At 30.3% G+C, this 66,894-nt stretch overlaps 1 protein-coding gene across 2 annotated transcripts; it reads right to left on the bottom strand.

Moving 5' to 3' along the window:
* Positions 1–19,122: 19,122 nt before the first annotated feature.
* On the bottom strand, positions 19,123–61,050 carry LOC143195821 (serine proteinase stubble). 2 transcript variants are annotated; one of them, XM_076403288.1, is made up of 8 exons: positions 60,813–61,050; positions 56,213–56,284; positions 41,456–41,653; positions 31,705–31,882; positions 29,574–29,658; positions 24,405–24,533; positions 19,500–19,691; positions 19,123–19,439 (listed from the first exon to the last, which is right to left on the bottom strand). In XM_076403288.1, the coding sequence occupies exons 1-8, from the start codon at positions 60,898–60,900 to the stop codon at positions 19,260–19,262; spliced, it is 1,122 nt and encodes a 373-aa protein (XP_076259403.1). In that variant the 5' UTR covers positions 60,901–61,050; the 3' UTR covers positions 19,123–19,259. The 2 variants fall into 2 exon arrangements, with proteins under 2 accessions (XP_076259403.1, XP_076259401.1); XM_076403286.1 differs by lacking the exons at positions 56,213–56,284; positions 60,813–61,050 and adding an exon at positions 48,478–48,752.
* Between the last annotated feature and the right edge of the window lie 5,844 nt (positions 61,051–66,894).

Here is a 66,894-nt window from a genome sequence, read left to right as displayed (position 1 = left end):
CTTTAAAAAACTTGAAAAAAAGTCGAAATGACTCTCTCCCCAGCCTTTTAAAACATTCGACTTATTAACAATTTTCTGTGGCTACAGTTGTTTCAAGTAGCATATTCAATTTTCATTTCGGATTTCAGATTTTGTATTAACTACGATTAAATTATCTGAATATATATTTCCTCTTGGTTGTATTCCTAGTACTCTATAATACGTTTATAATTCTAGTGAACTAGATAGCATATTGTATTTATGCTACTAGGAAATTATATCCTTCATTGAAATTTGATCCAAATTATAACTAACAATTAATTGCCTTATATGTAACACCACTATTGTTGCAGGGATACAAAAGTGAATATCGAACAAAGAACCACCATTAATATTTATCCAAACTTGGTGAGATGAGGTGGTGTTTTATAAATTTCTATTATGAGCTTCATGATGACCAATATGTTGAAAACTATTGGTAAATTCATTTTAGATTATGGACAATATTTGAGTCCACGCAAATTTTGTTCATCTATATTTGACAAAAATTAATTAATGACCAAAAGTGCATCGAATTTAAGAGTTACAAGGGCATACTTAAAAAATTAATAAGCTAGTGTAGCTCCTAATTTATTTACTGAGAGTCTAGCACACCATATAAAATTTGATGAATAACAATTTTTTTTTTAATGTCTATGTTCTTGTTTACTTTGCAACTTATTTTGTGTATTATCTAAAAAAACCTATTTAAGCTTTATATGGTAAAATAATTTATTTTAGCTTAGATAGCCACAGCCACAGAACATAAAGACATAGATAGAGAAATGAAACAGGCCCAATTTATCCATGTTCACATATTGATCACGAGAACGCAGGAAGTATAAAAGCAAGAACTGTTAATTTGGGTTTGTTTGGGTCCTATATTTTTTCTGAAATTTTGCAGGAAACCTTATGGTAAGCAGTGCGTGTAGAGTAAGCAATTTTCGCGACTCTGCGGAACTAACAAGCATCCAATCCGCTGAAGTCTCTGGAGACTCTGAGTGAGAGGCCATATGGGGCCCAAATTTGGTACGTCTCCCGTAGAATAGTTTGTCCAATTTTAGATGTTTTAATCTAAAACATTTCGTGCGTTCAAAAATATAGTTCGTTTGTGAAAAACTTTACAAACATACTCAATGTGATGTTCTGCCTTGAATCCTTATAACACTCGAACCCCTTGATCACATCCTGGCCACATATAAAGCGATATAAGTAATTCCAACTATGACAGTGGTAGTCGTAATGCTGTGTCGCCCGTAAATCACTCTCACTAGTTGACCAATCTGGACCATAAATATTGCTTCAGTTTTTTTTCTATTTCTGTGTATAATTTTAGGAAAGTGTGTTGTTATGACATCATTTTTATAGCATTTGGAGCAAAATTGAAATGTTGGATTCCAGATTTTGCAGTTCCTAATAGAGTACATTTTGTACTCCAGCCTATAGATGGTTTTTAAGAGCAAACAATGTAAACTTCCTGCAGTGATCCTACATAAGCACAGGAATATTTATTCTTTGCATTTCAGATCGGGTGGTTATAAATCCAAATAGAGAAGAGTATGAATTGCGCAACCAAGATGCTATTGCTATTAATAATTTAAACAGTAAAATTCTCAAAGTGCTCAATGTACATCATTGAATTGAAATACAAAACATGCATAACATTTTCTCCACAAATTCTTTTGGAACAGTGCGCTTTCAAATTCCGGTATACGAAAATATGAAAAGCTTTAAATGTGTTATTAATTTCAAGAAATCATTGTGGTATAACATGAAGCAAGAGTCCCGCTACCATTTTGATTGCCTGCAACTTTGCTCAAAGAAAAGATAAGTAAGTTTGCTTTTCACAAACAGTATATAGGGTCTTTATATTTCCTTCCATTATGATTGAAAAATTATTTCGGTCAAATGGCGATCGCGATTCGATATGCAACTTATAATATTATATTTAAAATGTTGAATCGTTTGGCGCTAATTCTTGTAAATTTTTGATTTAAAAAAACCGATAAGAAAAAGTATGGTCCTGTTAAATTCGGAGACCTGGATAACCATGCCAAATTGCTCTTTGCTAAATTATTCTTCGTGGAAAACATCATTCAATAATAGAATTGTTGAACGAGCTGTGTATGCTGTGGCCCCATCTTGCAGAAATCACATGTCCTCTAGTCTTTACTCTTCTATTTCAGGCACAAGAAAATTTCAAATCATTTCTTGGTAGCCTTCAGCAGTAACAGTACTATTACAGTTACCAAGGTGTTGCTATCAACACCTTGGTCATTTTCAAAAAAATTGGGACCAATGATGTTTCCAGCATAAATAGCACACCATAGAGTGGTTTTTAGTAGATGCAATGATGTTTCATGAATTAATTGAGGATTATGTGTTCCTCAAATCCTACTGCTCAGTTTATTGACATGATCACTGAGAACATTTTCAAATCAGTTTTCAAAATTCGCCCTAAACTGCGTGCAGAAATTTGTAACAGGGAACCACGTCTCCGAATTGATGCTTCTTTACACTCTGTAACACTATCGCGCACCAGAGCCACATTTGCAGATCTACAAGACGTCCGTTGTCTTCCAGAACGAGGCCTGTCTGCTGTCGTACCGTATTGTCGAAAATTCGCATGTAAACGATAAATTGTGGTTTTATGAGGCACTGGACGATTATATATTAGGACTCAACTTCCGCTGAATGGCAATAATGGAACGATTATTTTCAATAAATATTGTCACTATTTCTGCTCGTTTTTGTGGCTTTTATTTATTCATAATAAAATTTGGACGTCTACACAATACAATGGTTAAAGCAAAACCGAGCTAGACGTTACATAACCAAGATAGCGAGCAATCAAAATGGTAGCGGGACTTTTACCCCACCTGTTATATCTTTTTAATATTCTGCTAACACCCAGTGTAACTACAATTTTCAATTATATTGTATGTAAGCAAATACTAGTATTTCTAAATATAAATTATTTTCTCCATCATCAGCATCCCCAACACGATATTGCATTAAAAAATAATAATTAAGTTTTGTTTGGGTTGGTGTCGGTGTCATATTAAATATTGTAGTAGAAAAAATATTTCTTTAATATTGAGTGAAGAGGATATGATTTACACATGATATGATATTTTATTATATATATTCAATGACTGAAAAAATAAAAAATTTCGTATAAATTCTCACTATATAATAATATACGCTCAAATAACTATAATTCAATTAATTAAAAATTTTATTGGATTTTATTTCTTATTTTTATTATTTGTCAGATTAAGTAATATTTTTTATATTTTAAAAATGCATTTTTATTATTAATACCTTTTTTTATATCTCGCTTTTTAATTCACGCTTCGTGAGCCCTCTGGTGATTAAGACGCGCGAACTTGGTTACAACTTTATATGGGATATATGGGCTTCTATTTTTTGGTAAGACCTCTCTTGAAACCTGTATTCTTGGGATAATTTGTTGTTGACTTTAATTACCTTTTCTCCTCAAATAAAGTTATAAACTTCAGAACATTTAAATATGTGGATATATCATAGTTATACAGAACTATATTCCGTTACGAATTACCCTCTCAGTATTATCGTTTTTTGTCTTTCAAAGTTAATATCAGTTTATATTTAATTTAAGTTCCGAGTAAGGTGTGGCTAATGTTGTTTGTGTTTGCTATTAATTTGGACTTAATTTAAATACGAAAATGCGTAACACGAAAGGTGAAAATTTTTACCATTAGGCGTTAAAATGAATTCCATGTATTTATTAAAAATATTGCGCATTGACAGCTATTTACTTTAATGTGCAAGTGATGAATCCTGATGATGAACATCAAGAGAATACGGAGAGGGATTAAAACAATTTGTATTTTTCTAAATATTTTCTAACCGGTTCGAGACGTGTGCACAAACATTGTGTTATATGGTAAATTTAATAAATTTGTTATGTTTTCCGCCGTTCTTTCTTCTATACAAGACCCCAGGACACCAAATATAGTTAATACAGATCTCCACTTATGGTTTAGATCAGTTTTATCAATTGCCGGTTTGATAACCATCAGGCAAAAACAGGCGACAGGACGATCCTTCTGCTGTATGACAGCCGTAGGTTCGAATCTTGAAGGACTCTTCAACTGTAACTGTAAATTTATGTTTGTGATTATTTTGGGTTCTGCTTACCCATAAACAATAATAAGAAACCCGGTAAGGAAAATTATCCCAGGCATACTAGATTTTTTCAACTCTATGGGGATAGTTTTACTAATATACTATAAAATACGACAGTTCTTTTTATTCATATTGGTATAATGAAGTTAGGCTTTCCACAACTCGCACTAATATTCACAAAAACGGTTTAATAACGTAATAAACATAAAATGTACTGAAATGTATAATGAATGTGTGATTATGTTACATTGATGCTTATTTTAAAGATTACACCTATTGGCGATTCCATGTACTTTAATCAGAAATATATATAAAATGTGAATGTAAGTAACTGTTAAGCAGCCTAACCTAACCATTATCCGGTATTACTGACTTATTCAGTGTATACAGACGGCAGAACAATCAAAATTGCCTTCTCGACATTTAATACCTTTGTACTTTAAAGATATTGGATATCGATGCCCATCAATCCCTTTTAGAAAATTATCATGCTGTTGGTCCATCATATATTAATTGCCAGTTTAGGTTTAAACGATTTAAAAGTGATTATTTTGATCTGGAAAACAAAAAATAATAAAATAAGAAAATTAAGTGAAAAGTAATTTAATGAATGAAATGAATGAGTCAACAACTCTTAATGTATATATGGTGGGATCAGCTAGGTGTAGTGTATTACGTGTTGCTAAATGTAATTTAAACTATTAGGACAGCTGTCTACCAATGCCAATTGAAAAAATTGAACGGTGTATTCTTAGAAGAAGACGATCAAAAGCGAGCTTTAGATTATAATTTGTATAGCAGATCACTTACTGAAGTGATCTTCTACATGTTAGGATGGTTATATTATATAACGGAAATCATACACTAATACTTATTGCCCACGGGCAGATTGTTGACGTTCTAAGAGATTAATAAAAAAACAGTGAGCAATGAACGCAAAGCAACCTCTTGAATGACACGTTACAAAAGTTGTGAGGGTTAAACTTTTACCGTTCTAACGGGAGGTACCCCAAGCATATTCACCAGATATAGTACTTTCCGGTTAACACTTGCTCAGATCGATGCAGTATGGCTTGATTGGACCACGGATTCGATATGCAGAAGAAGTTCTATATAATATATTTTCCATAATTTTCTACGATTTTTTCCATCTTTATTGCAACTTGGCAATACTGTGTCGAAATAATGATGCTGCCTTCCCTTCGAATCGTATTTTTGTCCCTTCAAAAAGCAATATTTTATCAACAAGTAACACGTTATTTTTATCCATTTTTTTACAAAAACAAAAGTTGCTGTCAAAAGTCAAAATGTTATAATTCACAAAGTAAAGATTCGACAGCTCTCAAATTTATACGTGCATCTTCTGATGGTTCGGGCTAACTAAAAAACATATGGATTTAATTCTAGTAGCGCTATCTATGTGTCAGACCGGGAGCTCTTTCAACTGACCTGTTAATCTGTGAAGCACCTAATAATAACAGTAACTGTACGGGGTATTAATCATAGGTGGGAGGAATAACAAAATGACACGTTATATAAGTTATATTTTGTAAAGCAATACGAACTCCTTCCATCATCCAGAATTTTGTGATTCTTGTTTCCATAATTGTTGATGTTTACAATGTATACTTTGAACTAATGTGATTATCTATATATATCGAGTATTATTATCGAGTATCGAGATTATCTATATATACAAGTATCGAGATAAAAACCTCTTTGTCTCGTACTATATTTTCTTATTTGATGATACGTTGTTTTTTATTCAACACTTGATTTGAACTCATTAACACTAATGTTTCATAAAAATGTTATTCGGTATTAGCATACCTTTAAATCTCTAATGTCTTAGTGAAATCGTTCACCTCGCATTTCACTAACATATCTCATATTTTCTGGAAAGCAGTTAAGGTAGGCATGAAGAGAATATACTCATTCATAATATATCAAGGTTCATTAGCAACCTAAAGCTTGAAATACTTCTAGCTCTCCTTTCACGATTTCTTTATAGTTAGAATCTTTATGATAGCCTATTCTCTATGGTCTCCTTAGTAACAATCCATTCTTCATGACCGTAATGAATTGTGGGCCAGTCACAAATCATTTAATTTTTAGTCCGAAGAACATTATCTTTTTTTTTCTATATTATTACTGTTAACGTACACAGGTAACACCTGTGTCGAATTATGTTTTCTGTATTTAAAAACAAAGAACGATTCAGTTTATATCAGCACTAACTTCACACATTTTAGATTGATTGAATATTTCTTACTTTGTCAATTTAAGGCCAAAAGTCTAATAAGGCCAAACAGTTGATATTGTATAGTGCTATGACTTCTGTCCTATACCTTCAGACGTAATCTTTTGAGAATGCAAAACTTCGCTTTTTATAACAATATGACCAAAATAATTGTCTTGATTTAAATACATAACAATTTGGAATTTAGTTAAATATATACGTAGTTGCATTTTAGCCTCATTTGCATGATTTTCATGAGACAATTCATAGGAAAAGCCTCAACATACAAACACATTGATCTATGATATCATTGAAGGGTATTTTGGATAATTATTCAGTCAATGACCATCATTCACTTCAACCCATCAACTCCCTTCAGCTCTTTGTATTTTCTTTGTTCCTTATAAAGTCAATAAATAACAGCCGCTTCATGCAATTAGCGCTGTTTTATATTATTCAACCTCCATTCATTAAGCCACAACTCTTACGTTACATTTCTGTCGTCATTTGGCCGACTTACTTATATTGTTCACTCATTATCAAGAAATCGGATACCCACGGTTGCTTCTTACACCGAGCTGCTGAACACACTTTAGTGACACACTCGAGAATTGTTTTAGATATTTGCTTTTCTAGTTTATCAATATCTATGTCGTTTAAGTGTTGTAGTGCCTGGAATGTACTGGAATACTTGCTCGAAACGACAAATAGATTCTTTATATTCATGTTATTCCGGTTTTCTTTTTTAAAATGTCATTTATTATTTATTATATCCATTTATTATTTTCTACTTATTTATTTATTTATCTGAATCATCGTATGTTCTCCATAATTCCTAAATTGTGGCAAATCAAAGATAATAGTTTTATGTTTGCAACCTTAAATATAAATTATAACTATTTTATAACCTAGAAAATAACGTCAAAGTGACTAAAGTTACTGATGCATAGTAATGATCTATGGATAACTTGAAGCATATATAAACGCCACCGAAATTGGTTTCTTGGTGGCAGCATATCTGGCGTAAGGCTTTTAGCTTTCTCCCTTGTAAGTATTGGACATCCATCATAGCTGCAGCTGGAGAAGTGACTGCACTAGTAACAGTAGTGTTCTTATTTATTTATTTTTAAAATTTAGCTTAATCCTAGCGAGGTCTACTAACTTTAGTGACAGCAGATATCGCACGTTACTTCCCTTGACTTCTTGCACGTCTTTATCGTTCGTGTTAGGGCACAAGCTGGTACGTCATGCGTTACTTTCCCTTCGTACCGTGTGCACATGTCATATTTCATCTAAGAATACTTTATTATTGCTAAGAGTTATAATAATTGTCTGTTTTATTTATTTGAATGAATATTGAATCATTATTCTCCGTCAATTATTGACTACTATGGACTAAGATAATTACTAATTATAATGGCTACTCTATCATTTTATTACCAACTCTATAAATATCATCCATTTCCAATATTTGTCGATATATTCGTTTATCTATACTATTATAGCTACCAGTATTTTGAGTGCCAGTACCATCAATTTTAATTATCTGACAATAGAAGTATGTATCTACCTGATATATCAATCATATTTTGATTTTACCCTTGTAATTGAAAATTGGTTGCTCAGGTACGATTTTATTATTTTTGTAGAATTATCACCCGATCACCTCGACATTAAAATCATTTTTGAGATTTATTTTGATCTTTGTTTTTATTTATTTCAGATATTAAATTGTTTATTCCTTTTTTATTAAACATAATCATTATTTTACCCTGGTTTTGATAATAATCCTACAATAATTATTTCTAAATATACACTGCTGATTAGTAAACGGTTATATAACTAACAAGTGCAGTAAATATCGTAAAATATAAGATACCAAACAAGTTAACAGAGAAACATACATCCAAGAAAACTTAATCAAAAGCACATTGCAACTTTACGGTTTACGACCAGTCAATAATATATCTTTTCATCAAAGTATAATATCATTCAATTAAATAATTGTATTATTTTAGGTTCTACTTCTACTTAGATAACTTGGATATAAGGATTCTTCCCGAAATAACTATTGCGCTTATAGTCAACGAAGGAACAATTCTGTAACTCGCTTCAACAAGTGCGATGATTCATGTTGATGTTCGTTTCTATTCCAGTTATGTAAAATCAACGCGGTGAGTCACCTAAGCATTCTGTTAAATAGAGAAAATAAAAAGAGAAAGCTAGTCATAACATTATTCATCAGTTACTTTGAACGAGAGACAACTAATATTACACGGCATTATTTAATCCATTGAGTGTTGAGATTAGGAAATAAGGCTGTGTGCTATTACTATCCTATCGCCATATTTAGGTTTAATATGGCGTAAATTAGATGTTTAATAGAGATAAAAAAAACGTATTTTCAATAAGAGAAATATTACTGAAACAAAGAACAATATAAAGTAGATTAAATATTGAAATAATAACATAGTTATATTTGAAACACTGTGCTTATTTTATATCAAATAAATATTAGGATTTATATCTTTCTTGAATCTTATTACACACTCAGTCGCATAAAATTGAATCAAGAATATAAAATTGTATAAACCTGTATGGCAAACTAAATTTACTTAATTGCATAAAAATATTTTTAAAGTCCCTCATATATATTTCTCTTCTGAAAGTAATTTTTTGGTTTATTTAATAATACCATAGATGGGGATTCATGTTAACGGATGTATTACCAGATCATTTAGCTTTCCAATCAAATATATAATACCGGAACATCCCGTTTGTTTACGTGAAACTTGTTTGCAAGTTTTTAGACAGTTCTACCCAGATTTCAGTATTTACCTAATCTTTTTGCAAATTTGTCTTTGAAAATTGACATTCAAAATTCTCTTTATTTTCGACGCTTTAGCCGCACCTTCAAAATTTCTAGAACAATAAAAAATCGCTTACATTAAGATAAAGATTAATTAAAAAAAATATTTACAGCAATTCTGATATTGTAGTAACTTATTAATATAGATCAGAGTGTAAGGATTTAATCATTTTAGGCTTTATGATAAATATTAATAATATCCTGAGAGATAGATATTAACCAATCCTGCAAATTCTTTATTATCGTTATTCTTTTCAAACAAGCAGCTGTTGAATACTTAAGAAAAATAATTTTAGGTAATTATTAGAGTAGCTACTGCAGTTTGATACAAGCCAGTATATAACATAAAACTTTGACCTAAATGCACCATATTTGGCTCAAAACAGCCAAGAGCATTTCTTTGAAATGTATATGGAAATTATTTTATATACTGTGTATATTAACTAATAAAATATTTTAACGTTCTTCATTGTGTTTTTTTTTCCTTTAGCCACAGTATTCAGCTATTTCCTACCGATTTTATGACTAATGTGACTTCATGAATTCGTCTCTTGGAGATGCTTTCATGAACCCCTAGAAATTTAGTAATTAGGAGATGTTTTTCTATATTTTTAACAGATTCTGAAATTTTCGATGCCTGCGCTTATCATGCAAACTAATGTGGCGTTGCAGTTAGCTACAGGAAGAGTCGTATGTCTGCTAATTCTAGTACTAGATTATTTTGAAATTTCATGTCGAAGCCTGTATTTTACTTTCTGGAGGAGCATTGATTTGTAAAATGCGTTATTCTGCTTTTGCGACTACTATTTAGACCCGGGGTATAATTTTTCCTGCTTTATGTCTTCGTCACTCGATGTGAATGCTGTAAATCTATTGAAAAGGTGGTCGAAATTCTGCTGTTGCCATTGGTTGGAGGATCTCTCTAATAACTGTGCAGTGGTATTTTTTTCTCTGTGGTGTTAATTAATAATGACGGTAGACGTATTTACACTCGTTGAATGTGCATAAAACGTAATTAGTATCTTTGCCTGAAGGGTAAGCTATTACTTCAGATCTTTATGTTGTTGAATCGAAGTTAAGATTTTTTACATTCAGGACTCTTATGATTTATAAACACTTGAATTTCTATTTTGTTAGATCAGGTGCTTGGATGTTAATTTGGGAACCAGGATGTCGACTGACGCTGAATTTAGTCCAGTTAGAACATGCTCTACCCGAATGATGTCTGTGTGTCATTGTTTAATAGGTTTTTCTTGACCATACGTTTTCCATTTTCTGTTAATTTACAAGTCTGCTATATTGTTGGTTTAATTTTTTAATTTTTTTCATCAATGCTTTTGCGAGCAAATTTTTTTCGGCCCACCGAACACCATTTAAAATAAACTTCCTTATCCTTCGCTGAGATTAATATGACGTGATAGTAATCTTCCATTTCTAAACTCTAACTCATTACATGTATATGTTATGTTAGCACTTATAGCCTTTATTTTTTAAATACGTTTTAAAGTCTGTGGTGTTCTAGATCATAAGCAAAAGTAATACTCGACTTCATATCGGCAACTCCCATAAGTCATTGTACATAACTACAGTAGGTATTTCGTAATATGGTGAATAGGTTTAAGACGAGATCATTGTTAATCAAGTTATTGTCTTACAAATATTTGATTTAACTATGAAGCTCAGTTTTTGTTGAACAGCTATATCGTAATGTATTCAAATATTCCACTTTTGTAATAAACGTAATTCGCACGATTTAAATCCATATATTTGATTACAACCTTAAACATGGCCTGTTTGGTGCGTTTTACAGACTAATTGAGTCATCATTACGCACTTTTCGGAAGTGATGCCAGACAGTATGTTACAGTGAATGGCAACCAATAGAGCCATAATTACAAACTTTATAATTTCATTGCAGCATAATATTAAAGTATCTGACGGGAACTATCATCTTATTGGACGTTGGTGGCCAACCATGATTGGCCATAGTGTATCAGAAATAGGAGACGTGTTCAAACTCCTTCGACAGTGTGTTATTTAGTTCCCGTTCTGTAGTTATGGAGTAGGATGTCCTGGCACGCAATGCGGTGCTGGGCTGCGGTTTGATTAGGTTTGAAGTTTATGTTTACACCCATTGTGTGGTGTGATAGTTAGGAGAAGAGTTGAGAACGTATGTTTTCGAATTTGGATTTTTATTTAAATACATCACGATATATCATAATTGAAAATAAAAAGTACTAAAAAACTAGGTGAAAAAAGAATAAATCAAATATACATATATAGATAACGACTCCCTCGATATTGAACTATACGGTTTTTAACAAGTTTTGCTTTAAATATCATTTTCATTAGTATTTTTACTACTTTCATCAACAATTGTAATTCAAATGTCTCAAAAATATTAAAGAAAAATATAATAGCAATATTGAACAGTCAGCTATTATAAAAAATCGTTTACAATGGCTATATTAGAGACAAAAGGTAGCAAATGTGAAACCAAATATGTAATCATAGAGATTTATTTATGGCGCTTTACAATTATTCCAACAAGTTCATTTGCTGATGATGAAATAAAAAACGAACGAATTGCGAATGGTATTAAAATCCTTGAGGTTTTTTAAGAGTTTTGGGCTTGACCAAGTGGTGGCATAAATGATAAAAGCCAGTAAGGAAACACAGTTGTAACGACTTCACGTTTTACTAAAGCAAATTTGGTTATCAGAACGAGTACCGTCAGCGTGAAGGAAAGTAATAATTGTTTCTATACTGAAGCAAAGCATATAGTAAACATTTTAACTATCAAGTTATAAGTATCCTATCAATTGTCGCGAAAACAATTATGAAACTTATCCAAATGAGACTTGACTGAAAAGAGTTTCAACTTATGAAGTCTCATAAAGCGACATGTAAAACATACTAAGGTTGCTCAAAGCAAGAACAGTTGCGAAGTTTAGATGTACCAATAGTAATATATTGAATGGAGAAAATATGCCACGAGATGTAAAAGCTAATATTTTAGACGCTTAATATTATTGCGCAATATTTGGGTTTGTGCAATGTAACCGTGTGTAGTCTATAGAGATATTAAGAAGTTGCAATATATATTGACTATTGACTATGAAGTTCTGGCAGAGATTGTTTGGACAATGTGGTTGTAGGTCTGTGCTCATAATTGAGCAATATATTGTACAACCTTCAATATCGCCTCCATACAGTACTATTCTTTGCACAACCCAAAATATTGTACAATAATATTGACCGGCTGGCAGCCGCCGTTAAAAATATTGTGCAACCCACATTGCACAATAATATTGAGCGTCTATGCTCCATGGTAAAACCTCTAGTTACGTCATGTTGTGAAATTGAAATTTTATATATGGTGTCTTGTATCTATTTTCCCAAGTAAACATGCAGATTCTACGTGTCTAGATTATGTCACATTTGTACACATTATTAAATTTCCAGTTATCTTCAAAAAACCCTGTATATTAATTCTATATTCGGTAGTATTGACCACATTGAAATAACACGCATTTCAACAATAAACCAAGAGATGGCTGTTTACTGTAATTACCACCAGCTTAAATTAATGGTTTAATAAATGGGTCTTCACATAAATTGTATAAATATTTGCATTAAAACGGCGAAAATGAATATTAAAATTGCTGATTCATTATTTGCTTTGTGAAAGTTGAAACCAAATTTTAGGACAGATACATTAAAAAATACATATATTGTGAGTGCCACCTTAAAAAAATAATTTATTACTAATCATTTAATAAATATCTGGTAAAATCAGGAACAAACCCAATATTAGTAAAATAGGACATAATCATAACAACTCGTGCTGGTTTCATTTAATTATATTTTGATGTTCGTGCTTAAAAATTGTGATTATGAACTAGATAGATGTTAAAAATAAAGTGAATCATCTTTTTTATCGTGAAAGTTGGGGAGTGATTTTCTCCAATGGAAATACCGAAAGATTAACACGCTGTAGTTATTTGAATAAAACTATTTATATAACAGTTATGTGTCACTTATTTTGAATACTCGCTACAAAATTTCTCTTTATATAGATTCTTGAAAACAATGATGAAAGTAATACAGGATTTTTTATATCCTAGTGCAAGTTTATATTTGAATATAATGAAAGTAAATTCGGGTGCTTAACATTGGAAAACAAAACAAATTTAATAAATGTTTTATTCCGAATTTATAAAATGTCTAGTCTTTGAATTGAATTTAGGTCACGTTATAGAAAAATGAGGAAGGAAAATGAAGACGGAATGCAACTGCTGATCCTTTAAATATATATTAGGCAATACACTTGCAACGTATCTCACGTATCTGCAATAACTTCAGCAAAACTACGAAGACCTGGAATGTTCTTACGCGCTCAACATTTCGTATATCACTGTGAAAAATTAAATATCTTTATTTACTTAGATTGAACGCTATCTTATTACTTTGAGACACATTTTTTTTAAATGAGTTAATATTACTAAACACATATATTTGTAATATATACATTAGATCATTTTTATTAATGTATCTGTAAATCTGTTTAAATTATTTTTTTTTTACTTGAGGGAGTACAATTTTAAAGTATTCTTTTAACCAATTAGAGTTTCACTTAGACCACGGTCTTCGGTATTAAGCTTACCGACTGAAGAGGAACCAACTTAGAAATTATTCCAGAAGACATCCGGTCATACTCAGCCCGGCTATTGGTGTGAGTGGGATCATTTAGAGATTGATTATAGCGACCCTCCAAGTTCTCGATACCATTTTTGTAGCACGATTGGTCCTTTGCTTCAAAATAGGCCTCAGTTTCGGCAATCACCTCTTCATTCGACGAAAATTCCTTCCCAGCGAACATTCTTTTGAGATCTGAGAACAGAATACAATCGCTGGGGGGTAAATCTGGAGAATTCGGTGGGTGAGGAAAAACTTCCAAGCCCAATTCATAAATTTTTCCCATCGTTTTCACTGACTTGTGACACGGTGCATTGTCTTGGTGAATCAGCATTTCCTTTTCTACAAATGCGGCTATTTTTCGGCGATTTCGTCCTTCAAACAGTCCAAGAACGCTATGTTATAGCCTCTATTGGTGGTCCTTCCTTTTTCAAGGTAGTCAATGAAAATTATTCCATGCGCATCCCAAGATACACACGCCATAACCTTGTCAGCCGACTGGCCGGATGGCTGTTGATTGGACTTCGGAGTGAAATGATGGATCCATGCTTCATCCATTCGACACATATCGACGCAAAAACGGACGTCGGGTTTGTTACGCTTGATTTGGTCAAAAGTGAGCTCGTGCGGCACCCACCTTGCACAAAGCTTTCTCATACCCAAATATTCGTGAATTATATGATGTACACGTTCAGTTGATTTATTTAGATTGTCTGATATTTCATTCAATTTCAATTTACGGTTATTCAAAATCATTTTGTGGATTTTTAAAATGTTTTCGTCGGTAACAACCTCTTTTGGGCGACCACTACGTTCACCGTCTTCGCTGCTCATTTCACCACGTCTAAACTTAGCATACCAATCCTTGATGGTTGATTTTCCTGGGGCAGTGTCCGGAAACTCTGCTTCAACTGTATTTTTTCACTTCAAAAAGCAATATTTTATCAACACGCGAGATTCCTTTTTATCCATATTTTTCTCACAATAACAAAAGTTGTTTCGCTCAAAATGCTATAATTCACAAAATAATGATCCGACAGCTGTTAAATTTATACACGCATCTTTTGAGCATTGGTGCTAGCTAAAAAACATATGGATTTAATACTAGTAGCGCCATCTATGTGTCAGGCCGGGGACTTTTCAATTGATCTGTTACACATTTTATTATACGCACAGTCTATTAAGATCAACAGGAAATAAACGACTGTACCGGTTCTATAAACAATGTAAAAATGTTTGATTAGAATGTCATAACATTGGATATATGTCAACAATAAACCAAACTGTTATAGGAAATATGCCAGGGTTTAAATCAAGCACTGAATACAAAATTTCATTATAGAAGTAGAAATGTAACAAAGATTTTACAACGAGAGCATTCAAGAATTATAGAAATTCTTAAATAAAATATTTACCCCATATGCCTTTAAATAAAAGAAATAAAAAATAAGATTGATTCTTGCCAAACTGCCAAACAATTAAGCTCATTTCTTCAGAACTTTTCTTATAAACTTTTGGCCATATTTGTAGTCAGCAAATATTTAACTGAATACTGAAGAGCTGCAGCACACAACTGATAAAATACGGGGGATGGACAAAATAATAAGAGCACTTAATACATACACAATACTTATTTATTTATAAGGTGTTGAGCCACTATTTGCTTTTAATATAGCTGCAGTTGTTTGTGCAATAGTGCTTGAATAGGTTCAAATAGAATGTTGTCCCATTATTTACCAAAACATGCGCCAATACTTCAATGATGTTGAACGATATATTCCCCAGTGTCTGCTCTAAAACTCACCAGAACGATTCAATTATGATGAAGTTTGGCGATTGTGGCAGCCACAAGACTAAATTTTTTGGCGGTATAATTGACCGGATAATCATAGTGCAATTCATATTAAGAACTCCATCACTGAGGATATACATTTGCAGTAATGTTATCATGGAAAAAGATGTATCTCTGCGTTAGATAGTAAAAAAAGTACAAGTAGCGATTAACAAGATCTAAAAATGGACTAGAGACTGAAAAATACATCTTAATTGCTCCAAATCTGCTCATGTTAATTTTTCGTTGTGGCGAAATAAAAAACCTAATTATACCACTTGAGGGATGCAGGCTTTCTCAAGCATAATCAGCTTAATGCCTCGGAATATATCTCGATGGTAGATTAAATTGGAAACATGATGTTAGATAAAATGCAGAGCAGATTAGACTGAAAGCCAAGCAACTTGGTGGACCAGACTCAATCGTAAAGCCAATTTGGACCTTTGGAGTGCAAATATGTGGTTACACTAGAACATCAAGCCAAGTAAGGAGGAAGATGGAAGATCCAAGATTCTGCCTCAAAACATGATATAAAGTTGCTAAATCACAGCAATGTGGAAGGAAAACAGCTACTGGACCTCAAGCAGGAAACCGGAAGATTGAAGCGCACCAAACTAGATGCACCTGTTTTGTGTATAAGTGTATCTTAACTTTAGCTTAAGTAGTTTAGTTTTATTTTAGTTTGAGCAATGCATACTGATGTATTACTCCCCTTGCTTGTGTATTAACAGGACAAACAACAGTAGCAATACATCAATTTGTAAATTAAAATTGTACTAAGGCAGTCCAGATCATAGGCTTCTTTTGTGATTCTCCATATATAAACCCGACTGTTTGCAGGTAATAATGTAAACGATGATTCATCGCACCATATCACGTTATTACAACCTTCAAGCGTGCAGATTTTATGATCGTGTACCCCTTCTTTCACAGCTTAACGTTGAATTTTGTTATAAAATATTTCACAATCACATCCCTTCCATGAATGAAAGGACGCTAGGTTTGTGGAGCTCCTGCCGTACTGCTCTTGGCGAAATATTATTACTCAGGTGAGTGTTCTCCTGATACTTTTGCCGCGGTAGTTTCATGTTGTTTAGTGCTTTTTAATTTTCATCGGTCTTTGAACTATTTTTGGGTTTCACTCATTATTTACCGTGTCGCATTATTTACCCAGAAGCACTGTTACTAATATGCCACAAGATGTACTATATTACAGGTTGTTCATAGTATTTGGTCTATCTCTAGTATGAACTAGTCCCTCCCTGTTAACCCACACTAACTAATCCAGAATTGCTATATGAATTTTCCTATTACATACCTTGCTCTGCCTACTAATTTTCTTCTGGGCAATATTATTTTAGCTCAGCTTTAGTGTCTACTGCTTTGTCTGCTGGCTGTCTGCAGTTATACTATGCAATTCTGATAGTTCTTTCATCATTTTAAACTTACATTCGCTTAATCTTTAATAATTTTGAATAACATAACTATAAAAAACATATCTACATCAATAAATGCCAAGATGCTCCAAACTTTGTTCTTTTGGAAATACACTTTGGTGTTTATATGAAATCCTAAATGCCTACTAATACATTCTATTGTATATAATAAAAATCTAAGGAAACTAATAGAAAAACATTGCAAAACAAAATAAACTAGCTCTACACTATTAGGAACTAATAGAATCTCCACTATCATCATAATCAATGCAAAGCCAGGGCTCGAATCGTATATTTCTCAATCAATCAAAGAGACCTTCGATTATCTTTCGCCAAATTTCGCCATTGTTGACGATCTCTTCTTGAACAATCTTTCTCCAATTTTACGTATTATTCCCTATGATCTTAAACCATGTCCTTTATGGAGTAGCTTGTTTCACTGAATTCGTTCATCTTTCATTCGACAGACATGTTCAAATTACTTTAATCTGTGTCTCTCAATTTTTCTTCTCAACTGTACAAGGATTGTCGCCGAAGTTAATCATTAGTTTTACCTTTATTGTGGCAATATCATATAAAAAGAGATATGTCCAGTATGAAACTACCAACCTCTTGGACGATTTTTTACTCACTGATGTATATTCGCTGTTCCAGATGTTAAGGCTTCAAATATTCTCTTTGGTATAGTCCGCACTGCTGAACCATATGGCTTGAGAATTAATGAAAAATAACCGGAGTATTGGATAGCGACGGGTTACGTGCTATTATAAAATTCAACGACAAAAATTGTACGTACAGAAAGGAGGAAATTATATAAGTCTGAAATCGGACACTTATACGGATTTTTTTTAACGCTATTTGTTTGAATTATCGCAAAACATTCTTATACCATATCAATGCCAAATGTTTCTCTTTATCAAAAAATAATTGCATAGGCAGTTTTCTAAAAATAAGTTTGTTATTATTTATTAACTAACAATAATGTATCAAATAATTAAATGAATGTTAGTCAAATAACAAATGAAATAAGCAAATAATGAAAATTATTTGTAAACTGCTATTTAAAATGAATATTTAATATGATAATTAATATTTGAAAAGTGTAAAGTATAACAATTTAATGTAATTCCATTAAAATATGCGCTCTATTAAATTAAGAAGCTATTTTGTTTTATTAAGATTCAATTGTAATTTGTTGTATAGCTGGTTACATAATGTTAACGAACAATTATTGTCAAATCAACGAAATAATTAAAACATATTATACATTGTAACTAGTGTCATATAACATTTCAGCTCAATATTGTCCTATGATTCGTCTCTTCTTATTATAATAATTTGATATATTTTAAGATATACATATATATTTACACATATATTATCTAGTGTATTGTAGTACATCATAATATTCAACATTTTAATTCCAATATTCAGAAAACTTTTATATATCAAAGCTTTATCCAAGATAACTTAAAGTATATATAACATTTAATATTATTACTCTGTCACAAAAATCAGAACAATAAAATTAGTTATCATGGAGCATTTTTAGGAAATAAGGGGCAGTTTATTTAATTTCATTTATTTTATATATGAAATAATCTGAATAGAATTTCTGGTTGCATAATATTATTGTTAATATGTTAAAATCATGTTGTAGGTACTAAATTATAATCAAACAATGATGCTTTCAATATGTTATTTAATTGTAAAAATAAATTAATAATAAAATGTACACGTACCGAATGACATCTGATACAGATTTACAAGTTGTATACAGCCTATACTTAAACTCGTGACATTTGGTATCAAAAATTCTCCTTATATTCTAATCGATAATGTATATAATAAATAAAAGATTTTACATCGCTTTTTTGTATTTAGTTAAGAGTAGATTCATTATTGGCACAGAGGTTGATTTCGATGAAAGCCTTTCTTCACTAGTCGCATAGTATCTTGTCCCTTGTACTTTGTCGCGTCGATTATAGTTTGGTGTTTTTACGGTTGCATAACCTTGTCGATCCAGGGTACGAATTTCTGAATGTTCGTATATACACCGGGTAGTTTTTCCCTTCCGCATCCGATTCCCCACGATACTAGTCCTATAAGGGTTTTTCTTCCGTCCACGGTTAAGGTTAAGGGGCCTCCAGAGTCTCCTTGACAACTATCACGTCCTCCCTAAAAATTTAAGATTACATATTATTATTGTACAGTTATATGGTACATTTTTGTCCAAACCTCTTTATAACCAGCACAAAGGAAAACATCATGAATGATTTCTCGACGTCCTGCTGAACGGAACCATTTCTGACATCTGTCATTAGGTATAACTTCCACATCAACCTCTTGAAGAACTGAGGGGACAGTTGCTTGTCCGTGCCTGGTACGTCCCCATCCAGCTACAGTTGCCATTTTACCTGGGAGTTTTATCTAGAAGAAAACTAGGGTTAATTTTAATGGTAATTAATTTTGTCGATTAATTCGTAAGTGGTTTTATAAAGGTTTAATTCGATTGAGTTAATGAATACACCAACTATGAAAACTAGCTTTGATAAACGTAAACAAACTTATTTGCCGATATATAAAATAGTAGCGGCTCCTGATAAAAATTTTAAGTGCTCTTCAATATTTGCAAAAAAAATTATTTAACATATTTTGTATAAATTAAGTCCGTCCTACGTTCTTTGGTGTTCGCAAATTTGGTAATCACTTACTTCGGAGTTAAACTGTTCAATAGACAGCATGGAAAGCATGGATTCTAATAATTGTCTAGTCTCCTTTAACGAATCTCTTAGATTGTTTGCTATTAAACATTTTAGAAGAGGTAATGCACCATTTAATGTTCTACAATAATTTCTTGAATAAATAACTGACTGTCCACTTCGTAATCGTTCTTTAAAAAGTGTGGGATAAAAGGAACATAGGGAAGTGAGTTTATCCTCGAGAAATTAACCGCAATACTCTCCAAGGGACTCCGAAAAAAAAAGTGATGCAACTACTAAATGTTGTTTAAAATTAAATTGATCTTTTACACAATTTATTACAACATCACATATTTCTAAAGAAGAAATTCGATGATCAAATTTAATGTTGCCTGCACGGTTGCGTTTATTTTCTGGTCGCTTATGACTTTTTTATCTGATGCCCTACTAATGATGTTATCAATATTATTTTAAACTTGAATAATCCTGCGTTCATAATTATTGATAGCATAGTTCGATATTTCTTTTCTGAAGTTGGTTTAAAAGGATATCTACGGGCGTCATCATACGGTGAAAAAAAGTTAGCCAAAAATTAAAGATCGGATCATTTATTGTACCGCGAATAAAGGCTGCAGCATTACAGACTGTGTTGCTAGAGAATTGCTCTTTAGTTTCGTATACAACATTAATAATCCATATATTCCAACAGATTCTATTCCCAATTTTATTCAACATTCCTACTCTTTGGGGTGTATTATTAAAAAATCCAGGAATGTCTTGTAGATTGCAAAAAAAACAAACGTACTTGCTTATTTGTGAAAGGAGCTTTAGACATAATCAAATTTATTTGGTGCGCATAATAATGTACGTAGTAAGCAAAGGGATACTTTTTAAATTAATGTTTGAACGCCTGCATGTTGTCTGCTTGAAACACTGTAAAAACATAAAAAAATAGAACTAGTAATCAAATATATTCTAGGTCATTTTAAGTTTAATATCACAAATTATATTAACAATTTAAAAGTGCTTAAACTTTCTGAGAGCAGTATGAAGGAATGAATCTGAACACACAGAAGAAAATGAGAAACATTTTGATGCTTGAATATGAAGTTAATAAGATTATCTAAGACCCACATTTCATATCATATTTCCCATCAGCGTTAACCATTCATTATAATTGTACATTAATTTACGAATATTTACTGAAGGAATATCCTCTCTGTTTGTATAAAATATGATAAAAATATCCATAAAACACATGACATTAGTAAATTATATATAATCGAGATACACAATAGCTAAAATTTCTAAAATACCAGGTGCACCGGAAAGTGATTAATGGCTTTTTCTGAAAAAAAAAACTACATAATTTTCAAAAAAAAAAATGGAAACATTTATTTATTCAAAGCATTGGCCATATGATTCTATACATCATGCCTATTTTTAAATCACTTTATTGATGTTATGTCAAAAAAAGCTGTTTGTTCTTTGAGCAAAACTGCTACTCTGCTGCAAAAAGTCTATAGTCAGACAGGACAAATTCTGGGGAGTACGGCGGGTGCGAGAATATGTCCTATCGAAGTGCTTTCAACTCTTCTTTGACTGGTTTTGCTTTATGAAACGGCGTGGCGTTATCGTGCTTTAAAATCACTTAACCGTGTCTTCGGGCAAATTATGGTCGCTTTTTTTATCAATGCATAGTTCAAATTGATCACTTATTGTCGGTAGCAATCACTGTTAATTCTATCACAAGGTTTCAATAGTTCGTAATTCATCACATCACTCTGGTCATACCAAACACAGAACCTTGTCTTGCGACCAAAGCGATTTGGCCTTGGAGTCGATCGTCCGCCGTTGCTAGGTAGTGACCAGTGCGCTTAGAGATTTAAAAATAAATCAACTTTTCCTCGCCCATAACTATACGACGCATAAATGACTCCCGATTATACCTGTGAAGCAGAATTTCACAGGCGATTTTTCGATTTTCCTTTTACATGTAATTCAATTGATGCGATACCTATCTTCCCATCTTATGGATTTTCTCCATTGCTCGTAATCGGTCGCTAGTCATTTCTTGGGCTACATGTATTAATTCTGTTAATTGTATTTGAGTTTGGGTTGGATCTTCATCCAATAACTCTTACAGCTTCGCATCTTCAAACTTCTTCTGTCTACCAGAATAGTTTATTGCCTTGCACATCGAAATCACCACTTTTGAATTTCTGAAACCGCGCCTTACATGATTTTAAAATTAGCACTTAAGATAAATGTAGACATTATCACCATAAGTTTCGACCAGCAAACGATGGCTTTCAGTGGCTTTTTCGTTTCACTAGATAAGAAAAGTAATGCAAAGACACGTTTTTCAGGCACGGGACTTGACATTTCGAAAAAGATGTTTATATCTGTTCAATAATTTTTCATTTTTATATTTGTATATGTTATTTCTTTATTTCTCTATTACTTGTAGCTTATAACTTATATAATTTTAATGCTATATATTGGGTTACTATTCATTAATTTTAGTGAGTTGCCTTTGATATAATCTTGTATGTAATTGGTTTTGTTACATTTTTAACATATGTCTACTGCTTCTTGTCTCTATTGTGACTTATATTTTTACATATATCTATATATTTATGAATTATATTTTCATGTAATTTAATGTTTTATGCCTTCCTTAAATATTACTATTCTGTTTGTAGTAATATCATAATTTTGTAAACAAAATTTCGGACTAAGAGTCTGATGAGGCTGATAGATAGTAAAGAATATACAAACAAAGAATAAATAGAAGAGATATGCAAGAAAAATCTGTATGCTGTAACGAAATAATATGAAAGAAATTCAGGATATCAGGATTTGTAACAATCTAATAAAATAGAGTAGAATGGAATGTTTTCATAGGTCTATCAAAAACAAACATGCAAATAGTTCGGCTTGACAACGGCGATTTTTATGGGTTGATTTCTGCAGATCATTTCGTACACCTCAAAGAAACCTACAATAACTGCAAGAATCTTGGAATTGATTATTCGCATATTAAAATATGAAAACCATGGTTAGCAGATGTTTTTGATAACGGCAGCATAATTTTAAAGTGTTGTACATATTGCTTGGACAAAAATTCTTTTGCTTTTATTGTCTATAAGACCAAATTAACCTTCAGAGTTGAAAGATTTGACAGCTGAGGGAGCTTAAAGTTGGTAAAAAAGCATCCTCTTAGAAACATTTACAGCGTTACATAAATATATTTTGACACCGCTACAAATAAAGTTGGAATTGACGAAACAATTTGCAAAATATCTTTCCAAACATGGATAGTGCTTCAGATACATAGTTTCAAAGTTTCCACGCCTCTTGAGGCAAAGACGAAAGAAGGTATATTCGTCGAACCGGATATTAGACGATAACTGACTTACAGTCCTCACGACCATAAAACATTTTCAAAAAAAAAAGTGGATTGCTTTAAGGAGGTCATAAAGATATTTTTAGATAATCTTAGAAACCAATAATATAAACAAATCGTAAAAACAGTGCAAAAAGCTAAGATTTAGATTGCCTAGTCAGTCTAAAGGCACATTTTCTTCGTTTCGAGCTGAACTACTTTCAAAAAATTATCGGAATTGCGAGTGAAAAGCAAGGTGGACGATTTGCTAGGACATGGAGCTCAATGACTCAATGATATCATGCTACTATTGAACGCTTCAAGGAGACATTCCATAATCTGTCCGTTTTTTCATTTTTTTCAAAATTCGCCTTAGAAATATAGCAATTATAAGAGAAAATTATAATTGTCTAATATTTTTTATTAACTTGACAAAAGAACATAATAGGCAGAAAAGCTGTGATCAATTGTCCTAATAATTCGCAATTCATACTTCATAAATAATGCTCAAATGTTTTACTAAATCACTCCTGAATTAAATAATATTAGCTAAAAATGTATGAAGTAGTTAATAATTATTTATTGCCTATAAATTACAATGATTGATATTTCGTTTACTATGTATTGGTAAAATCGTTATTTGTTTTCGATTTTCATTTCCAGGATTTCCGAATTACTTATAATCAAATAAGTCATTTCTTAAGTATTCTGTTATTTCATTAAAAATTCAATAACTAGTATTGCCAATATTTCACAAATCCAAAGCAATAATTGCTAATTAATCTGCGCTATACACAGAAGGTTAAATGTCTGTATGTCATTGTTTTCTGTCGAACAACTCCAAAATTAACAACGCGTTTATTTATTAAATTAGATGTTAGGATCTACGAAAATCGTTGACCGTGTTGGAAGAGAAACGTTCCGTTATTATAACACCAACAAACATCAATTACGACCAACATATGTCAACCGTAATACCAGGACATATTTCGGTCTTGCAAAACGAGACCTTGTATTATCTATTGCCAAGTTACCCATCTTCATCATACTAACCGTGGGCGATGGAAGACAAACGGGTATGATGTGCTGTCGAAATCTCACTTTTCTGTCCAGTTTCACCAAGGCCACGTCATTCTTGAAGTCCGAAGGTGAGTAGGAAGGATGCACTTCCTTTCTCTCTACCTAAAAATGAACATAAAATGAATTAAATTATAAGAATGGGAACTTTCTTTTTCTTATAAAGATTTTCGTGAATATCCATTTCTAAGTAATAATTTAGGTAGTTTCGAATCATAAAAATATAACATAAATGTTAGACGATAAACACATAATATTTATAAAGAATTATTTTTGGATATTATCTTGAAAATATGCAGTTCTGAGCAACTCGGTTGGATACGTATTTTGTTATTAACCGAATGTTTCTAATAATTGTTATCAAAATAATGTTATCAAAATTTTTATGCAATTCCTGCCAGCAGAGGATGAAATTATCTAACAGCTAGAATGAAACAAACAACTCATCATCAGTAATATAATATATTAATAATTATATATCAGTAATTACAGTAAATACAATATGTAAATTTTGAATTTAGTCTCCGACACCAATGTAATCTACTGCTTTAATTTTTCTGCTAACTAACACTATATGTAGTCCTTTCAATAAATCAGCCAATGCATGTCATCAACACCGTCAAACATACTGCCAAATTTAGATTTACTAATTGCCATTATTCTAATTAAAACAAGATAGAATTAGGTCTTATGTGTACCAGCATGTAACCATATAAAATGTCATTAGTTTATAAAATTCCATTTTATTGGTACTGGTCGACACCGTTGTTATTTGTCGGTAAAATTATTCAAAACATTAATGATAATAATCGGAGGTTATAAGACAGGAAACGTTCTTTTGGTGTTTGTTTTAATATATTTAAAAGTGTTTATAATTTGTGGTAATTCTTATTAAAAATGCCAACACCACTAAATACTCAGAGCCAGGAAATTATTGCGTCTCTAATCAGTTAATTCGAAAAAGAACGAGATACTGGGGGCCTCCTCTTGCCAGTAAAATGCATTAGAAAGGCTTTTTTTAGATTTGCACTTTTAAATATAAGATTGATGCAGTATAAGGGAAATTTTTCTAGAGCGTTGGAGCCTCACTTAATATTAATATAAGCATTGAACGGGTGAATACAAAGAGTAGCCCAAAACAAAGCAGGTAACGGATTAAGATGACCTTGATATTAGCGCTATTCAAGATAAAATTTATGAAGTGTATGAAAACAGTGAGTAGTTTTTGAAAACTGTTAGACTGGGAATTTTCCATAGAATACTTTGAGGCATATAAGCCATCTCTTCATACGCTGTTAGGAAACATATACTTTAAGTGGTGTAAATATAATCTACGAGGAGACAGTACTTTTAAAAGAATATTTCAATTTATGCGTCTAGACGAAACTTGCATATTTTAAAATGGAACATTGGGCCACTCTTGGCAAAATGCTAATACAGAGTGTGGAAACAACAAAAGTTGATGGAAAAAGATAAAAGATAGAATAATGTAGGCTTTGTTACTTATAACGTTTTTAAATAATTAATTGCAGATATATTATTATTCATGCTCGAAACAGGTGGTTTAATTCCTGGCGCTCAACTAATGGTTTGTTACCCGTTACATATAAATGAAACGATTTATGTAATTTATGTTTTTTTATAGGCGAACCTTTAAAAGATATATTGTAGGAATAAATATCATCTACAATAACATCTTCGCTTTGGATGAACATCATCGAATATAAAACACGGAATTAAATATTTTTGTTTTGACCTTATGGCGCAATGCTGATAATTGCCAACTAAGAATAATAAGAGCAGAAACAACTAAACATGAGTATCTATTAACATACGATAACTGTAAAAAATCATATTGTATGCTAGAGTGCGAAATATTTATGCTCATAGATATTTGTGTAGTTATATAGAATGAGCAATAGATTAAAATTTTTGAGAAAAGATTTAATACTAACTCTTTTCCAGATGAGGCAAATGAGTTAGTAGGAATGTAGCGACTGAAATAGCGGAATGTTTTATAAATGAAGAATGATTTAATTAAACATTTGATTAAAAAAAATTGATTAAAATTTAAAAGTTCGTGAGATACATAAAAACATAAAATAACATGTCCACCTATGAGGTATTTGTCCACCTCATCGGTGATGTGGATAGGATTTCAACGTAAATATAATAAAACAACTCTAACTTACGAACTATTGTGACCCTTATATATATATATATATATATATATATATATATATATATATATATTATAATGTTAAATTAATTATATTTTATTACTTTATTTCTGTTTCATTATTTTATGTATTTTAGTATTTTATGTCAGAGTCACAATCAAAACGTCAAAAGGTTGATGGTGCGCATTATTCTATTGGAAGGATTACCAAGTAAGTAAAGACGGCCATTATCAAATTAAACTTCACTCCCACAATATTATATATAGTCCACAATACGCAGTCTTTCATCTTATTTTAGTTTTCTATATTTATATCTTATTTTTAATTATTCTTTAGAGGCTAGTGATTATACCTGTAGTAAAAACATCTTAATATATTTCGAGGGGCAGTTAAGTCTATTTAAGATTCAAAATGGTTATTACTGTTGATAATTGAGAAAATAATAATATTTAAATAGATATTCGAAAATTTAGCATTTCGATATTAAACCATATGTTATTAGGTCAAGTCAATCTGGCCTGATGATTATGGTTTTCTTCATTTAGATATTTACTTCAAGATACATCAAAATCAAAACGTCAAGACGTTGCATTATACATTTTTGATGACGTGCATTGGCTGTTCTATTGGAAGGACTATAGAGTAAGTAAAGATGGCCATTACTAAATTAAACTTCACTCCCACAATATTATATATAGTCCACAATACGCAGTCTTTCATCTTATTTTAGTTTTCTATATTTATGTTATTTTTAATTATCCTTTAGAGTCTAGTGATTATACCTGTCGTAAAAACGTTAAAACATCTTAATATATTTCGAGGAGCAGTTAAGCCTACTTAAGATTCAAAATGGTTATTACTGTTGATAATTGAGAAAATAATAATATTTAAATAGATATTCGAGAATTTCGCATTTCGATATTAAACCATAAGTTATGAGGTCTAGTCAATCTGGCCTGATGATTACGGTTTTCTTCATTTAGATATTTACTTCATGATACATCAAAATCAAAACGTCAAGACGTTGCATTATACATTTTTGATGACGTGCATTGGCTGTTCTATTGGAAGGACTATAGAGTAAGTAAAGATGGCCATTACCAAATTAAACTTCACTCCAAAAATATTATATATAGTCCACAATACACAGTCTTTAATCTTATTTAATTTTCTACATTTATATGTTATTTTTAATTATATTTTAGAGGCTAATGAAAAAAACTAATATCCTGAAGCGATGAAAAAACCATTGAAGCTGTACGAACGAAAGGAACGAATTAGAAGAAGAGCTTGTAAACTATGGGTACGTAAATTGAGAAGACTTCTCAATCGGCTCTAAGGAGTAATATTCCACACCCATGTCAGACCAGAAAGAGGGCGGGCAAAAACTGAATGAAAGATTTATTCCGTAAACCAGAATCACTGCCACGAGCTCACTTACAAGGCTTTACTTGTTTTCTTGAGCATATTGAAACCTCAATATTTACAGATAAACTTCAATACTAATAAAATATATAATGTTGATAACACAGGGATCGGCACTGTTCAACACAGAGTCATAAAAATCTTATGAAATGAAATGATATGATTATGAAAGGCAAGAGAGTCCAAAAAAGAAAGCAAGAAAGGCCAAGTTATCATCTACTGAGATAGGAACATTAGCAACTATTGATATTTGTATATCAGCTGCTGGTTATTTTATTCCTCCATGAAGGTGTGTCCAAGAAAAAAATAATTTCTGAACTACTCGATAAAGTACCATCATTGATGTACATTGTACCACACATGCTAGCTGGATCTAGACTAAACTGCTCACAAAATGACTAAAACCTGTTCCATAGTAAAAATATGGTCAATAGTATGTAGAATTCAAGAAATTTAGATATAATTATAATCCACTTGACGAATTGACGTTTCCTTTAAATAGATATTACGCCCAAGAGATTGAGAATAGGCTGACAAATAATCTAGAGCGAATTGTTACTCACTACCAAGTTGGAGAAGTACTTGGAAAAGCTTATGCAAAGCCTTGTAAAATTGATAAAAGCAACAAACAGAATTCTGAAAACGGGAATATTTATACTTCATGAAGTATTTTCGTTGACTGACCTTGTGTTTCAACCAATGCAAAAAATACAGCACCTTTGGTAAATGTCATCTCATCACCTTCGGACTCCCATAGAGCGCAAACCAATAATATCATCACCATTATCGCGTTCAGAAAACTCCTCATTCCGATTTATAGTACCAGCAGATATGCAGATATATATTTTTTTAAATCGTTCGGCAATTTTGTGTTTTTTAGCTACTTTCAATATACTCACTTAAACTTTTTAAACCACGTTCAACCTGAACTAGACTAAAATATCATGGATGAACAAAATAATTGAAATGAGAAGCACGAAGAGTAAATAGAGACAAAAACAAAGTAAAGACAAGCGGCAAAAGAAACAGTTTTTAGACGAGTACATCTGTTGACGATACGCTTTTGGTCTCTACTGACGAAAAAGATAGTGAATATGATGACGCTGAATTTTCAGTTTATCATAAGATATTTTCCCAAGACAAAATAAAAAAAAAGATAAGATGTATATATGTGTCTAATGGATGTATAGAAATAGCGTAGATTTCGTATAGCGTAGTAGTATTTAGTACAATACTAAATATTCTAATATATGATTATTAGATATCAAGTTTATATAATTATTATGGATATAATTTAAGTTCACGTACTGATTATTGTGATCTCAATATCTTCCTGAAGGTTGAAATATATTTTTGAATTTTGGACATTGTTGCTTATTTTGGAGAAAAAAGGAGTAATTTTTGAGGTTTGTTTTATTATTTTATATGTAATATTATTTTGCATTGTTTTTACAAGAAGGGGATGATATTTGACTACTGCCCTTAACTTCTATTTTTAAACGATACTTAAAGAAGGTACTATCTATTAAAAGATACTTACCGTGTATTCTTCATAGTTTAATTTTTCATTCTGATCGCGCACGTCCCATTCTCCTAGTCGTATTCGAATGTTGCTATTGGCAGTTCTTAAATAAGCAAAACCATTTATTAGGTTATAAAATGTAATTTTCAATCGAAGACTACTAGGAAACTAATTTTTGATTTCTAAGAACTTTGCAAACATAGTATAACTATAAAACTATATTATATTAGAACTAAAAACACTAAACACTAGATATAAAAAGTATATTTTTGTTTATTATATTTAATTAAATACAATTAGAAACAAAACATAACAAGTCGGCAGAATCAATTTCTTATGTATATGCCTTTAAAATCTAAAGTAGGAAACGCATTTTAATGACTCCACTTTTTTGAAGTTGACATGCGAAATTTACAATTACCTGATTCTATTAAAGTATTATATTGTCCTGATGATATTACTTATTAGTAAGTTACTTTAATTTTTGAGTAATATGACTTTAATTCTGAATCATCAAAACGTCCGTGTCTTTTGTAGCACTATTGAATAATAATTTTCCACTCTCAGATACTGAGAATCCCTAAGTATCATATAATAAACAAATAATTAATACGTTCCATTTGCTGGAACTGTATATTACACTAACGTAATATGCACCAAGAGCCACACAATTATGCTAACGCCGTTCTTTTTTACCACATCTGCAGAACGATTTATACATTTCTTCAAAATAGGCCCGTCACCAGTTGCTGTCCACTCAGATGACGATTCCGGAGTTTTGAATCCATGTTTGATCCATTGTCCAATATCGATGCATTGTTACGGTTAATCACGTTTACAATATAATAGAAATACCAGTTTGTTACGTTTAGACACGGCCAGATACTGCTCACAATGATCAACACGTTCTTTTTATTGGTCAGTAGTGAACAAACGCAGCAACCACATTGAACAGAATTTTCTCATAGTCAAATGCTCATGCAATATAAAACTAACACATTCTTTTGATATATTATGTTAGCTAACTCACACAACTTCACTTTTCAATCATTAAAAATATTTTGTCGATTATTTTGATGCTGTATTTGATGTTTTGTTTTGTGTTACCACCTCATCGGTATCTCTATGACCACTTTGAAGTCAGCAAACCAATGTGTTACTGTTGTTTTTGATTGAGCGGAGTCCTTATAACTCTTTTAGAGTCATTGAATGGTATTTTTCCCATCAAGGAGCACATATAGATAACAGGTGGGGCAAAAGACCCGCTACCATTTTGATTCCCTATATCTTTGTTCAAAGAAAAGATAGGTAAGTTTGGTTTTCATAAATAGTTTATTTGACCTTTATATTTTTTTCGTTATGATTGTAAGATTATATCGACTAAATGGTCACCGTGATTCGCTATGCAACTTTCGGCTCTTTTTAAGGTATTTTTCATGACATCCTGTAACATCTGAAACTGAATTTCTTCAATTTCGTGGTGAATATTATCTTTAAGATGTTGAATTTATGGGGCTTATTCATATAAATTTTGATTTTAAAAAAACACCTAAGAAAAAATCTGGTGGTGTTAAATCCGGAGACCTTGCTGGCCATGCTAAATCGCCATTTCACGAAATTGGTCTTCGTGGATAAACGTCATTCAATAATTGAATTGTTGAACGAGTTGTGTGTGCTGTGGCACCATCTTGCTGAATCCACATGTCCTCTAGCCCATGCTCTTCAACTTCAGGCACAAGAAAATTTCGAATAATATCATTACCATTCAGCAGTAACAGTAACTGCAACACCTTGGTCGTATTCAAAATAACAGGGACCAATGATGTTTCCAGCATGACTACCACATCATACAGTTGTTTTTAGTGGGTGTAAAGATGTTTCATGAATTTACTGAGGATTTTGTGTTTCCCAAAACCAACTGTTCTGTTTATTGACGTGGCCACTGAGAAGAAAATGGGCTTATCGATCATTATAGATAATATAATTTAGACCAAAAATCTTCAATTTCACCGGACAGCCTTAGAATTTCCATTTTTAATTAAGCATGTTTAACTGTATGTAATCAATGACAATATAAAAGCCAACCAGCAAATAGCAAATAATTATGATTTATGATACACTGAGACAGCGAAACGTTAAATTAACTTACGTAGCTACACAATGGGCCGCCGTTACGATCCATCTCTCATTCAGTAAGGCGCCACCGCACGCCAGCTTCTTCGACAAAAATCCTGTTTTGATCAAGGCTACCTGCCAAGGATGCGAGCCGAATCCTGTCGAGTGTCCACCGACGATCCTATTCGATCTTGTATGCAGTTCGCCGCAGCCTGCAACAAAACAAACGTTTCGGCGCCTGCTAAAAAGTGAAATTGTCGACATCTGGTGAAATGCGGATTAAAAAAATGGTGATGTCTACAATTAGAAGAAAGTGCCGATGCTGAAACGGACAGATGCTACAGCTACGAAGGAAAGTTTTATTATTTAGTGATTATACCTGTCGTAAAAACGTTAAAACATTTAAATATATCTTGAGGAGTAGTTAAGCTCCTGCTTTTTTGCCTATTTAAGATTCAAAACGGTTATTACTATATGATAATTGAGAAAATAATAATATTTAAATAGATATTCGAGAATTTCGCATTTCGCTATTAAACCATTAGATATTAGGTCAAGTCAATCTGGTCTAATGATTATGGTTTTCTTCATTTAGATCTTTACTTCATGATCATTTTAAAGAAGACTTTAATTTAATAAAAATTGAATACAATATACTCTAAATTCAATAAACCATGAATTTTAAAATGTTTAGTAAAAATAATTTCTTGATGGAAATTTCTACCACTTTTACTTTACAGATTTTCGAAACATTTTATTCATTATATTCAATAAATTCTAAAATAGTGGATGTTATTAAAGGAGCAATAGTCATATCTCTTCTCTTTGAAGCCTACAAGTTGCAACAATTCTCGCTGCCGTATTGTTAATTATCAGAACATATTTTAATTATGAAGTAAATGCTATGCATACATTAGGAATTAGGAAGGAACATATATATGTAAAGCTACTTCTTTATCGCTTATTCCTGTAGTCACAACCCGCAACATATCCAAAGGGGCCACTCTAAACAGACTGAAGGATTACATATCACGTATCAGTATTATCAAGTTCACATATCATCCAGAGTGTCGATGTTGCGAACCTGACCACTCAATTCAATATATCTTTGTTACACAGTTTACATGGTACAGTCAAAATTCTTTTTCAAATAGCTTTTCATTTTAAAATATAGTCTTAATTGAGTGCAAATTCGTAATATTCAATAAAATGTAGAAATTTTTTTGAAAAGTAAGTATTGTCATCGAATATTTTTGTGTATATATCAGAGCAATTCTCTCCGGAAATAATTGATTTTGTTTTGTATTAATAATATTTATTTTTAAAAGTCTCCTTTTTATCAACGAGGGTTTATCTGCACTGGACCCACTCTATCGTGGGCTCTGAACAACGATCCTCGGCATTAAGCCTACTGACTGGCGAGTGACCAACTTAAAAGTTACCTCAGAAGACATCCGGTCTTACCCAGCCTGGTTACTGCCGTGACTGGGAATATTTTCTTTCTCGGATTTTGCACTCTTGCCTAGGACAATCACAAATATTAAACAATCACAAGCATAAATTTACGACCATGCCCCAGCAGGATATTGATAAGTTCATATATTTGCTCCTTAAATTGTACTTTATACGTCTTCTCTAAAAATATACTGTAGCATTTACACTCATACAAGAAAATATCGAATTCGAAGTGAATAATATACTCAAACCGTTAATTTTACACAAAAATTTCAAAAAGCACTATTTAATGGGGTTGTTATTCTGTCAATCATAAACAATAATATTCTTTTAGATAAGATTGGAGCATTGATTATTTGCTCTAAAGTTTGCATTATATTGTCATTCAAAATATCAATTAGTTTGAAGAATTTGATGACCAATACTATCTCAACTAATACCGAGTCATTCTCTTTAGGCCTTATTATATCCAGTTTTCAAGAGTCAAGATGCTGTATTATAGATACAATCGCTTTAAACTTATTTTTATATTTGAATTTTATTATGGTTTTTAAAATTCAACAATTTTTTGATTATTTTCGAATACAATTGATTAAAATAAATTCAGCAACTATCACCAATGTACTACGGTTAATAATTTAGTATACTTATCATCATTATTTTCCTTGTAACTTGGATTGAGAGTTATATACTATGAGATAATAATTGAAACTTTTAACAACGAAAATAAACACATTATTGATTAAATTAATAAATTATTGCAAATAATAATAAATCCTCTTAAGATAGATATTTAAAATAATTGTAGAACAAACTTTTTAAATATTTTTAAAAAAATTTAGAATAGCGAGTAATAGCACTTGAATAAATAAAGTATAAATTAGATATAAATATACCTAGATTATAAACTGAAAACTGAAAGTTAATTTTATTTTAGTCGTTAACATAAAAGAATAGCCACATTTCTTGGAAACGTACTGTACATTAAAGGTTAAAGAAAGTGGCTTTGATCTAGAACTAAATACTTTTATGGTAGTTACGTTGACTATAAGTGTATATATTAGACTGCAAAGTATTTTTTCTTTTTTATGAAATATTTGTTTTTTTAATAACATATTGTTAAAAAAATAATAACAATTCAAACAACCAGCAAGAATAATAATTATTATATCATTAAATATTGATAAAATTTTATTACGACAGAATTGTCTATATAATTAATTAAAAAATGAATTATATGTCAAACTTTATGTATTATTACTTTGAATATTTTATACTATGGATAAACAAGTAGTAGTAGACGATATAAATAGGTCATAGGTATCATAGATTCAACTTCATCATCAGGCCCCATCGACATTATCAAGTTATCGTCGATAAGATATGTCAGTCCTAACGCTAATAAATCGCATCTTGGGGTATCGAAAGTCGTTGACCACGTATTTTGTTTTATGCAGGAATAAAAAATGATAACTGGCTGTCGAATGAGGACTGTATCATGAGTGGCCCATTGGATGAATAATTCAATGTTGTGGATAATCAAAATATCGAGTGTTTGACCGCTCTGTGAGCGCTTTCATTGTCGTAATGGAAAATGAGCATTTCCTCAAGTTTTCCGCATTTCTCTAAAGACTTCTGGCAAACAAATAATCGTATACCATTCACTATAGGCTGTCTTATATTAGTATATCTCCGCTGTCCTTAGATGACCGTTAAAGCTGAAGAAACGGGCAACTATTAAGTTCTCTCTTGAATAACTTTTATTGGATTTAGATCATCTTGGAAGATCCATACAGGCGATTTCAGGTCTGTTTCGGACTCATAAGAATATATAGTCTATCCAAAATAGCGGTGAACTCACGTCAATATTTTCTTTTTTATTTTATACTAGTAAAAAACAGATACTATGCTCTCTGATATTTCAAACAAGTAACTGAGTCAGCTTGAAAAAGTTGCCCGGCTGTCAAACGTCTGCAAAACTATTTAAAACATTAGTGATAATAAGAGGTCATAAACCGCAAGCACTGTTTTGACGCTCTGCTTGTTTTAATAAATTTCAAATCGCTGCTCAGCATTTGTGATTACTCTGGTTGAAATTGCCGAGGCCAATTAATAGTCAGTAAGAAACAGATTTTGTCTCTAATCAACAACTTCGAACAGGAACGGGGAAATAGGTGCTACTAGTAAAATGCCTTAGAGGGGCAAGTATTGATACTATTATATATTAAGCTGCTACGGCTTTTGTTGAAGATATTTTATTGTGTTGCAGCTGCACTGAATATTAATATGGACACTATGACTAAAATCTCTAAAGAAACAATATAATTTTGGATTCACCGGAAAGAATGAATTTATTTGAGATTAAATTTAGGAAATGTACAAAAGCAGTAGGTAGATTTTTTGAAAATAAACATAATTTAATACAGTTATTTCAGTGGTAACTATTTTTATGGAAAATATCTATCGAAAACTTAGTGATGTCCCTTTGAGGGATATAAGTCATCCCTTCAAACGCTGTTAAGAAATATTTAAATTTTTGAATGAAATTTTTTTTCAGAATGGAACATTACGCTGATCGAAAATGGTAAAATTTAGAATAATATTTGATTATAATTTGTAAATCATACTATTTTTTTAATAATTCATTGCATATATAGTTCTTTCATGCTAGAAACAAAAATCCAACAAAAATCCCAACAAGTGGTCGGCAAAAGCTGTAACTAAGCAATGGACTTACAAAACATAAATTAAGTTTTGAAGACACCATGTTAAAGAACGAAGTATTTTAAATTGTTATTTAAAAATTATAAATGAAATTGTACACAGTAGTACTCAGCAATATAGCTACAGAGTGTAATGTCTTCCTTCCTACCACTGCATATTAAATCAAATGGAATTGTTATAGAATGCGGTAAAGAATTACTACAATAGACATACAGGTCAAGAAAGATATATAAGCAAAAACTGTTTGAATATGTGAAAAGGATTGTTTACAATAACACCTTTTGGTTTGAATGAATTGCATCAGACGCACAGAAGAAATACTTGACAAATGGTGGATTTCTGAACAAGTTTTAGGTCGGAAAATAACAACTTAGTTATTGACTAGAATAGTAGCGCAGGATTGGATTATGATCCATTGCTGACAATACCAAGACAGGCTGATGACAGTGGAAACAACTAAAGGTGAGTATATAATTAATATAGGATAACAGTTGAAAATTGTTTTGTAAAGTATCATAGATATATGTGCATAGATATGTGTGTATCTGTTCAAAATATATATAAGCTTTTAATTGTAACGTACGAGGAAATGGATACTAACTCTTTTGCAAATATGGTAAATGCATTAGTGAGTATGCAATGATTAAATCTAAATTTATTAAGAAAAATGCACGCATATAGCAAAAAAACTAAGGAGAAATACAGTGATAGTAAAGTGACTTGACATGAAAACGCAGCAACGAAAGAAATAAAAATTATCCATAAAAATGAATATATATATATATATATATATATATATATATATATATATATATATATATATATATATAGGTACATGGTACCATAGGTGATTTAGAAAACAGTTCAATGTAATGATAATAAAATAACTCTAACCTACAAACTATCGAGGATGTTTAATTAGTTGTAATTTAAATTTATCGATAATATATGCATTAGATATACTCTAAAGTAAAAATAATTTACACTTTAGTTTTATTATTTTATATGTATTAAAATATATCAAAGCCAAAATAAAATAAACGTCAAAGTTAAATGCGGCAACATTACATTTTGACATTTCGACGTCCTAGATTGAGATGGCCTGAGTTCAGGTTTTATTTAATAGACCATGATTTGTCACCTGTGTAGATACTAACACAGCTTTTTTAACATATCGATCTATTTTTTGAGCATTGGTTAAGGTAACGCTAATATGTCAATTGAAAAGTCCCCGCCCTGACAAATAGATGGCGCTACTAGAATTAAATCCACATGTTCTTTAGTTAGCCCTAACCCTCAAAAGATGCGTGTATAAATTTGACAGCTGTTGAATCATTAGTTTGTGAACAAACACTCATATAACTTCATATAATTTACAAATATTTGGGTATGAGAAAGCTCTGTGCAAATTGGGTGCCGCGCGAGCTCAATTTTGACCATAAATAACGACGAGTTGATGATTCGAAGCAGTGTTTGAAGATGATCAATCGTATTAAACCCGAATTTTTGAGTCGATATGTGACAATGAATGAAACATGCCTCCATCATTTCACTCCGAAGTCCAATCGACAGTCATTCGAGTGGACTGCATACGATGAACCCGCTCCAAAATGTGGTAAAACGCAACGGCAAGGTTATGGCGTCTATATTTTGGGATGCGCATAGAATAATTTCCATTAACTACCTTGAAAAAGGATGGACCATCTACAGCGACTATTACATAGCGTTATTAGACCGTTTGAGGACGAAATCGCCGAAAACGGCCGCATTTGAAGAAAATGTCAGTGAAAACGATGGCAAAAATCCATGAATTGGGCTTCGAATTGCTTCCTCATCCACCGTATTCTCCAGATCAGCCCCCCGCGACTATTTCCTGTTATCAGATCTCAAAAGAATGCTCCCAGGGAAAATTTTTGTCGAATGAACAGATGATCGCCAAAACTGAGGCCTATTTTGATGCAAAGGGCAAATCGAACCAAAATGGTATCGAGAAGTTGGAGGATTGCTATAATTAGTGTAGGGAAGGGAATTATGTTGATTAAAGAAAATTAATATTGCCAAAAAAATGTGTTTTATTATGGTAGGCCGGGGACTTTTCAATTGACCGGTTAAATATGCAATATCTTATAGAAACTTGTCAGACTAATATCCAAGGATACCTGTATCTCCTGGTATGTGACATGACGATGTTGCAAAGGACATAACAAGCGATTTTCGACTACTTTCACGAAATTCGCCCAAGAGTTTGTTACATAATTTTTATAGTACTGTAGAATAATGCCTTATCAATGTATATCCGTTAAGTTTATTGATATACTATTTTCTTACTGTTATGGAATATAATATAGTTTTCTTTTATTATTTTCCCGATACAAAAACAAAATTACCGTGATTTTAACGTTTGAGAAACAGTGATTATTACGATTAAACTATATATGAAGATATAGATATAAACAAATTATGAAGGTAGTTTTATCAGATTTGCTGTAAATCAAAAATTATATTATTGTGAAAAGAATATTATACAAATTCATAATGCTTTACAAAATTACTTAGTTCACATAAATTAAAAAATTATCTTGGTATTATAAATATATGACAATAGAGCAATTCAAACATTAGGTGGCAAGGTTGAGCTAATAACAAAAGTAATAAAGAAAGCTCATGAAAACGTATTCTCAAATTATTTTAAATTTCAGAAGAATACTAAATAACGGAGGATTATTTAAAAATTGGAAAATATTCTATTATATTATATTTAAATTCTACTTTCCATTATTTGTAGAAGACAAAATTGTGGACTACAAACAGTCACAGCTTAAATATGTAAATTATTGTTTAAAAATGTATAGAGTAAATATTTAACATAATTAACTTGTCATGTTATAAACTTTCATTATTTGTCAAGTCTTATTTATCAAATAATAATATAAAAGTACCGTCCGGTTAATTTTATCGATAACTATTTAATTATTCTTAGATTATTTATGAAAATAATGTCATTGATGCTTTAATATTGATATTATACGTCCAAATAGTGGAAAAGTGCCACCGTAAGTCCCACAGTGCAAAACAACATTAGGAAACACCATGATTAATTACCAATATTGCCATAGGGCTCGATATATCCAACTGGCGCCTGATGGCCATAGTCAAAGTCGTCCTCCTCGTTAGTAAAACCAACGTGATGACTCACGGGTCGGTTGTTAATATACAAATTAACAGGATACGTCCCGCTCAAGTTCGGTTTAGGTCGTCCAGGGACGAACTCGAGCTCGTGAGGACGTTGATTAGTAGACAATGGTTTTAGAGTATGATACGTCGGCCTAACCACGTCATTTGAATCCGGATGAGTATCCTCCAGACTATCTGGTGGGTACACGTTCACTAGGTGATAAACGTCCGAATCTTTGATGTTATAACATCAATCAGTTAGATACATACATTAAGGTTAAATATAATTTCAACATTAGCTCCATACATTTCGAGAAATCTGATAAAATGACAGATCCAGAGGGACATATTAACATAAAATATTTCATATTAATACAAAATTAAATATTTTCACGTATATAGAGAGAATGGATCATTTCTATGATGAATAATTCAATTTTATGTGACAAATTAAGAAAGAAATGAGTTCATAAAATATTAACACTACGGTACTATAAATGTTATTTCTTGTTACATTAAAGGATAAGGCAAATTACCTAGAATTTCTTAGATCTTAAGTCAACTTTTACTATTTCCAAAATAATACTTGAATTCCATTCCTAATTCCAAAATATACGAGATAATTGACTTGATAGGATATAATTTATGAAGAATGTACGATCATCATCATCAATCTTCTCAACCAACATGCTTGAGCACTTATTCTGGAAATGTTCTTCATTAAATCTCGCCATCGTTGGCGATCGGCCTATTCTAGACCCGGACAATGATAACCTCCTATTTTTCAGATCGCTTTTTATGATCTGTTTTATATTTGGAGTTATTTTGTTCATCCTTTATTCGACAAATCTGTTCATACCATTGTACATAGTACTAACAGTCGCATCTTAAACAAATAACTGCATTTATAACATGTTCTCAGAGAGAAACATGTAGACATTGCTTTAAGAATCGTATTTAAAAGAGTTCAACCTTGCTGTAACATAGGCCAAGTCTCGAAGCCGTATTCTAAGGATTGACAAGATAAATATGCAAAAGAAGCTCATTTTGGTATTGATTATAATATTTCATCTCTTCCACGTGTACCGTCTTAGAAATGCAAACGTTCCGGAGCTTGACCGATTACCAAGATCCTCTTGTCGTTACTCTAACTGGGCGCGGTTGAGATTTAGAGTAACAGATGATTTATGAGTCTTCAATACATTGGTTTTTATTTATTAATTTCCAACTCATATGGCTTTACTCTACGAAATATATCATGAAGAATGTTAAAAGCTAGAACATCTCCAACGAGTATAGCTCTATTATTGACGAACATTTGAACAGAGATTGTTCAAGGAGTTTCTAGCAACATATTGAATATCACACCTCTTAAAAATATGCCTTTTTTCGAACAATCCTATAATACGTTGAAAAAGAAAATCAGTAGAAAAGAAGGTTGTACCAAAAGAATCTATTCTTTCTAACTAATATACTGAATTTAAACTTATATATAATATATCCGATAATGTCGAACGTTTTTAGAAATAGCTACAAAATATATTTGCAAAAACTATAAATAGGTATTGCATTAGACAGCTGACATAAAAAATGTCATGCAACATATCTCACATCAAGCCAAAAACAATGAGTTTTTTCGAAGCGTTATATGTTATATTTGTCTTATTAAAATCTCTCCAAAAATTTTTTAAAATAGCAAATATAAAAACTAAGAATGAAAACAGTTTAAAAAGATAGAATAAAGAATAATAAGATTTACATACGTTTTAAAATAATTCATTCAGATAAAACCTCAGATCCTTTTTAAAAGTAAAAGTTAGTAGTTAAAGCTTTATATGTTTCCTATTAACGTTACAAATGATTACAAATGTACACGAAAACAAGCGTTTTACGTTTTATAGATAATTGTCATGAATTTACTTAAACATTTCTGCAGAGTTTCAGAACTCCATTTGTTCTATAATCTTGAAAACCCTCTTCAATGTAGTTTTCATAATATTTTTAATTACTAAAAATCGCAATGAACCGGTGCTATGCGAGAAAACTCATTACCGTGATAAAGCCAAGAGGTCTAGTAGATATCATTTTAATGTGGCTGAAGAAACTTATAATGAATAACGCAACGATTTTTCTTGCTTACTTATTTTTTTATGATGGCAGTACAAAGACTAATATTATCAGACTCTTAAAGTAGACCCTTAGCCTATAATCATAAGTTGGTAAGGAAATTATATTTATTGTAATTATAGAATAGAGTTAGGAGAATGTCATATTTGTTTAAACTATTTTATGTGTGTACCATGTCAGTGTAGAAGAAATGTGTTTAGTATTAATTGTAACAACATATTTTGTTTTTTTGTTTTCTCAAAATGTATGGAGTAAAAAAAGTGTTTATAACTGTCTGCTTTACTATATACAGATCATTTACTTACTGGCATTATGCAAAACGCCCACATCAGAATGTTGTGTAGGAGTAGCATGGTGGTCGTTATCTTGATCCTTATCTACGCAACAAGACCATATCATTCCCCCCGAACACAAGTCCAGCGGTCTACCACCGACTAAGACACAGGAGATACTGAGACCACATTCGTACTTGACGCCACGGTATCTACATGACTGCGGTATCACTAAAACATTAAAAAAGATAAATAATTAATTATTAACATTCGTGTAAATAAAAAAAATTAAATATTCCAAAAAACCTACATTTATATATATTATTTTTTATATTAATTGCATTAAAACTTAATTTACAAATATGCCTTTACTATACTGTTGTACTTGCATCAGTACACAAGCAAGGTGAGTACGGGATAAGTACGTGTGAATCTCCGAAAAATTATATATAGTTCATTCATTCAAGTTACTAAGATGCAATCAAAACAAATATTATACTGTTGAAATGCAAATTGATATAGTGAAAATATCTGTTTTATCTTTTAACACCCTAAATTCAAAGATAAATGTTTTCGACTAGTTGACTAAAGTCAATTAAAACTATTTTCTAGTAGTAATATCGTGTATTTTATGCTGCTAATACAGAAGCATGAACAAATTTTATGGAATTTATAACAGATGGCGTAATTTATGTTACACCACAACGAACAATTCTCAAACATGTAAATAAATAGATTTGATCTTTTTATTAATTAAAAGGCTTAATTTCTATTAATTATTGCTTTACTGAAGTGTAGTTAACACACATTTTCTCAGGGCTAAATATTTTAATATTGTTAATATTAGTGTTACATTAAAATGATTCATTTATACAGCACCTTTTGCGAGAAATGTTACTTTCATTATTTAATTCAACATGAAATGCTACTGAAAATTACGGTAAGCCGTAAGATTAATAACCATGTATGGATATAATACGTGTTAATTTACTTTTTATTATTACAATCGTATAAAGACAATGTCTAGATCTAGACATTACTCTCTAGACGTCTGAAGTGGTAATCAAAAATGCTCTCTAATGGTATTGTTACTAATATACACAAAATGTTACAAAAACGTTAAAACATTTTTATGTACTTGTACTGTAGAACTAGATAATTTAAACTTGTAATTTTTTTAGGACGATTTAATTTACTCTAATTATCTTGTTAAATGCTTCACGTTTAGAGACTGAAGGGGTGCATAAAATCGACGTTTGTATAAAGTAGAACATTAGAATATTGTTTACCTCTAACAGTAACTAGTACATTTATCAAATATTTATTTTTGGTTCCTCAAATAGAGAATTCAATGAATTCGAACAGACAAAAGCTTTTTATGTTGAAATTTTTATCTAACATGCTCCTATACTCCTAAATCTCTTTTTATTGTACATTTTTGTATTCTATAAGAAAAACATTCATTAATGTTCAGCCGAAACTTATAATTGTACTATAATTCGAAATCTAAGTTAAACTCTTAATTATAATATATACAAAAAAGTTTTGATAATCATAGAATTACAAGTACTATAATTGTATACTATTATTTACAAATAAACTCCATAATTAGATTTTTCTTTATAATTAGAAAGATAGTTATCAAAGGTTGTAATAAAATATATGCAAAATATGCCAGTGTCATGTGCAAATTAGATGTATTTATATAAATAAGATAATATCGACATATGTTAAATAAAATAGAAATTGAACCAAATATTTGACCACATTAATGAGCTTAGTTCCAGATCACTGAACATTAGAGAAAGGTATTTTAGTGAGATGTTCTAAATATATTTACTAGTTTACAATGCTAATTTAGACAAATATATATTTAAAATTTAACCATATAATATATATTGATGCATTCTAAATACAACTAAATACAAATTTAGTTAATCATTAATCTATTTGTATTTTGTAATTACTATACATACTAGGATTTTAATATGCTCAACTTTCTTACAAGATGCACAAATGCATCACACGATTTAGTAAGAGTAATTTTCGCTCTTGAGAAAAATATAAACTGTTTAATAGTGGAAGCAATAATTAATAAAGAGAACAAACAATATAGTAATCATAAATAAAACATAATTGAAATAAAAAGTTAATAAATAAATATAAAAATAATTTCCTCCGCATGTTTTCCTTTTTATTACATTTTAGAACTAATTCTTATCAAACGGGGCTTATCTGGACTGAAACGCAATTTTTGGTGTTAAGCCTATCAAAGAATGAATTAGAATTCAACCGACTTAGAAACAATTCCAAAACATATAGGATCTTGTGATTAAAATGTTTGTTGTCTACTGGATATTATACGCTTGTATATAGATAATTACTAGTATAACTGAAAAAAAATTAGGATCGTGTTAGAATGTAGGAAATTTTCATAAAAATATTCATAATTAGTCCTGTAATAGTGAAAGCACCAAGAACATATAAGGGAGTGATCCAAAGTTTCAAGAACGATAAGAGAAGAAGGTAGAAAGAGGCCTTTAAGTGATCTTCAGAATTCAGTTCTGTTTGTATAGAGTTCAGTTGTATTCCAATTTCAACATTGATATAAAAACGTTATTATAGAAGAACAAAAAATATTAAATTAAGAGTAGTTTTGTAACATGACAAGTCATCATATATTGCTCTATTGTAAGAATCAAATTTCGACAAGATAATGGATTTCAAGAAAGTTTTTCAAACCTTTTTATAGCTCCTCTTTTTCAAAATAAATCTATAGAATATAGAACAGGTTCTTTATATTAGAAAAAGGAAGTTTAAAAGTGAACTTATTGTTTGCTTGTTGTATAATGATCATTTTCATTCAAATAGGTAAGAAAATCGACGAAAGACAACATTTTTATTTCACTTGAACAGTTTCAAACAGTTTAATAAATCGTCTAAACGCTGTCTTTATTTTTCGTACATTTTTTAAAGTCTCCTTTTTACCAACAAAGGTTAATCTAAACTGGACCTACAGTTTAACGTAGACTCCGAGCCACGGCCCTCGGCATTAAGCCTACCGACTGGCGCATAACCAACTTAGAAATTATTCCAGAAGACATCCGGTCACTGACGTAACTGGGATCAATTTCCTTGTCGGATTTTAAATTCTAGCCTAGGACAATCACAAATATTAAACAATCACAAACATAAATTTACAACCATAACCCAGCAGGATTCAAATCCGCGACTATCGCAATAGTAGGTGGACCGTCCTGTCGCCTTTACCACTGCGCCAACCAAGCACGCGCTCTCATTTTTGATTTAGTGTGAACACACGCTATAAATATTTAAACAAACTGATATGTAAACACACGTAATGATAAAATTAAAGTATCAGTTATTTCGCAATTTTAGTTTATGGTTTTACAAAACTATTTTATTGACTTTTTCGGATTTACTCTTTATTATGAACTCCAAAATAATCCACATCATAGGTGATTCGATCGTAGATGTGAAATTCAATATATCAATCAATAACAGTTAATTTCTCTGGCGCAACGTTTCCTTAATACTTGTCAATCTAGTTCTAATTCTAAGATATATTTTTTAATTATTCTCCTATCTTGTATCAAGTTATCTTGTGATTTGTAAAAACTAAGGTTTGCCTTATTAGCTCAAACCATTTATTCATAGGTGTTCTATAAAATATTGATTTATAATAAATTCATTTTATAATGTGATAAATGGAGAAACTTTAGAATAAGAGTTAGGTTGTTATTTAAAAGACCACTTGCTGAAATGATTTTCTGTGTCCCTATTATATAATAACTATTATTTCCTAATGAGTAGATCGTTAAACTGTTAATAGTTATATTTAAAGAAGTCTAACAAGCCGACAAATAATGAAAATTAAATGGCAGGGATATAAAATAAGACATTAAGATAAATAGAATTAGAGATTTGTTCAATTCGATATAGCATAAGCTCTATGCATTAATCGTATATCCGTCTATTAATTAACTCAATGCCACTAATTTTATTTAATATCATTATTATAAATTCATGGTTATGTATACTCTACTACTTTTGATAACTCATTGATTAACGTAAATGCTAATAAATGTATAAAAATTGCGGTTAAAATTTCGTATATGAAATAGAATAAATAAATTATACTATATACTTGTTATCTTTTCTGAGAAATATAATAATTAATTAATCTCCTACTCTAAATATAACCAAATTAGTATAATCTATTATTTAATCCCTTACAATAAAAAAACATGATAAATTGTAATAGAATTAATATATACCGTCAACATAATTGTATTAATCTTACATGCATAATAAATTGACGTAAGTTAATAATATTTTTTGTTTTAATATAATTTAGTTACGCTATAAGAGTTTATAGCAAAGATGATGATTATTTAAAAAATATTGCCTTGTTAATTTCCAAAAAACCAATTTAATTTTTATTATTTAATATTATTTAGTATATTAGGAAGTTAGTTCTGGTCGGTCTATGTGGTTAATAATGCTCTTGTTTTAGAAGAAATTAAATGAGCATATTAATCAAATCATTCAGTTCACGAATTTTTCAAACCATTCAGAAAAATGTTTAATTCTATCTCTAAAATATATCGTATTCTATCGAAATAATCTGTAACTAGAAGGAATAATATTATCAAATATGACGCATACGCTGAAATGTAATATTTAATAGTTTTCAACTATTGTTTCCGACTTCATTATAAAATGTCTGCAATGGAGTGGCAAGGCAAAATCATAAACACAGTATTATTGCTGTACTTATAAATTACATATATAGAAAACATATTAAACAAACATTATATATTAGTTAAATATTTTAAAAATTAATTACTAGTGTTTCAAATATTTTTTACATAATTAATTTTGTATTATTTAATAAAATACTAAAATTGAATACATGGAATTATAGTAAACTATATTGCATTACTTGTAAATATAACTATAAAATATTTAACAAAAGCGCTAATTAAATTTTGTAATTTCTGTATCGTTTTTAATTTTGTGTTTAAGATGCCTACGAAAATACATAATTACTGTAATAAAATTAAGCAAAGTAGGTTAATTGCAGAGTAGATTTACTAGAATAAATTTCATTAAAATTGTGTGTAACAATTAAGGTATATGAGAATAATATGAAAAACATAACACGAGAGTAATTTTGAAAATCATATTATAATTCTTAAATGCCATAAATTAATTTTTGGTATAACATTTTCTAATAAATCTATAATGGTATTCTATATTAATTAGAATTTTATTAGTAACCATATTAATATTCAAAGTAAAATAACCACACTCTTACACCTAAGAATATTTTTCTTTTAACTAAAATACGTTAGTTAAGTTAGTTAAAGACAGCTAAGATAAGATAATTAATAATATTTTAATATAAAATTTAAAAATAAGTATTATTGGATATATTGTATTATATAATTCCAAAAATAACCAAAACCATCTTTTTAAAATATCAATAATATAAAATAAAGAACTAATCGCTCAGCTAATACATAATAACTATAATTGCTACTAGATTTATTTTTAAGAAGTGTTTTAAATAATAACCGTTTCCTTCAGAATATTTTATATTTTTTAATAACCAAGATTTAGATTGCTTATCAAAATTAATGTTTCTTATAATGTTTTAATTAATAGGACAAATGTTTAATTACGAGATATATATTAAAAATGCAAAATATACTGTTTAACTTTTATGGTATATCATTTGTTTTCAAGATTATACCATACAAATATTTCACATTAATAAATACCTAAATAGATACATATTAATGATTATGTTTAATTATTAATCCATTGAAGTAAGAATTACTATTATTATTATAGATTTTTACACTAGCTTTCATTGTGATAACATCTGAAGACCGATCAATATTAATTTCAATTCACGATTTTGTTAAAATATACAGCACAGAAATGGAGTGCATAAAATTACGTGCCTATAATTATTAAATTCAATTAAGGGATACATTTAAATTTCTACAGAGAAATTTATTTTATAGTAAAATAATTTCTTAAATATTAGCAATATAAACAAAAATTTCATATGAAAATTTATTAATAAATCATTTAATATAAAATATATTAATTAATATAAAATAGGAGTTAAATAATAATTTGATTACATTTTATTAAATACATTTACATTTTATTATATAAAATGATTTTATTTTCACAATTTTTCAAAAAGAATATCTTTTTAAACAATGCTTATAAATAATATATTTAAGCACATTTTATTGTATTAATAATAATTATTTTTGTAATTAATTTAAATCGAATAAATCGTTAACCTTAATAATTCGAATTTATAGTTCATTTTGAAATGAAGAATAAAGAAAAATTAATAAATAAATATTTTAACAATAATATACAAACATTAATAATATACTATAAAATAATAATAAAACTGTAACTCTTTATTCTATATATTTATTTTAATGGTATATTTGTAATATATTATATTATTGAGATTATATAAAATACTTTATTAAATATTTTGTGAATTTTTAAATAAAATAACTATGTATAATAAAACTTAGAGAATTCGAATTCGCCATTTAAAAATATAATAAATGATCATTTTATTCAATTCATGACGATGGTAGTCAATTAATTAAATTGTTAATAAATTAAAATTATTAAATTGTAATTAATTGGTTATTAAATTGTTGTTATTAAATAAAATAGCCTGATTAACTCATGAGTTATATTTAATATTAGTAAGGAATTTTTATGCAAAAAATAGTACCCAACAATTAAAAAAAAAGTTTAAATAATTAATTTAATTCGTCATAATTAAAATAAAAAAATAATAAATCAACATTATATTCAATCCTTTACAAAAGTGCATTATTAATGTAAAATCTATAAATATTTAATCTATAATTTTATTCTAGTTAAATTGTTATTATATAAAACCGAAAATTTAAAAAAATTTGTTATATATAGTTTAATATTTTTTTTGCGAACATTTAAGAACAAAAATATTTTACCCTTACTTCTCAACATATCCATCAGGGTATCTGGATCGCCCGATGGTAAACCTCCCCGTTTGGCCAGATCATTGAGCAAGCTCAGCTCCTGAGTTTGTTTCTCGTTGGGTAAGGCGCTCGATCCAAGAATCGACGCTCCAACAAACACCACCACTAAAATCACTCTAGCGCCCATTATACTCAACTACGCGGTACGCGACAAGTACTAACAATCGTGCGTGTTGGAGTCGTACCTTTTATTTGATATTATCACCGATATTTGCGGTTTTGGTATGACGGGACTTTCGATCGGTAAAGGGAAAGAAAAGCAAATAAAACCTCAAATCTGGGTAAACGCTCGACAACCTGTCATCCCTTGGTCACGTGGCGCGCAACAACCCCGAACAAGTGACTAGCGAGGACTTTCCATCGAAAGTGCCGTGGTCAGGAGCCAAAACAAATGAAGACGGGCCTACCACAGCATTTGTTTCTGGTCGGTTAAACGTTGACAAGTGAAAGCTGAAGACGCTAGTCCGGGGGTATCAGGTAGGTCGTACAACTACGAGGGCACTAATACTGACTGAAACATATATTTTCTCAATGAGACCATAAACTTTAGCTGACAAAACTAATATCAGATATTACATCCAATAGATTTGTAACTTTCATTTCACTTTTAATCACGTCGCCTTGTTTCTCACATTTTAATCAGCAATTATATAGAATTAATATTTGGGAAAAATTTTAAATTTATTTTAAAAAAGAATTTAAAATCATTTTAAAAATTACCTCCCATAAAATTAATAAAAAATATTTTGTTTCAATTTTAAAATAACTAAAATTAATGTTAGATTGATAAAATGTTACTGTTTTATATAAAACAATCCACAGTTGTTGATTGATTGAAAAAAGCATTAAGTATATAGTATTATAAAATAATATTTTTACAATTAAGATATAATGCCCTACCTATTAAAACACTATAGGAGTTTTTATAATTTTCATTTATAGTATACATAGTTTCAAATTTATTTCAACAAAAAAAATTATTTACATTAATAATTAGGTTTAATTAATTCTTTATTTTTCTTAAAAATATCATATATAGATATAGTATAAAACATGAAATACATATTTTTAGAGATTTTTTAAAAATATGTTAATATTATTAACAAATTTCTTACTAAACTAATATTATTTTATCTAAGGACAAGAAAATATTTGAAATTTATAAAATATGCATGAGAAAAATCATTTTATTAAAAACTATATCTAGCATGTTATTATTTTCAGAAAATAGCAAATAGATTTTAAAGTTAATTTCAAGCCAACAAAACCCTTTTCAGAGCTAACTAAAAAGCAAAAAATATTTCAATGTACTAATTAAATATTTTTAAAATGTTAGTAGTTATGGTCATATTAAATTTTGTATTGCTTTTTATGGAAGGATACGATTTTAGTTTAATTAATAACTTATAAATAATTTAATAAAATTTATAAAAAAAAGTATTCAAACTGTATAATTTTATGAATAACACCATATATTTAATACAAGAACCGTGTTAAAGATGCATTAATCTTTCCAGGATTACTTTATATTCTATTTTAAAACTCATCATATAAATTATTAGATAAATATTATAAAGGTTCTTATATGATTACACCAAGATATTTAATAGTTTGTTCTTAATAAGTATAACTCCTCTCATTACAATGTCACTACTATATCTTTGAATCTACCATAATATTCATAAAATAAAACGTCAAAATGTTGAGCAGCTTGATAAAGGTCAGTTACGATTTCATTAAAAATTCAAAAATAATCACTGAAGTACTAAAAATCAAATAACTAGATAGTAACAAAATATATGAAAAACAGAGATTGTTGTTAAAAAAAAGTGCCACTTCAGTAAAAGGACAACAATATTCAGCTATGTGAAGTATGTGATAAATAATAATTGCAGAGAGAAGAATTTCTTGAACCTAATCAATAGCTATGTTCTTTCAACAAGTAAATATTAATAAACTTTCTATATAATATAACATCATTAAAGTATAAAACCAATACCACTTGCGGAAAGTTTTACTTTTGGTGTTTACTTCAGAGAATACTTTTGCTAAAAGCTAAAAATTATGAAGTGAAATAACAAATTGAGAGACGAACGAATTGGAGTCTGAGATTGTAAATGAGAGTAATGATGTAAATTGTTGTAATGAGATTCCAAGAAATTTAAATCTCCAAATAGTCCTTCATAAATAACTTCTACATGATTATATTAATTATATTAATTATTACAAATAAATTTACAAATTTACAAAAGAAAAGTCTATGAATAGTTATAAATGATACTTTAAAAATTAGTATTGACATTCTAATCATTAAATTATTATACAAAATTTTTAGAACTAAACAAAAATTACTATTAGAAAACATAAATTTTAAAATGACGAACAATTCACTTTTATTCTTTTGGTCTCGTACTAATGTAATAAATCTGACTGATCAAGAAAATTGTTATAATTACAAACGCCTCTTTAATCGAAAACATAACATATATACCTAAATCGCTTCACCAACAGAATAACGCTAATTTTAAAACAACGGGTATTACGACATTGATAGAAAAATGGCTTTTGTTGTCGATTCAGATTTCGAGCCATCTTTTTCCTTTGGATTGCCCAAAATTGCATTGACAAATTTTAAATTGAATCGGTTGATGACAACACGCAGCTACCTTACATGTTCGGAAACATAATAAAAATCGTTCCTATTTAGAGTAAAAGTGAAAGCAGCGGTGTTAAAATCGAGAAGTATATTTCGTAAATCACTTAACTTTCTCCGCCGACGCCTATAGTCCTAATGAACGAGCCTCCATTATTTGTTTACGGACTGTTTGAACTAATACACTTTTGCGACCTAATGTTGAGATTATCACAATAATGCTGTTGGGTACTTTTGCGGTGCTCTATCTACTCGTATAATACTAGAACTAAAAAACAATTACATTTTAGTGTTTCATCTCTCATTATAACATAACATAAATGTCAATGCAACCTGTTAATTTATTATTTGTTCATATAACATTTAAAGTTGGCGTTTTAAACCATTAATAGTAATGAAACAAATTTAACATCAACAAATCATAAAAAGTTTACACAAAAATATTGAAGAAATGATCAGGTCTATAAATTAACTTTAAAGAATTTAAGATAGATGCACCGCGTTGAAAATGTCTAAGCTTATACCGAGTAAATCACATTTACGAGAAGTTTCACTTTTTACCGCTATTTGAAAAGTGGCGGCTGAAGATGAAAAAGTACTATGTGAAGGTTATGGCAAACACGCTCCATTGATTTCAATCTGCGAATACTGGTTTCGATGATTTAAAAGTGGTCATTTTGATACCGAAGACAAAGGTCGTTCTGGACAGCCAAAAGAATTTGAAGACGAGAATTTGAAGCCATTACTCGAAGAGGGATTCTCGAAGGAGAATGTGATAAAAGATACAATAATGTTATTCTTCAGCAAGATAATGCTCGATAACATGTTGCATATCGGTGAAAACATACTTGGAAACATTAAAATGGAAAATGCTCCCTCAGCCGCCATACTCTCTAGACCTTGCTACTGATATATGAGTCTTGGTCTGCACCTCACTTCTTATGAAGATACCAAAAAAATGGGTCGATACATGGATAGTCTCAAAACATACTTCGTTCTTTCCAGATGAAATGACGTAAAATGTAAATGACGAAAAGAAAACGGCCATGGATAGACAATACTATGGATAGCAAGATAATGCTCGATGACATGTTACATATCGGTGAAAACATACTTGGAAACATTAAAATGGAAAATGCTCCCTCAGCCGCCATACTCTCTAGACCTTGCTACTGATATATGAGTCTTGGTCTGCACCTCACTTCTTATGAAGATACCAAAAAATGGGTCGATACATGGATAGTCTCAAAACATACTTCGTTCTTTCCAGATGAAATGACGTAAAATGTAAATGACGAAAAGAAAACGGCCATGGATAGACAATACTTTGAATAAAATACATTGTATCTATTTTATATAATAAAGCTCCAAATTAAAAGATCTCTTAAAACTAATTTATAGGCCAATAAATATAGAGTAAATGCCTTAAAATTGATGGAAACTGTAATGAAAAATTATGCCATATTTAGAGTTGTAAATACTTACTGATTTATGTTAACTTGCTGAGTAAGAAATTTATAGAATATCTTAGTGGAGATATAAGACGAAAGGTATTATTTATAGTTTGAGCTTATCTATTTTTTAAATTTCCCGTTATATAGTCTCCCAATCTTCTTCACACCTAAAGATATTGAATATGCACAAATTTATTTATTGCCGAAAGTTCTCTCAATGCTACCGAATATAAAGAACGATCTTATATTATCAAATTTTGTACATAATCATTGTCAGTAAAACTATCAAAGCGCCGTTATTACCCAGAGTTAACGGAAACTGTTCGTTATACTCTTATATTACACTTACCATTTTGACTTGTTTTTGGTCTTATCAAATATATATATATATATATATATTTTTAATGAATTTATTCTTGGTACATGTGATATGATTTTTTTCTATCTCGACGTATATATATATATATATATATATATATATATATATATATATATAAATATATATATATTTGCTTTATATATAATATATATATATATATAAATATATAACTATATTGTTAGACATCAGCTAGTACTGTTTAGTATGCGTACTGTGTAAATAGCGAAGTAATTTTTAGTGTTATTTCGGAAATAAACTTACCAAGTTCAAAACCTCCCCAATATTCTCCATTCTCAAATAGCGTCAGAAGTTCAATTGTTAAAAGCGAAAAAATAATTTTAAATTGACATAGGCTTTGCAACGTTATTATTCAGTAGTATGAAGATCTACTTGGAATACAAAACTAACACAATATGCTACGTACGTGCATCACAGACAAGTACAGATATATATTTATATATATATATATATATATATATATATATATATATATATATATATACGTCGAGATAGAAAAAAATCATATCACATGTACCAAGAATAAATTCATTAAAAATATATTATTATGTTTGTCCGAATAGGGCTTATCAGAATTAGATCCAATCTACTAAATAACAAAAGCATGGTGGAAGTGTCATTAAAAAAATCTATCTATCTGTATAACAATGAATTTGAAACCTGCCACTGCGTTGATATGGAAAACACATCGTTTGATTTTTATATTTTAAGTGATTATTAGGTGTATATGTATATGAAAGTGATCGTTAAGCGTCATTCAACATTCTTCTTTTAACTGTTGTTTTTTCGGAGAAGATATCGAATTGAATATTAAACAAAACTGTGTTAGATCAACTTTGGCTATTTGGATATTTTAGGTATTCCTCAGCCAAAATAGGGAATCTATATTGTTAGACATCAGCTAGTACTGTTTAGTATGCGTACTGTGTAAATAGCGAAGTAATATTTAGTGTTATTTGGGAAATAAACTAACCAAGTTCAAAACCTCCCCAATATTTTCCATTCTCAAATAGCGTCAGAAGTTCAATTGTTAAAAGCGAAAAAATAATTTAAAATTGACATAGGCTTTGCAACGTTATTATTCAGTAGTATGAAGATCTACTTGGAATACAAAACTAACACAATATGCTACGTACGTGCATCACAGACAAGTACAGATAATCTAGTAAACTGTGATTTAGCAATAAACGAATTATTAAATCTAGACATTTGTATGACATACAAATTCCTAGTAGTTCATTAGTAGCATTATTGGTGCTACTTTATGTTCTAGTTACTTTTTTTAAATTAATTAAATATTACGTTAGATATGCTTAGTTCAACCTCTATTTACAAATGAATTTATTACTACTGTACTGTTGTACTTGCCTTAATACATAAGCAAGGCGAGTAGGAGATTAATACATCAGTATATATTTCCCAAATTAAAATAAAACTAATCTACTTAAGCTAAAGTTAAGAATATACTTATACACTATACAAGCTCGTGCAGCTTGTTTCCCTTCAATCTTCTGATTTCCTTCATGTTATCCAGTAGCTATATCGCTTCCACGTTGCTGCGATTTAACAACCTTATTTCATATTTTAAGGCGAAATATTGTATCACTTCGCATATCCATTTGATTTCGAGGTCAACGTGCAGCTCCTCGTTGGTTACGTAGCGGTAAGCATTGGTAATTAATCGTAAAACTTTGTTTTGGGTACGTTGGATTACTAGGTAAAAATCTGCTATTTCTATAAATGTTTTAATACGGTTTAACAGCAGTTTCTCAAATAATTTTGATGTCGCAGGAAATAGGCATGTAAGATCCAACTTGTTCTACCGATTTGTCACGTTTTTTAAGCATAATTATTCGACCAACCTTAAGACATTCAAGTACGTACATTGTTCAGTCTCAAACAGGCATTGAATATGCATGTCAACATGATTTTGCTTTTCATGACCGCTCTTTTATTAACCCTTTATTAGCATTTTTATCTTTTCTTAACATGTGAAATATCATCGATTCCAGGAGCCTTTTTAGGATTGAGATTGTTGTCAATTTCTATGGCAACTTCCATTAGAGAAGTCAGATTTACAGCTAAATCGGGCGGATAAACAGGATTTATATCTATTTTAGATTCTATATCATTTGGCTTGAATACGTTAGCTAAATGTTCTGCGAATAATTCATCTTTTCTATCGTTGCGTAAAACCCATTCATTTTGGTAATTTTTAATAGGGGGTACTCCAATAATTGGTGTTTTAAATCTTCGAGTTGCTCTCCAAGGCGACATACATATTTTTCGAGGCAACTCTGTTTATATTATTTCATCTATTGTTTGTCTGCTTACTAATTCTATTAAATATTGTTTTGTCTACAGCATATCTAGTTCTGCGCCATACTCTTCTAGCTTGTCGTATTTCTTTTATCACTACCCTGATTTGAAGGGGGTTAATTAAGTCATATTTTGATTTCTCTCTTGATATCCGGGTAGCTTCTTTTGCAGCAGATCGCAGTTGAGATACAATTTTGTCAAAACCTCAAATTTATTTTTAGATTTTAAAAGGTAGAGAGAGGTAAAAATAATCACACAAATTTTCAGTAGTTTTTATTTGTTGTTTTCATAAGAAAATCGCAATTAAACGTTGTATTTGTGAACTTCGTTCTCTTTACTTATCATCTATCAATATTATTTAAATAAGAAAATAACAGAACGAGAGAAGTTACAAAATACAAGAATAAAAAAAAATCAAATTTATGATATGATAGGTAGCAGCAAACGATACGATATAACACAAGTTACCATATATGTTAGATAGAAAGTGAAATCCTAGCAATCTTTAATATTCAATAAAATTTCAAAGGTCATAAAAATAAGTATAAAATTAATAATTTCAATTAATAATTTAATGATATTGGATTATTGTATTATCAGATTTATTTTAAATACCATATATGAAAGCATAAAATATTTGTTGACAATTGTCATACCAATATATATTTACTAAAGCTTTATTAAAGACTTTCACATTTTTTAATAATAATAAATAAAGGTAATAAAAAGTTACAATAAAGATAAAATTAAATTATTTTAAAGATCTATTGTAATTTTTGAAGATGATATGAATTTAAATATATTACGCTTTCAAAATGTGCTATGTCTAAAAATTATTATAATAATCTAACCCTAAATAAATATACTTACAGCCTAATTCGTCAAAAAATCGTTTTTTCGGTGGTGGATAATACAGTTCGTCGGATTCATTTGATTGATCATCTGAAAGCAATAAATAATATTATGAAATAAAAAAGAGCAGCAAAGTATTTGGTTAATATAAAAGGATCCAATTACAATCACATTTATAACAGTATCATTTGTATGGCGGAGCGGCGCATTTTAAGTACGGTTTTTCTATAATAAATTTCAAAATGTTTTTTCGATTTGTCTTCATTCCATATAATCTTAGAAAATATATTACTAAGCCTATTCATAAACAAATAATAGAATTTAGTTGGAATGTTCGACTAAAAACTGAATTTAATTTCGTGGGGTACCTTATTTTCCCCGCACAGTCTGGAGTGTATGGAAATCCTGCGCGCACAATGCATATCTCATCGCGACTCATATAGAATGTCCATGAATTAGTTCAACCATAAGATGGCCATTTAGGATTTTTATGGGTATTATTGATATAACTGCACTCAATGCCCATATCATATATACTAAAAATTTCCCCAATTGGAAATGTAATGGCTAAATTTGACGACGAATTATTTAACAAAACTTGTCACAAGAACTTGCACTCCCAAATATTCTAAACAGAAAACAAAATAGAATCATTTTCACAAAAATGTAAGAACTGCAATAGATTTATTTCTTGTAGACAGAACTGACACAATTCAAGAGAATCCTGCCAGAGAGATTTAACATTATGTAAATCTAAGATGCAGCTTTTGTTTCAGATCATAGGACAGAAAGACTAAAATATCGTGCAGTACATATAAAAAAACTATTTGCAATGTCCACCGAGAGGAAACTAAAACATTTTTATATATTGACTGCAAAGATAACGATTTAAGCGCAAAAAATAATTTAATGTTTAAAATGAAAATATTTCTTTAACAACAAACAAACTGTTCTCATTATTTCAGTTTTATTTTATAACTTTGCAAAAAGTTATGCATAATATATATAAGTTATCGAAATGTTACAGTAAGGTATCATAGTTACCCCACAAGGTCTGAAACGTAATTTTTGTAGCATGGTTCCGGAAGGGTTAATCAAACGTCTTGCAAAGAATCACTTGTGGATGTGAAATGGTCCATGACATGAGAGTGAATCGGGATTATAATAATGGCAGCATTTGGATAGTACAATGCACAGTATACCATAATGGTTGGGTACACAATAACATGGATAGCATAAAGATAGCATAGGAATTATTTCTCATCGAACTTAACTTAAATTATCATGTCTCAGATGTAGCCAAAATATTTTTAAAACTTCCAATAACATAATTATTAATTGATATATTTTTAAATAATACCCCAAATGAGAAAAAATAAACCAATGCAATTAATAAATTAATTTGTAGATTAAAGATGGCCAAATTGTTTGCAATTGCGTTAGCTCGTACTATCCTCAAGTGAAAATGGTTTTTCGTCAGTGTTACGTGTGCAAACTCCAACGACGATTCATTGTTAGCAACACAAAAATGTCCGCATTGAATTTCATAGCAAAAAGTAAAAGTGAAGTTACGGCTGATGCTCACAATGGAGCGGTGGGTTCGTATGTTCATGCAAACGATACGTTTCGCTGAAGACCGAGAAAATAATTAGTATTACAACGGGTTCTTTTTCGTTTATCTATTGTGTCTCATGTCGGATATCGCAAAAATTTTGACTTATAACTAAACGTCGCTGCAAATTTTCTAGATGAAAGTTTAGCTATAGAATTTGAATTGATTTTTTAAGAGAATGCTCCACTTTATGATCATTATTAAAATATTAACCTAATAACTGTAACTATAATAATTGAAAGTCCGCTATTATTTTTCTCTACCCAATTTTATTTTTTCTCCATTTTATTGACATTTATTTATCATAACATATTATCATAAATGTCCATTTTTTGTTTTAGTAATACAAAATAAATTAGTTCTAATCTTATTAAACACTCGAGGAACATTGGAAATTTATTTTCAACAATAACTATAATCTTTACTTCTTTTATTTACTGATATCGATAGAATTGCTTGAGCTGCCTGAAAGGGTTTATTGTTATTTTAAACATAATTTATTCAAAAAAAGATTTCAATTTCAAATATTTTCTTCTATTCTTAATGTTGTTACATTCCATCGCAAGTATGTTTACACCTACTTGATGCAAAATATAACAGTAATAATGAATATTACAATTTCAGTAGAAATCTATGAACAAGTGCAAATAAACCAGCATGTACTTATTTTAATTTTTTTCTCAGGAATTTCCCTGAATCATCTTATAGTGAAAACTTGATTATAACAAGATCGTTACTGATAATTCGGATTTAGTTTTGTTGTTATGTAATGCTAATGTTATTTTTCTCTAAGTATATCGTAAACACTAAATATTCAATGTTTGCTGTCGTATTATTATCAATGCAAAAGACGTACAATAATTACTGAATTTGAACTTGAGCTTTGATTGTGTCAGACATTAGCCAATATTTATCATAAATCTTTCCGAAACATTAGTGCTTAGTACTTATTTTTGTTCTATTCTAAGGCCTTTATGTACTCTTTACTTTTGACGTTGCAAATACTACTGACGTTATTGAAAAATTACCGATTATTTCGATTTACTTAAAGAATAAACCTATATACTAGTGCTTACCTCTAATATTCAAGATTTCGCATCAATTACATTTCATTTAGTGTATATTGTATAGGGTGGGGCAAAAGTCCCGCCACTATTTTGATTGGGCGCAATCTTGGTTATGTAACGTTTAGCTCAGTTTCACTTTAACCATTGTGTTGTATAGATATCCATATTTTATTATGGATAAATATACGCCACAAGAACGAGCAGAAATAGTGACAATATTTATTGAAAATAATCGTCCCATTATTGCCACTCAGAGGAAATCCTATATATCTATCATATATATTTATGTTTCATGAAGGTGACATATAACGTGATTGTACAAATGCCATCAGCAAATAAAATATCGGTTTACTCGCTCTGGAAACCAACCAAGAGGATTAAGACTCCTGTCACTTCTATGAGAAATATCATAGCCATAGCCTAGCAAATATATAAAAGGCACAACTCCTTGCTTAATATATATATGAAGTATATAATCCCAATCAAGCTCAAATGAGTGAAACCATAATTAATAGCGGTAACTTAAAATTCAACATTATCAAACTATTTAACCATAAAATAACTAACCAAGGAAATAATATTAAATCTGATCTCAAAGAATGCAACTGCAACCAATCTAATTACTGTAGAAATATCAAACAATTGCCAAAAACGGCCTTTAGATAGAAATATGCACCAGCATACTGAAAAGTGGTGGAAGTGATTCCAATGCCTGATAAAAAATTAAATGATGTTAAATTTTACAAACCCATTTCTATATTAACCTTTCTCTCAAAACTTTTTAGACAACATTAATTAAGAGAATGGGAGCAATAAATAACAGAATAATCTAACTTCAAACCATCAGTTCCAATTCAGGCGAAAATACTGTGTTGGTTCATAAAATAATAGACATCATTAAAATTGAAGAAAAGACAACAGTTTTTCTGAACTTAGCTTAATATTAGGTGCTTGCATTTTGATTAGCGATATATATTGATAAAAATGAGAGATATCAATGTAAACAATTATTAAAGGACCTAATCTACTTTCTAAATTCAATGCTTTTTATGGTTTGGTATTATTGAGTTATTCAGTAAATACAGAGGCTAATCTTGGAAGCTCAAAATTACAATTTCGGCATTCATTACTTTTGTGATTTGATTTGAATAAATTTGCTACCGATCCTCACCAAACAGTTCGTATATTTATATTACGAACGGTTTCAGTATATTAGTTTTATTGCTTGTCAAGAAATAAAGAGGAGTGAGTTTTGTGACGCACTCTCACTAATAATAATAAATAGATATACGACGTCAGATCTAAATGCAAAACGGTATAAGTTAATCCGTATAGTATAATAAGTTGTTGTGCATATGATAGCAACAGCAAGGTGTACTGTATTGGAGCTATTAACACCAAATGAATATATTGTTGCAAAAAAACAGCAATAGCGAGTAACAGATGCAAATTAATCTTCTTCCATAACAACGCTTGCCCACAAGTTGTAATATTTATAAAGGATACACTATTACAAGTTCAAGGAGAAGTTCCGCCACATCCAGCATACTCACCAGACATAGTGATTATATTAATATGATTCGTTCAGATTCAATTCATTACATTTGTAAGGTCGAACACCATGGACCAACAACATAATAAGAGTCTAACTATTCGAGTTTGTTTATATTATTCTCAGAATATGTTTTGTATACAGATTCAAAAAAAAGTCATCAAAAACTATCAATTATATCTAACTACCGATTAAACTATCTAACTAGCTATCAAAACTAAAACTAACTATTTATGAAACTATATTCTATCAAACTATTAAATCTTTCGGCATTAAAATTGTTATTAAAAACAAATTAATTTCTATTGTAAAGTATAAAATCAGTTTAAGTGTTTTTATATTAGTTTGGAAGTAAGGTCTATAGTCTTAGAGGTCATCATAAAATACCTTTAATTTCATTGCTTTCATCATTGCTCGCTACCAAAAACAATAAACTCACGACGTAGACCCAGAAAATTAATCTACCCACGAACATTTTAGCGCACAACACTTAATTAGTCTGTCAATCACAGTTTCCCATGTTAATCATAAAACTCAACGCAAGCAAAGGGCACTGTTGATCGCGTTTGGTGATCGCTTCACCAGGCTCAAGGCACTTCACCAGTAAAAACCGCGACGACTGAGAGTGAAATTTTCGTGAGAGTGTCTTGAAATTTTGTCAAGTTATCTTGAAAACCTGATGGCCAAGGTACCAATCGGTTTTTTACGCATTTCTCTTTCACTTGATGGTTCATTGGTGACCAGTGGCGTAACAAAATATACTTGTTGATGATGTCTAATACCTAGGTATCGTAAGATATTAGAAGATGTGTTTAGAATGATTACATTGAAGTGATTGATTAGTACATCAGTTATACTAGTAATTATTTTCGAATTATTGATTATATATGAATAGAATAATAGGGTGTTTGTACGTTTATCAATATGTGGTAAGAGATATTAAAATAGAAGTTAGATAATTGAGTGTCAGTTATATGATATAAATATTTCTTTAAAATATCATTAAATCGAATGAGGTAACATTTGATCAATTATCTGTTACTTAACACTCTCCCGCTCGTTTAAAATAATATACCTTCATATTTGATGGTATTTCCTCCTATAAACCTTCTCTAACAATTCTATTCAACTTTCCACTTATTAAATCCGAAATTTGAAATATTTTTTGTCTTCGTTATCATCAACTACGGTTTATCTCACATGCTCTTACTACTTAATCTGTTCTTCGAACCACGAACTTTGGAATTAAACCTACTGACTACTGACCACAACTTAAAGACCACCCCAGAAGACATCCGGTCTTACCCAGCCTGGTTACTGGCGTGACTGGGGTGATTTTCCTTATCCGATTTTGCGCTCTTATATTATGAACCCTATCGCCTCAACCACTGCGTCAACCAAACCGAATAATCAATTGATTCAAATTGATTTATTTTATAAACGTAAACGATTCGAGTTTAGTATTCTTTAATTTGTAATAAGCAATTGATTAGTGGTATTTATAAGAAAATATAGAATCCATATTATAGAGAAGAATCCCTATAATTAATTTTCAAAACAGACTTGTTTAGCTTTTATTCATGGCACTATTAATGGCTTACAGTAATACTTTGTTCTACGACACTCTTGATAAAAAGGGGGGGGGGGCTTTCAAACAATGATAGAATTTTTAATGATCAGTCATCACTTACTTCCGACATTAAATATGTTTCACTTATGTTTAAACTGTCTAAAATGTTGAAAATCTAATTCCATGACTGATGAAAAAACGGTAATCCAAGTATTTTTGTTATGTGAGGTGTAAAAAAAATAAATATTTTGGTTTTCTACAATTCTTTCCATTAAATTTACATCTTTACCTACCTGTTAATGCTTTTTATTTTGTCCAAGAAAGCCAAATCAATTATATTTAAGTGATAATATCAATCGAATTGATTGTGAAGTCCTTAACTAAATATTCTCGTTTAAAAGAAGCCTCATTTCATGTATTGTTTTATAAAAATCATCGCTAACCGTAGTGCCCTTAGGTCTTTGCAAATGTTCTCATTTCTAATAGACCACGGAGCATTGGCAATACTTACAAGACTATATTTCTAATAGGTTTGTACTAGATATAAGTTAGTACGTTCAATGCTGTACCTGGCAAGATCAGACTAATTTTGAAACTTATTTATGTAATACATTATAATGTAGAGAAAGCGTTATTCTACAAGGATTCGGCATATTTTTGAGTCCAAAATGTTGCTTTTCTGCTTGACATGCTCTTAGTTATCCTAAAAACATTAATGTTTTACATTAGATCTTTGAATAATGTCTATAGAATTCTATAAATATCCCCATAAAAACAGTTTAAATATGTAAGATTGCAGCTTCAAGCAAGCCAATTCACATCTTACATCTGTACGAATCAAATTGGGTTGAAATATAAGTAATCAAATATAACAAAGTTGTACAAAAGTCAGTAGGCTCTGACTCTAGATTAGGTCTAGAATTTAGGTCTAATAATAACTTCACTTCAAATCTGCAAATACCTGTGGATGTCTGTGGCTGTAATACAACACTTCCCCAGGAGATATATTTTCAACAACATCCAGAATTGTTTAAAAGTATATAATCCAAATTAACTTTCAATGGAATATTGAGGTTCTGCTTTATTATCTATTAAGTGAAAATGTATTACTAATAATGTCAAAATAACATTCACTAAAAATAATCTTTATAATTTCATAATTTGATCAGATTATAAAAGTAAAATTAACGAATTTAAATTGTATAATATTATTACCAACATAAAATTCGAGTAACAATAAACAAACAATGTTAAGAGTTACATAAACAAATGTGAACAGATGTGGTTTGGAATCTTGACTAACAAACGAATGTTCATATATTTGTATTAGATATACGGCACAATTATCACTTTTCTTTTACTATGATATTTTTATAGTTTTGTTTATGTGGTGTGAGAAAAAAAGACATAAAGAGGACTTTGTCAATAAATCCACATAGGTAAATAAAATTATTTAAATACTTTTAATTTCAACAATACATTTACACATCTTTATAAAAAACAGTAATGGAAGATCAAAGAAAAAAGAATAATGACTGAAGCCAGAAAATTAGGCAGCCGAATATATAGAAAACCTAATCTAATAAGTGAAAACAAATATCTAGCAGAGCTAATATAGCTAAACAAATGCATCGCCAAAATGAGGATACATGTTGATAGATAAAACTTAAATATGCCATAAAATTTACATACTGTATAAATGGGTCTAGTCAATATGTTTTTCATTATATTTTCATGAAGTAAATTTCCTTTTATATGTATTTATCTTATCATTAATATTACATCATATTATATACATACAAATTATAATGTTCCTAATTAAACAGAAATACCATTGTCTCTTTTGAAATATGAATGAAATATGAATATCTCTACATATTTCCATTTTTACAGCTGACTGTTACAATAATTTAATTATCTTGTAGTCTCGCAAAAACGTAGGTACCTTTGGGCATTTCTGAAGGTATCGGCACTATTAAGGGATATTACCATGTAGTTCCGTCAGTACCCCAGAATTACAGTCTTATTATATAAGACTGAAGCCACCATTGCTACAAGAAAAAATATTATATCGGAGAAAAACAAACCATTTTCAAGTCAACATTTTATAACTCTCGATATTCTCGAAGTTATTTGGATTTATGAAAACCTAATCTTATTTTTAATTGTTCGTTGTGGATTTATAATGATGTCAACCTCATTGATCTTTTGACGGACTTAATTGATGGAATACTGTCGGGTGCTTGTTATTATGGCTTATTAATATTCCGACATTAATGAAGACTGTTAAGGGCTAACGTTTACCATTTATAACAGATAATCATTCAAAATGCTGAAAAAGCAGCGTTCATAATATACACATATTGCCACCCTAACTACTAGGCAGTTTACTTTAAGTAGTTTATTTTTCGCTTAATGCGTTACTCTTCAAAAAGGTACTAGAGAGTTGAATCAAGGTTAGGCGAGGTTTCATTTTTAGTATATTATATAACTAATCCATATTTCGAATTAACAATATTTTCTTGAAGAAATTTCAGGTCACTGGTAGAATATAAACTACATCGATCATGAACTCGTTAAGATTGAGCTTATTTAAAATCAAAACGAGCAAAATAACACTCGTCTATTGGTAAAGTAATCTTAATTTTATTTTAATTGAAATAAATTATATACATTAGTTATCAAAGGTATTTATATTAATGAGAAAAGTTATTAGGACCGTTGAGAATTAATCTTAATTTAATTTACAAGTAGCAGTAGAATTTAATAAGTCAATTTGCTTTGTACTAGTTTTATTTTTGTGGCAATGCCACAGTGTATTAAATATATCTATTAGAATAATTTGTATATTATGTTTTGTGTTCATGTAAAAAGTGTAGAAATTAACAGGAATCTGTTCTATCTTTCTTGATTGCCTGTCTCTGTTGAATGTCTGAAAATGACAATTTTGGTACGAATTAAAAGTTAATTTATAATTTTTATTTGAATTTAACTTGATTTATAATTCACTATAATGCTCCTGATATTTAATACTTTCGTTTACTGACGTGAAAATCTAAAATTTCGTCGGAATACTTTTCTGCTGGTGCATTATATCTTATATTGATAAAAACTGTTTTTAATACATGAATTATTTAAGTTGTGTAAACCAGAAGTCAGGTTATTCTTAAGCTTAATTGGTCGAATACGGTAGATAATAATTCACACTTGATGAGAACGCATTGAATGGTTTTCGTCTTCTATAAAATAACAGGTAAATTGAATACCCGGCCTGGTATATAGATGGGGCTACTAATTAAATCCATATGTTTTTTAGTTAGCTCTAACCCTCAAAAGATGCATGTATAAATTTGACAGCTGTCGGCTAATTAGTTTGTGAATTATAGAATTTTGAGTGAAGCAACTTTTGTTATTGTGAAAAAGAAATGGATAAAAATAAATATTGCTCCTTGAAGGGAAAAATACAGTTGAAGAAAAAACTTGCTTGATGGCGAGTTTCCATTCACTGTCCCAGGAAAATCAATTACCAAAGATTGGTATGCTAAATTTAGACGTGGTGAAATGAGCACCGAAGACGGTGAACGCAGTGGACACCTAAAAGAGGTTGTTACCGATGAAAACATTACAAAAATCCACAAAATGATTTTGAATGACTGTAAATTGAAATTGAATGAAATAGCAGACACTCTAAAAATATCAACTGAACGTGTCATCATATTATTCACGAATATTTGGGTATGAGAAAACTTTGTGCAAAGTGAGTGCCGCACGAGCTCACATTTAACCAAAAACAATGACGAGTTGATGATTCGGAGCAGTGTTTGACGATGATCAAGCATAATAAACCCGAATTTTTCCATCGATATGTGACAATGGATGAAACCTGACTCCATCATTTCACTCCGAAGTTCAATCGACAGTCATCCGAGTGGACTGCACACGATGAACCCGTCCCAAAGCGTGGGAAAACGTAACAGTCGGCTGGTAAGGTTATGGCGCGGGTTATTTTGGGATGCGTATGGAATAAATTTCATTGACTACCTTGAAAAAGGAAGTGCCATCAACAGCGACTATCACAAAGCGTTATTGGACCGTTTGAAGGACAAAATCGCCGAAAAACTACCGCATTTGAAGAAAAAGGAAGTGCTGCTTCACCTAAAACGTGTCACAAGTCAGTGGAAATGACAGCAAAAACCATGAATTACACTTCGAATTGCTCCCTCATGCACTATATTCTCCATATCTGGCCTTCAGTGACTATTACCTGTTCTCATATCTCAAAATAATGCTTGCTGGAAAAACATTTTCGTCGAATGAAAAGGTGATGGCCGAAACTGAGTCTTATTTTGAAGCAAAGGACAAATTGTACTACAAAAATGGTATCGAATACTTGGAGGATCGCTATAATCAGTGTATCACCCTTGAAGGGTGATTATGTTGAATGGAAAAAACTAATTTTGCCAGAAAATTTGTTTTACTATGGTAGGTCGGGGACTTTTCAATTGACCTGTTACGCCGATGACATCTTCTTCGTCAATTTATGAACTTCACTCCTTATTTTGTTTTACTTATTCAGGATAACGGTAGTAGACACAATAGTCACCCGTATTGACGAACTCAGCTTTCTTCAGACGATTTTCTAAAAGGATTTTTCCGGATAGAATTTATATTAGATAAATATATTTTATTACATTAAATATCGACAAGTTTCTAGGGATAAAACAAATTCCACGAATTGACTAGAAAAAAGAACAAAGCGGTTGTTAAAAACATAGCTCGATAAAAAATTAACGGAAGTTCAACAGAAAAATATCAGGTAGCAACAGAGACGAAAGGTAATCTACTAGTCAGAGAAGACCAAGTTCCATCCCGACTAGGAAAATTAGTATTTGAAAAAGC

Source organism: Rhynchophorus ferrugineus, unplaced genomic scaffold (genome assembly GCF_030347505.1).
Source record: "Rhynchophorus ferrugineus isolate W39M unplaced genomic scaffold, kcgeb_rfMv2 rfM4, whole genome shotgun sequence".
Lineage (NCBI taxonomy): Eukaryota > Metazoa > Arthropoda > Insecta > Coleoptera > Curculionidae > Rhynchophorus > Rhynchophorus ferrugineus.
Note: the sequence above shows the minus strand (reverse complement) of the source record. Positions and strands in the feature narration are given on the sequence as shown.

Bases quoted from the DNA above. Each gene is read 5' to 3' on its own strand.
- LOC143195821 (XM_076403286.1), bottom strand. From the start codon at position 48,646: ATGGGCGCTAGAGTGATTTTAGTGGTGGTGTTTGTTGGAGCGTCGATT. The intron at 24,534-29,573 runs GTAAGTATCTTT...GTTCATTTTTAG, and splicing joins TAAACTATGAAGAATACACG to GTAGAGAGAAAGGAAGTGCA. The intron at 19,440-19,499 runs GTTTGGACAAAA...TTAAATTTTTAG, and splicing joins TTTGTGCTGGTTATAAAGAG to GGAGGACGTGATAGTTGTCA.